This window comes from Setaria viridis, chromosome 3, assembly GCF_005286985.2.
Source record: "Setaria viridis chromosome 3, Setaria_viridis_v4.0, whole genome shotgun sequence".
NCBI lineage: Eukaryota > Viridiplantae > Streptophyta > Magnoliopsida > Poales > Poaceae > Setaria > Setaria viridis.
In genome coordinates this window covers 31,749,772-31,821,860 of record NC_048265.2, presented here as the reverse complement: position 1 = coordinate 31,821,860, position 72,089 = coordinate 31,749,772, and the positions used below count along the sequence as shown (strand labels likewise).

Sequence of the window (72,089 nt, the reverse complement as noted above, 5' to 3'; positions counted from 1 at the left end):
TCTGTTCCTAGTGTTGCACTGTAGCGTTGTTTAGATTACTCTAGTAGTTTTCTTCATAAATGTTACCTGGTAATCGGTTGCATCATAGCCGATTTCCTTACTACTGCAAATCGGCCGATTCGCTGATAAGCTTTCTCAAGATCGGAACCTTAGCCGATCGCAACCTCTGGGAACTGACACGTTTATTTCCTTGCCAATCAACAGGTCAGATTGGCTGGCACGCCGCGCGAACCGCACCAGGGCGATCACCCGAACAGGAGCTAAGCAGATTCTCCCGGGTCGTGTGTCCGACGCTGGGAATTTGGTCAGCTTATTTCTAGTGCCAACAATTAGCCACCTAAAAACAACACCAAAATCCCCTAGGGCCTCCCGTACTAAAGTCAGCCTTAACGATCGTACGAGGTTTTTCAAAGAGTTTCTTGCAACTTTTATTTGAAAAAAAAAGTGATTAGGGCCTATTGTGTTCTCTGTCTTGCTAAACCGGCTCTGGTACCAGCTGTGGAGGATCCACTTCGGATTTCCTTGATTAAACATGGTCAAGTCGCCTGATATGCGACACTCATGCCTTAACCAAGTAAACACGAAGTGCCGTCGGATTTCCTCCGATTTAACCACTTGAACAGGACCGCGTTAGCAAACTCACATGAAGGTGAGCGGTTCCAAAGAATACAACAAGTTCACCGGTTAACCAACTTAACCATTTAGATCAATTCCAAAAAGAACATCAGAGTTTTACAGGGTTTATAAGAAAATAGCAGAAGGTAAAACAACGAGCGGAAGCTACTTCGTCGGGGTCGGACATCCCTGGTGAGGCCAACCGGTACGTCAGTGATCCCTCTCCTCACCGTCCGAGGAGGGATCCCACTCAACCGTCCAACCCGGAGGGAGTTGGGGCGGCCAAGTGCCAACAGAGGAGGGCTCAGGGGGAGTAACTTCACCTGAAAAAGAAGAGCCACAACAAGGCTGAGCTACTAAGCTCAACAAGACTTAACCGACAGGGAGTACGCTACTCCAACACTTCTAGACATGCAAGGCTTTTCGGCTGAGGGGTTTGTTTGCCAAAAGCTCTAGGTGTATCCCTACTTTCAAGTTTTAGCTCAGGTTCTTAGTTCATTATCCAATCTAAGTTAGCAACTTACTCTAAGCAAACATAGAACCAACCAAAGGTATATATATATATATATATATATATATATATATATATATATATATATCAAGACCATGTTCTCATCAGATTCCTTTGTTACTTAGGGTGACACGGCGATCAAGCAGTCTCAAATTGTGAGAGGCAGACGAATCGATTCGGGTTTCTTAACCATGCATGGCGAACCTAATCTCACAATATCTGCGCACCACAAGGGTCGCTTCCTGTGTCGGCCGTCCCCATCAATTCCCAAGCGCGTGTCAGGTCCAAACTTCCCTTGGCATGCAATGCTCCACAGTCCCGGTCTCTATCGTACTGTGACCGCACTTGCACCCACATGATGCACCATGGGAACCTCGTTCCAGGGACAGCAGGGGTATAAGCCACGCCCTAGTTCAATCAGGTACTAGGCTTCCCCATCCCATACTAGGTATGAGATTAGTACTTTCAAACACTTGATCACGAACACCACCACTATCAAGCCTTAGCAAGTTTCATAGACAGACGGGGTGATCAGCCGACCACCAAAAAGTTACTTAACACCTTGCTCGTCCATCGTCCTTATAGTTGTAACAGAAGAGGAACAACCAACTCCTACAACTCGCAAGTGACAGGAAATCACTCGGCTTTTACCGTTTCCTATTTAAGCAAGGCATCTACTCGGTCCAACAGCTAGTGATCAGATCAAGGGATCTAAGTCATGCATCTAGGGTTCCAAACAACTCCTATACATAAATGCACAAACATGGTAAAGAAGGCATGCGCAAGTTTGGTAAAACACAGGGGGATTCATGCATCCGGGGCTTGCCTTCGAACAAGGAGGAGGGAAACTGCTCTTCTGCTTGGACAGCTTCGGCTTCTGGAGGCGGGAGCTCTGCTGCAGCTTCGTCCTCTGGCGCCAGGCACAGTTCGTAGAAGCCGTCGGCGAGATGCAGCTCTACATGAATGCAATGCATGGGTTAGCATTTAGACGGTTATTTCAACAGCAACACTTGCAAGTTTGAGCCCAGAAACTTGCGGCAAGTTACGGGAGGGTGGGGAGGTTCGCTTGAGTTGGTGGAGATCAAGATATAAGGGTCGGATGGGAAGGAACTTATGATCAGACCCTTAATCTAGAGGAATAGATGTGCTAGGGGTCCTCAGACTTAACGCTGAAAAGTCCCCAAGTTTTACACATATACCCTCGGTTCAAGGAAAAAGATACAGCCAAGCCCTTGGGCGAGGCGGAGAAAGGTCGGCAGAACAGACAGGGTTGGGCGAGACGGAATCAGGGTCGGATGGATAGGAGGGGTCGGACGAGACGAACAAAGGGTCGGCAGCTTACCTTCGTCTTACAGATGAAGCTTGGGGTCGGGAAAGAATAGGCTTGGGCGAAAAGACTATGGCTTGGGCAGCAGCGATGATGCCCGGTGGTACTCCGGCGGCGGCGGTGCTTCTTGGGGACCACAAGCAAGCTCTTGGGCAGCACGGGGAGCAAGAGGCTAGGTGGATTGAGAGAGCGGTGTGGAGCGGAGAGGAGAGTTCCTCAAAACTTAGGCGGTGGCGCTGTGAGCACGAACAGGGAGCAAAGCGGGAGGGCAGCGATGGCGAAGGGGAACTCCGGCGGGGCTCTGGCATTCCCTTTTATAGTGGAAGAGTGAAGGGGGAAGCGGCGCGAAGGCCAGGGGGAAGAAACGATGGAGTGCGCTGCCGGGGCGGCGATTGAGCAACGGGGGCGGTGGAGCAGGACTTCGGGGATGGCACCGGCGGTCATTGGGCACCGATGACAGGGTGGCGCAAGTGCTATTTTGCCGGTGGTTGAGATTTGGCGAAGGCGGGTGTCGTCGTGCGGTGGATCTGATGGAAGTGACTAGGGAAACGGTGCTAGAAACGAGGGCGCACAGGTGAGAAGACAGGCGGCTGCGGTCGCGTGGGCGAGCTCGGAGCAACAGATTGTCAGGGGCGAAGCTCTGACAGGGCGGAAAAAGGAGCTGTCGCGGCCGTGGTCTGGGTTGGCGGAGGAGGAATCGTCGCGTAGGGCAGACCGGGGCGGCGCAACTGTGGAGGGGCGACGGAAAAGACGGGCGGCATTGGGCTCTGCAGCCGGGGGTCTAGCGAGGTGATGATGGGCGCGGGCGGCGAGGTGCTGCAGAAAGGGTAGCAGAGGAGCTTCCACTGCGATTGGGGAAGGGGGCGCGAGAATCCATCCGGTCGTGGCCGGCGACGAAGCGGAGCGGCGGGCGTCGGAGAAGTTGAGCCACGCGGCAAGGGGACTTTGAAGCGGGCATGCAACTCGAGTGTGTCTGTCGCGGGAGATCTGGGAGAAAGATCTCGTGGGTCCACCTGTCAGTCTCGGTGGTCCACTGCTCAGATCGAAGGGAGGCGTTGTGGGAGGGCTTAGAAAGATCCGGCGGGTGGGTTGGGGTCGGCGGGGTCGGAACTGGGGAAAACGGCGAGAGGTCGGACCACAGGGGTCGGGACCGAACTGGAGGTTGAGCACTTAGACTTGGTAAAACTGAGATAGGGGTCAGGGACTCGGATTAAGATTAACGTGAAGGATTTTTTTTTCTTTAACCGAGGACGTTACAGTGGCCCACCTACGTGAGCGAGCAGGACAGGCGAGGCCCAGATGCGTGGCCATGGGAATTGAACCCGTGACCTCACACAAAAGCCCCGTGACCTCACACAAAAGCCAAGCGCACCGTACCACCAGACCACTTCATCATTTATGACATGATTTGGCATACGTCGTTCTTATCATATCGAGATTAAATATTATTGTAATTATTATGTGGTAATTTGGAGATAGAAGTTTGAATTGTCCCTAGAAGACAATTGAATTTTTCATCTATCTCCAAGGATTGGGCTATAATTGAACATAGAAGTCTAAATGCAATTTTTTGTATTTTTTTGAATCTTATTGGAAGTACACGTAGTTCAACTTAGAATTACTTTCGATAAGCGCGTAGAAATTCATTTAAATGATAGAAAATACTAAATCTATTAAAAAAATTGAAACTCCTACATGACAACTTAGATGTTGTCTTTTACATGTAAAAATATAATTTGGGGTATATAAAATAATTATTTTGCAAGTTACTTTACAAGGGTTTATTAATTAGTTAGTTAAAAAATAGAAAAATAATTTTTTTCAACAACAAGTGGAAATGTAAATCTACAAATATCAACAACAAGGTAAAGGTAAGATTGCATCCAATTTTGAGGTGTATATGAGTTCGAACATATTACGAGGTATTCAAATCTCAAAGTTTGACTTGAGTTCTGTGAAACAATGTGAGAGGTCTATCTATTTTGTGAACAACATATACTCCAATTTACGAAACTTTTATGTCAAGCTTATAGACCAAAAATATGTTGTCATGTAAATTTGTAGAATTTTTTGAACAAATTTAGATATTATTGTAATTATTATGTGGTAATTTGGAGATAGAAGTTCGAATTATCCCTAGGAGACAATTGAATTTTTCATCTATCTCCAAGGCATGGTCTATAATTGAACATACAAGTGTAAATGTAATTTTTTCGTACTTTTTGAATCTTATTGGAGGTACACATAGTTCAACTTGGAATTACTTTTGATAAGCGCGTAGAAATTCATTTAAATGGTAGAAAATATTAAATCTGTTAAAAAATTCTTGAAACTCCTACATGACAACTTATATGTTGTATATTACATTTTAAAAATATATTGATATATATAAGATAATTAGTTTTGTGTGGTACTTCATAATGGTGCAATAAAATGAAAAAAAGAAAAAGAAAAACATTAAGCATAGAAGAAATGGAAGATGGGCTGTTTCGGCCCAAATAGCCCAACTATTGCCAACCGTTCATCGCAGATTCGACGGCTCTGATCGCGTTCCCATAGTATATAATTTGCTGCATCCCCTACCCAAACCCTAGCTCCTCCACCCGCACACCATTGGCACCCGGTCACCTCCAGCTGCACTTCCCTTTCTCCTCCTCCCACGACACCATCCCCACCTTCGCCACCCCACCCCAGCGGGCCTCCCTCCTTCACCTCCGATAGCGCCCCGCCTCCCTTCTCCCCCACTCTCCTCTCTTCCTCGCGCCATCGTGAAGCGCTCCTAGGAGCGCCACCGCGTGCTGCAGCAGCAGCTGGGTCCAGGGCCGCCGACCTCGATGGCCCACGAATTGCTGCGGCCATGGGGTTCGCCGCCGACTTCGACGACAAAGACGACTTGGATGAGGCCACGACGCCGCGATAGGAGGGGGAGCCCAAGAAGCCGAAGGTGACCGCGCCTCTTTCCTCCACCTCCGACCGTGCCTCCCTCCCTCCCTAGATCTAGTGGTAGGCTAGGCGGAGGAAGGGGGCCGGTTCATCGGATGGGCGTCCAACATGTTGGTGGAGGAGGCGGCAGCCCTGCTTAGGGTTTGGAGGTGGCCATCCCCGGTAAGTCCCCTCCCCCCTCCATTCGGATCTCGGCTGCTGGGAGAACCCTAGGGCCCTACTTAGGGTGGTCGGTCTCCCCCAGCTTCGGATCTCCCCCCTCCGTTCGGATCTCCGGTCGGCCCTGCTTAGGGCGGTTGGTGGCTTGAACCCTAGCGGCGATGGCAGCCCCAGGCTCCAGTCCCTGCCGCTGGGAGAAGCCAGGGACATTTTCCTTGCTGTGGGCATCTCCTTCCTACCGCAGCAACTCAAGGTTCGTTCCCATGGCTGAAACAGTTAGATGCAGGGTGTGTGTGATGTCGTCAACGTTGCCGATGCACATTTGAGCAGACGCTTAGCGAGATGATTATGCTTACATGCTAATTCTCGTGGTCAGGTACAGATTGTTAGGGTGCTCTATGTTTTTAGCTTTCGATTGGAATCCTAGCAATCAGTCTCTGTCATGTCTTTCACTGGTGAAGAGCTATGCAGTTCAGATACACCATACGGCGACAGGACTCAATTTTAAAGCCAAATTACTGAGTCTAGGGAATGTATGTAAACACACCAAAGAACGAAATCTAGGTTCCAAAGTTGGAATCCAATCTGTGCATTGCTCTATTGCCTGCACACTGCATATATCTGAGTTTTTTTACATTATTTTCTTAGTTTGGCGTATCTGTAGTTGTACACACCTTCACTAGAAAGATTCAAAACTATTCATGCCTTAACATAACTAGTAGCACTAGGTGTGTCTTGCTTCCGGCATTTTGCTCATAGATAATCCTAAATATGCCATCTCAGTAAGTTCACTGTTAATCGTATGGTTTGAGCAGCAATTGCTCACCCCTTTAATCATGTGCTCTCAATGCAAAGAATTAACATGTTGTAATAACCCACTGTTATCACTTAAATTTAAATGGTGTAGTTGTGGAATAATAAGCTATGTTCAGGATCATATATGCTATTTTTTTCTAGATCTTCCTGATCAAATTTACATGGTTCAATGCTGAATATTAAGATATACCATTAGCACTGTCCCTTCTAAAGAGATCCACTGACAGTTTGCTGAATATTAAGATATACCGTTAGCTACTGCACTGTACACATTTCTTTTGCAGGTTGTTCTTCACCTGACAGGTAAAAGGTTTGAAGCATCCTTTGCATATCCGTGTGCTAATCTTCTTTTCATATATTCTGGTAGGCCAACATTTATAGGATTTTTTTTACCTTATGTTTGTTTAGCATAGTATTTAGAAACCGTCAGCATTACCTGCATGCAGGACATGGTGATAGATATTGCCCACACCAATGCGATGTTCCTTTATCTACCGATTCTTACTCTATGTCACTGTGATGCTGCTGACTCGATCAATTGATGATCAATTGACTCAAGTCACAGGCCAGCTGCGCGCTTCTTCTGGGGCTCCGAGATGGACCTGTCCGCATTGCCGAGCACAGAGGAAGAGTCCAGCGCGGCTGCCGCACCGATCAAAGGGAGGAATGCTGCCTTCCACAAATCTCTTCCATTTGTGTCTTGCTAGATGACATCTGAAATCTTCCACAAATTTCTGTTCTTGCAATATAAGAGTAATCACAGTGAGCTTTTGCAATATTAGAGTGATTCGTGTTTCGGTCAACTACTAGCAAGCAAGTTAATTGCGCTGTGCTGATCTTGTGCATGTGTTGACTGCCATGAGCTCTCTAGCTTTATTTTTGTCTAGCATTCCGATCAGTTAAGCTACTGAGTATAGAAGTAATCTTTGTGATGTGTCATTTTCGAGAAGGCTTTTAGGTGCTCTTAATTTTCGTGCTGGCTTGTGTGTAATGCTAGCTTGTGTGCTTGAGCATCCTTTCAGTATTGAGTTCAGAACACAACGCACAGTAGTGGTACTGCTAGCTTGTTTTCTGTTCATTTTGTTGTCCCCTTGCTCCACTCACTTCTCAAGGTTATCTTCGTCGTGCTATAACCTATCTTCAGGTCTGCTGGTTTTTTGAATATGTTCTTTTGCATCAAGCTGTGCTAAATTGATCTTAGTTTCATATACTTTTGCTTGGAAATTTATCTTATGGAAATTAGTTCCACACTGAGTGATCAGCTTGTTTGGGTATAGAGGAAATTATCTATGCTTTTTTTTGGAAAATTATCTTATGAAAACTTTTACCATGCAAGTAATTAGTGATCTGAACAAACAGTTAGAAAATTGTTTAGCTATCTTGGGATATCAAGCTCTTCCACTCATCATATTGGCCACCCTGTGTCAGGTTATCCGTGAAGATGTTGTGAAGTCAATGCTTGCAGCCTGCAGATCTGGTGAATTTGATGTTGCAAACAAGGAAGTACAACAAGTACGAACTAGAATTGTGCTTTCAATATTGCTGCATATTGATTTCAAGACAAAGTAGCTTCACAAGTTTTAATTCACTTGTTTGTTTTTCTTCCCTTCAGCAGGCCAGTGAAGCCACGGAGGGGCAGTAAGACTCAAGGTTTGTCAGTGTTTTAGACCGACAACCCGCCTAGGGGGTACCCTAGGTGGTCTTTTATGTGATAAGGATCGTCGAGAATCAAGGAATCAATGGTGACGCAAGAAACACAATTTAGACAGATTCGGGCCGCTAGATCGCATAATACCCTACATCCTGTGTGTTGGTTTGTATTGACCTTGGATGAACTAGAGTTGTTCTTTTTGAGGGGGGTCCCTGCCCGCCCTTATATACACGGGAGGGCAGGGCTACAAGTCTGAGTCCTAGTCGAGTACTATTACAGAGTTCTACTCGGTATGGCCCGAGTAGTTTTCCATATGCATACAAGACTAGTCCAAGTGGGATACGCCTATCCCTTATCCTGGTCACATCCGAGTACGTCCCTTAGTGGGCCATCCAAGGTCTACTCGTGGGCCTAGGGTGCATGCCCTACAAGCTCCTGAGTACTTTGTAGTCGTGCGCCACAGTCTCGAGTACTGTGGGCATTATCTGAGCAGTCGTAGAGGTTTGAAGTGTTCAAAGTGCTCGAGTACTGTCGCGTGGCTGGAAGGTACTCTTGTTGTTCCTTCGAGCTGCTTCTTCTCCTGAGAGTTTTTATATGGTAGTGCAATGTCAATCGCACTCCATATGGAGTAGCCCCCGAGCCTTAGGTTGAGTCGAAGAGTTAGGCTTAGGGTCAATCTTGCTTTTTTGACTGTTTTACCCTTGGAAATCTGAAAAAGAAAAATTTGACCATCGGGTACGGTACCCGCAGCCCCCGAGCACTTAGGCAATTTCTATCATTGAAGTGGTCAGCAACCCGTTGAAAAGAGTAGGCGTTGGGTGTTTAAGGCAATTAATCTGCTTAAAATCCGTCCATTGTGTAAATGACGCTCGGAGGTGGCGGAGATAAAACTAGAGGGCCCCCTTTTCGGTTAGGTTTACGCCCTACGGTAATCAGATATGTTTTTCTTCCTCCCCTGCTCCTCTGCTCCACATTTGTGCCATCACATTTGCCAAGTGCTTCCACTGCCATTGGCGCTCCTTGAGAGAGATCCGAGGGTGAGTGCATTTTCCTGAGGTTGAAACCGGCGGATGCACACCAAGAAGATGGGCAAGAAACCCGAGAAGATCTAGGGCAAGGCTCCGGCGGCGGGCAAGGTGAAGTCCAAGAAGGGGAAGGAACTGGTGCTGGCAGCGCCGAAGGTGGGGCCGATGAACCAGACTGCACCGCCGCCACCTGGAGCAACGTGGCAACATTCAGTGATGAAGGAGGAAGCCTTGCAAGCGCTAGTCGATGCCAAGCTTCTGCAGATGAAGGTGGTACTCGAGTGGCGCCCAGCTATTGCGAATGCGTGGCAATTTGAAGAACACCCTGGTGAGACGATGATGCTTGCACACTTCATGGAGAGAGGGTTGGCAGTGCCCACCTCCGACTTCTTCAGAGGTATCCTCAAGTACTACAAGCTCCAACTTGTTCATTTGAACCCCAATGGTGTGCTACATATGTCCATTTTTGTACACCTCTGCGAAGTTTACTTGGGAGTTCCTCCAAGCCTTGAGTTGTTTAGGAAGTTGTTCCGCTGTAAACCTCAGCCAAGTGCAGATAGGACAGAAGTCTTTGGAGGTGTCGGGTTCCAACTCAGGAACTCGAGCGCATATACTGAGTACAACTTGACTGACTCCCATGGGGAGTGGAAGAAAAGGTGGTTCTACATCGGGAACCATGATCCTCGCTTGCCTGTGGTTACTGGCCACGCGCCGAAGCATGTAGAGAACTGGGTGAGCGAACCCGAAGACACCCTGGAGCTTGACAACTTGATGCAGCATAATACCGAGTTGAAGGCACTCGGTCTCACTGGGATTAATGTGGCGGCCAGTTTTCTGAAGAGAAGAGTCCAGCCGCTTCAGAAACGTGCTCCCTCGGGAAGTGAGTACAAAGGTCTTAATGATCCATCGCGTATGTCCGATGAGGATATATTCGATGATGATGTAGAGGCGCTGTTGGCCAAGTTCTTCAGGAACTACCAGGGGGTACCAGTGATCCCTGCAGCTCTTCGGCAGTATGATGCCTGGTATGAGCCAGAAGTGGTATGTTCTGGCGATTGACTTGTACTTTTTGACTTGTGTGATATTTGTTGTTAATATCGACTTGTTTTTTTGTAGTCTCGAGTTCCTGCCGGCTACTTGGCGCAGTCGGAAGAAGAAGAGGAAACTGTTGTTGAGGAGTCGGAGGATGAGCCCTCCCCTCCTGTGAAGAAACGCAGAGTAGTCCGCAAAATGTCTGCGGCTAAGTCTGCTTCAACTCCTGAGAAGTTGCGGGGTACCAAGGTATGTAGTCATGTACTCAATTGTAGTTGATGAATTTGAACTTGCAATCTTTGTGACTACTTTGTCTTGTTCAAAAGGCTGTTGATACGACACTTGGTGATGACGAGGCTGCTTCTGGAGAAGTAGTCGTGACCGACCCGGGCGTCGGTATTGCATCTGTTGAGGAGGTACAAGAGAGAGTGCTATCAACAGATGCTGGAGTAGCCCCTGAGCTGACCGCACAGGCTCCGCCGGCCACCACACTACCAGTTGCTGACCAGGCAGTCCTGGGGTTGCCCGCTGGAGTAGCGGGTGTTGCGAAGGAGGTGTCGCCAGTAGTCGCTACTGGTTCCTTGTTGTCCAGCGTAATCGCTAGTGGTAAGCTTTCTATCCTGACTAGTTTCATTTGTCTGAGTTGTATTATAGTCTTAACTTATGTTTCCTAGGTCTTGGCGAGAAGACAGCACCGACAGCTGTTCCTGCGACGCCAAGTACTCGGCCACCTATTGCCGAGAAGAAACGTGTATGATTTCCGCCACGCTCAACTCGGTGAGCTTGCTTGTCCCTGGTGTATGTCTTTAAGTTTTCTTGAATGGTGTATAATGACATGTTTTGATGCAGGGATGCGGAGGAAACTATCCCTGTAGAGACAGGGGTAGAGTCGGATCCCCCAACTACTTTATCTGCTCCCTTGGAAGATTTGATTGTTGATGAAGTACTCGAAGTTGACGCCGGTCGCCTTGGAGCTACTATGTCTATGCTTCAAGAAGTCATCTGCTCGGTGGAGGTCCCCTCTACTGCTTCGGGTTCCGGTAATGCCTCTTTGTCGGCATCCACTGGCGGGGCTGTGGCTGTAGTGGGTGTAGAAAAATCCAAAGAGTCAACTGCTCCGGGTATTTATCTGTAGTCCCGTTATTGTAGTCGTAGCAATCAGGTGACTAATGATAAATGTTTTAGGTACTATTTTGGGTGCGACTCCTCAGCTTGCGGAGAGTACTCAAAGGCCAGTACTCAGCCTTCCGTCTAACTCAGAGTTCTAGAGAGCTGTCGACATTTTCCGAAGCTTCCAGGTGAATTTCTTTTGCTTTGTCACATAGATCGAGTAATTGTGAAGCTTTTAACTGATCGTATTGCTTTGCACACTCGGACCCTTCAGGAACGAAGTCATAAATTGGAGCAGGAATATGCTCGACTTACAGAAGCCTTAAGGGTTCACGAGGTTGCAGCGAAGTCTTTTGCTATGGAACGGTCGGATCATGAAGTCCTGCAGCAAAAACTGGAGAGCCTCTACAAGTCTTTGAACAAAAAGTATCAAGGTGAGTACTTTGCATATTCCGAGTATGTCCGATTGTAGTCAACTATGTTTGAACTTGTCTATTTTGCAGATCTCAAGAGGTAAGAGACGGCTGCAAGGAGCCAAGTCCTCGACTGGAGAAACGCGCACGATCGAGTGGTGGATGAAGCTGAACATCTTCGAGCCGCGCTGACTGAAGCACAGGCTACTTGCGATCATCAGCGAGACAAGAAGATGCAGAATGGCGTGATGCTTGCTATGGCCATGGTGGCATGCAGAGATCATGCCCAGACCATGGGAAGACTCCGAGGTGAACTCCAAGAGTTGACTGAGGTAGCTCAAGATTTGGTGAACGCCATAGCCCCCGTGGAAGAGGGCGTAGGACCTCAATCGCTAGTCGAGCGATTGAAGGCTGCCCCGGGTAAAGTGGCAGGTCTCTCCAAAGCTGTTTGCAAATAGGTCCTTGCTGTTGTGAAGTCATACTACCCGAGGGCGGACTTGGCGGCAGGTGGTGACGGCGTGGCTTGCAACTGCACAGAAGAAGCATATGCGCAGTACCTCGAGCAGGTGGAGCCCATCGCGTCGAAGATGTCTGAGTTTGTCTCTCCGGAGGAGCCTTGAACTTTATGTACTCTTATAGTTATTTTCGAGTACTTTGGATGATACCTTGATAAATGAATGCTGGTTCTTTCTTTACTTGAAGTAGTTGTCTTTATGTAGGTGAGGAGTAGTTTACTCTGTCTCGCTCAACCCAAGGTTCCAGGGTCGGCTAAGCCTGACCCCTTGAGGGAAGAGCTTCGCCTCGCCCGACCCTAAGTCCTAGGGTCGAGTGCGCCCGACCCCTGAGCAGAGGGTCGGATCCTTCCAAGCCCCCGAGACAATGATGTGAGCGCAAGCCGTGCTTGGCTAGAGTAGTTCTAAGTTTCGAGTAGTCGCAATGCTGTCGAGTACTCTGCTTTCGAGAGTGCACGGGTGTACTGTACTTTTTTTGACCTTTGTAGCATGAATGCTTTCACGTGGGCAGAGTCAGAGGTTGTCAGACTCATTGATCACGGGCGCATAGTAACTCCTGGGTCGGTGGTAGTTGTAGCGCTTGGTTATAAATAGATCCCCTGGAGGTCGACCCGAATCAAGTTTCTGAGTACCCATGGATTGCCTTTGGTTGCTGTTGTTTGAGGATAGAGAGCCTGTAAAGGGTGGCTCAGTGCTAGAAGAAATCCTCGTAGATTAAGGCCACCTTCCCTCAACAGACTCCTACGCTCGTAGGGATAGCCGCGATGCTAGAAGAATCCTCGTAGGAGGTTTCATCGCGCGCCTCATCTTGCACCTCGTGATCCAGTGGAGTACGCGCTGGAACTCGCGAGTGATAGGTGACGAGTGCCACGGTCTTTATCCCGCTCTCTTGGAGGTGGAGGTGTGGCCGTAGAGTGGGTTGGCTCCGCAATGCTAGCAAAAGAGCAGCCTTGGTTCCCTCTAGGCGCGGCGTGCGGGATTCATCGTTGTTGCTGTCAAGGCAGTGGCGATGCAGGAATTCCTGGCATTGCCTTGGGTAGAAGACCTGGATATGGCTGCGTTTTGCATAGCTTCCTTGCGTGTAGGCCCTTCCCATTGTAGTCGGCAGACCTGAGTGGCCTTGTGATATTGTAAAAGCCTGAGGCTTAAACGCAGCCCGCCAGTAGGTAGTTGCTTGTAGTCCTTTTGTATTTCGAGTACTTTTACTCGTATGTAACTTGTTGATGTATCTTTGGTCCTGAGTAAAGAATTACTCCGTTGAACCTTTGTACCGGGGCCGTGATGCTTGTGGAGTTGATAATCTTGAGTCAAGACTAATGTATCTTGAAGTCGGTAGTCGAGCTGTTAGCTCGAGTAGTCAGCATGAGTTTTTGCCTTGAAGCTATTACTCGAGTGCTGCTATAGGTAGTAGAGACAAAGGTGTTCTATATTCCAAGACTTTGGTACTTGTTCTCCTGGAAGCTCTTGCATTCTATGAGATCCAGGTCCCGTAACCTTTGATACGATGTAAGGACCCTCCCATGGTGAATTGAGTTTATGCAACCCTGTTGTGTCTTGGATTTGTTTGAGGACCATATCGCCCAAGTTGAAAGATCGTTCCTTGATGTTACAGTCGTGGTAATGCCTTAAACCGTCAAGGTATCTGGCAGATTGCACTAGTGCTGCGCATCTTGCTTCCTCTAAACTGTTTAGATTTGTTCGCCTTATTTCTTCTGCCATCTCTTCGTCGTATTGTTCGACTGAGGGTCATTGCCACATGATGTCAGCGGGTAGTATGGCTTCTGAGCCATACACGAGAAAATAGGCCAAGAGCCTAGTAGTCTTGCATGGTTGGGTACGTAGTCCCCACAGAGCATTGGGTAACTCTTTGAGCCATTTGCCGCCTTTGGTGTTGCCGACGTCATGTAGTCTTTTCTTGAGGGCGTCGAGTATCATGCCATTGGCACGCTCGACTCATCCATTCGCTCACGGGTGAGCGACCGAGACATAGTGGACGTCGATGGCGCTATTCTCACAGTATTCCCAAAAGTCGTGATTGTTGAAGTTTGACCCTAGGTCTGTGATAATCCTGTTGGGAAAACCGTAGCAGTGTACGATTTCATCCAAGAAGTCGAGGACCTGGTCTGCCTTGGGGAAAGTGACTGGTTTGACCTCGATCCACTTGGTGAATTTGTCGATTGCCACGAGTACTCGGTTGAATCCTCCTGGCGCAGTTGGTAGTGGCCCTATCATGTCGAGCCCCCAGCAGGCGAACAACCATGTTGGAGGTATTGTGACTAGCTTGTAGGCCGGTACATGCTGTTGTTTGGTAAAGAATTGACAACCTTTCCACTTCTGAACTAGTTCTTTAGCGTCGGCCAGAGCCATTGGCCAGTAGAAGCTTGCTCTAAAAGCCTTGCCAACTATTGTCCACGAAGAGGCATGGTTGCCACAGATTCCTTTGTGAATATCTTCTAAGATTTCTTGTCCGTCTTCTCGGGTAACGCACTTCATTAGTATCCTCGAGGATGCACTTTTCCTGTAGAGCTTGTCTCCGACTAGAACGTAATTTTTTACTCGCCGGGAGATTTGTTCAGCCTGATTTTTGTCAGATGGTAGTTTGTGATCTTTGATGTAGTCAATGAAGGGTGTGCGCTAGTCGACTTGTATCATCATGACTTCTCGAGTGACGTCAGTAGTCTGGACCACTAGCGGTGTGACTTGTTCAGGTATGGACGGCTTGTGCAGTTCGTGTACAAAAATCCCTGCTGGAACCTCTGCACGAGTTGAGCCCATTTTTGATAAGACATCAGCGGCTACGTTGTTGTCGTGGATGATGTGATGAAACTCCAAGCCTGAGAACTTGTTTTCCAGTTTGCGGACTTCTTTGCAGTAAGCGTCCATATTGTCCTTGTTTCGGTCCCATTCGTCATTGACTTGGTTTATAACGACTAGTGAGTCGCCGTACACCAATAGTCTTTTGATGCCGAGGGAGATTGCAAGGCGAAGATCATGTAGCAGTGCTTTGTACTCGACTTCGTTGTTAGATGCCTCCCAGAAGATTTGCAGTACGTATTTGAGCTGGTCTCCCTTGGGGGAGATGAGAGTACGCCTGCACCGGCCCCTTCAAGTTTGAGGGACCCGTTGAAGTACATTATCCAGTGCTCCGGCCACTCAACTGGTGTTGGTACTTAGTTTTCAGTCCATTCAGCCACGAAATTGACCAAAGCTTGGGATTTGATAGCTGTCCTTGGCTTGAAGTCCAAGGTGAGAGCATCGAGTTCAACTGCCCATTTGGAGATTCTACCCGTGGTGTCTCTGTTGTGAAGGATTTCGCCGAGCGGGAAGTCAGATATGATTGTGATGTTGTGCTCCTGTAAATAATGTCGCAGTTTCTGGGAGGTGAGCAAAATTACGTATAAGAGCTTTTGTATCGGTGAATACCGAGTTTTGGAGTCCGAGAGTACTTCACTGACGAAGTAGACAGGTCGTTGGACCTTGTGAGCGTGGCCCGGTTCAGACCGTTCGACTACTATTGCCGTGCTGATGACATGAGTAGTAGCTGATATGTATAGGAGCAAGTCTTAATTCGGAGAAGGAGCGGTGAGTACAGGAGGCTTTGATAGAAAGTCTTTAAGTTGTGTTAGTGCCTTGTCTACCTCTTCCGTCTATTTGAACTTGTCCTGGCATTTGAGAAGCTTAAAGAAGGGTAGTCCCCGTTCTCCAAGTCTTGAGATGAACCGGTTGAGAGCGGCCATGCAGCGTGTGAGTTTCTGCACATCCTTGATGCTAGCTGGTGCTTGCATGTTTGTGATGGAAGATATTTTTTCCGGGTTGGCTTCAATGCCGTGATGGCTAATGATGAACCCAAGTAACTTGCCAGAAGGTACTCCAAAGACGCACTTAGTAGGATTGAGTTTCCATCGGAAAGCTCATAGACTGGAGAAAGTTTCCTCCAAATCAGCGATGAGTTCCTCCTGGTTTCTTATTTTGATGACAACATCGTCGACATAAGCCTCAACATTGCGGTGAAGTTGTTTTTCAAAGCAGATCTGTATGGCTCGTTGATAAGTTGCCCCTGCATTTTTTAGTCCGAAGGACATTGTTTTGGAGCAGAAAGCTCCGAAAGGTGTGATGAAAGCTGTTTTGGCTTGATCTTCTTCCTTGAGGCTTATCTGATGATAGTCGGAGTAGCAGTGAAGAAAGCATAGTAAGGCGCACCCTGCGGTGGAGTCGACCACTTGGTTAATCCTGGATAGCCCGAAAGGATCTTTTGGGCAGTGCTTGTTAAGGTCGGTGTAGTCGACGCACATCCTCTACTCGTTGTTTTTCTTACACACAAGTATGGGATTTGCTAGCCAGTCAGGGTGAAAGACTTCTTTGATGAACCCTGCCGCCAGTAGCTTGGCCAACTCTTTCTTGATTGCTTCTCGTCTGTCTTGAGCGAATTTGCGAAATCGCTGTCGTTTTGGGGTAGCTTTGGGATCAACATTTAGAGAGTGCTCGATCAGCTCCTTGGGCACACCTGGCATGTCAGCCGGTTTCCAAGCAAAGATATCATGGTTAGCCTGAAGGAAAATGACGAGCGCGGATTCCTATTTAGGATCTAGCCCTGTTCCGATCAGGGCTGTCTTGGAAGGGTCGCCCGTCTGGAGGTCAACTAGTTTGAAGTCTTGCTCGCTGGCGGGTTTCACCTTTGTGGACCCCGACTTGTTTTCTGGGATCTCGATTTTAGTTGGATGGAGCTTCTTTGAAGCTGTGAAGACTTGTTGCATGGGGCTGGGTGCCTGAGAAGTCGCAGCAATTTCCACGGCTTCGGTGTCGCATTCGTAGGATCGCCGGAGATCTCCATGTAGCATTAGTTCACCCTTGGGGCCTAGCATTTTGAGTACCAAGTAAACATAGTGTGGTATGGCCATGAACTAGGCGAGTGCTGGCCTTCCGAGTATGGCGTGGTAAGATGTCTCAAAGTCAGTGACTTCAAATCTGATATACTCGATACGGTAGTGTTCCTTAGTACCAAAGGTGATTGGGAGGACAACTTGTCCTAGTGGTATAGCTGCATTTCCAGGTACGATGCCGTAGAAGGGTGAATCCGTTGGAGTAAGCATTTCTATAACATCGAGGCACATCTTCCTCAATGTCTTGGCGAAAATGACATTGAGCCCACTTCCGCCGTCGATGAGTACTTTGGTTAGCTTTGAGCCTGCCAGAACCGGATCGAGTACTTCTGACCACTTTAGCGGTGTTGGATCTACTGGTTCGATGGCCATGAATTCCCTGAGTACGAGTTTGTTGGCTCGCTTAGATGCGGTGCCTGGAATTCCGCCAAATATGACGTTGACAGTTTTTGAGGCGATTTGGAAGTCAGCCTCTTCTTCTTCGTCGTTGTGGACTTTGTTCTTGCCTTTATCCTTTTTCTTGGTGTACTCTTCAGGGGGTGGTGGTGCGGGTAAGTCTTGCATTACTTAGCGCATGCTATAGCAGTCTACTGCTGAGTGTTTGCTAGTCGGGTGCCATGGGCACTGCTTTTTGAGTAGTTTAGTGAAGGTTGGCCCTTCATCGTTTTTGCGGGATCCCTTTTTCCCGGAGTTGGTCATGGCAGCAACAGTGTTGTCGGACTTCCTTTTGCGATTGTGACTACTCGAGAAATTGTTTCGAGTATCATTATGTCGAGTTCTATCCTGGTCATTGTTGTTGTTGTCGCGTCCACGGTTGCGGTGGGAGACGAACTGTTCTCGCTCTTTGTCTTCTTCATCTGCCCACTATTGCACCATAACTTTGGGATCTTTGACATTAGCTGGCCGTCGGCGACCAAAGTCTTGGTATGTTCGTCGATCGTAGAGTATGTTCTGGAAGCACTCGATGACGTCTGTTTCTGAAATGTCAACTATGGTTGCCTTCTTTTCGAAGAATCGACGCAAGTAGTCGCGTAAGGTCTCGCCTTCTTTTTGCTTAATTTGACTTAAGTCAATCTTGTTGCCCGGTCTAGCCATGGAGCCGGTGAAGTTGTTGGTGAAAGCCTTTGTCAAGTCTGCCCAAGAGTCGATTGACTTGGGTTTGAGTGACTCAAGCCAGGTTAGTGGTGCGGGTTCCATGCAAATGGGGAAGTGGATGACTTTGGTGTTGTTATTGCCCCCGGTTGCTTGGACTGCTAGCGAGTAGCATCGTAGCCATTGAATTGGGTCTTGTTTGCTGTCGTACGTGGTGAAACCTGTTGGCTTGAACTTATCGGGAAGTCTTATCTTCATTATCCGACTTGTGAAAGCAGGAAAGTGGTTGTAGTTGTCGACTTCTCGTTTGCACCGACTGTTGAGGATTTCTCGCAGATCACTAAAGTTTGACACTTCGTGATTCTTTCGAGTAGGGTGAATACTTTTTACCGAGTTGGTGCAGCTTGCCTCTGCAACATCCTTATCACGTGTTGGGGCCTTGTGTTTGCTTGGGCCTTGGCTGTGTTGCCGAGGTTGGTTAACGACTTCATTGTCATTTCTTGGAGCATCGTTGTTGGCTGCGGCTCCCCTGCTGCCTTCTTGGTGAGCTGTGATGCGAGGAACAGACGGAATTGGTGATTCTTTGTCAAGTAGCTTGTAGGCTTGCTCCGCGAGTTGTGTGATTAGTCCGTTGCCACACTGTACGAGCTGAGCTGTGGCTTCATTGTCCCTATCTTGAGGCATCAACGTTGTTAAAAGATTGATTGAGGCGATTGCTGCAAGTGGAGTATTGTGCTCTTGAGCCTGTACTACATCAAAAGCCCTTTCAAGGTTTGTGATGGGAATATTTGTGGCCATCGACTGCCGTCGCTCGGCTCGAGTAGCGTTGCGCATCCTTCTTTGGTTTCTTTGCTCGGAGGTTTCATTATATGGGGTGTCAGCTGTGGACTCATCTTCGGAGATGTTGTCGAGTTGTGCTAATCACCTGGGGGTTCTGTTCTGGCTAGTACCCGGGTTGTTATTTTGAGTAATAACAAGGACTTCCCTGTCCGGGTAGTAACTTCCGGAGCTTGATGTTGCAATCTCTGTGGCGCTTTCCTCGCGGTTGAAAGTGAGTGGAATGCCCTCTTGATATGGGAGGTTGTCTATATGAGCGACAAGGCGCGAGTCGTAGTCACGGTCAAGAAGAGATGGTCTCAAACCTGGCCAATGCACGAATCTGCCTTGTGACGCTGAAGTTATTACCAATCCTTGGGCTGGACCAGATAATGGTATCTCTGACGGATAAACTGAATCGGAGTCGCCATCTTCGTCGTACCCGAGTTCGAGTTGAATTCGAGTAAGAAAACCCTAGTGGACTTCGGCTGCATTGCGAAGTCTGTGTGGAAACTGTTTTGGAGTCGAAGCTCAGTTGGGAAGTGACTGAGACCGACTAGTCCGAAGCGAAGTCGAGTCCGACGTGTAGTCGAACTCGAAGTTGTCAACTTTGAAATCTTGGTTTTTTGATCAGATCTTCTGCTTTCTTCTCCTGAGCATTGATGATCTCGCGCCGGAACGAACCCGAGCCATCGGCAATGCAGAGCCAGGATCCGAAAACGAAAGTGGCGCCCGCTTCGATGGTGAGGACGGGCTTGATCACGACCGTTGCCATTGAGTTCGTGCTGAAAAACTCGACGAGTTCCCCTACTTGGCGCACCAGCTGTCGGTGTTTTAGACCAGCAACCCGCCTAGGGGGTACCCTAGGTGGTCTTTTATGCGGTAAGGATCATCGAGAATCAAGGAATCAATGGTGATGCAAGGAACACGATTTAGACAAGTTCGGGCCTCTAGATCGCGTAATACCCTACGTCCTGTGTGTTGGTTTGTATTGACCTTGGATGAACTAGAGTTGTTCTTTTTGAGGGGGGTCCCTGCCCGCCCTTATATACATGGGAGGGCAGGGTTACAAGTCTGAGTCCTAGTCGAGTACTATTACAGAGTTCTACTCGGTATGGCCCGAGTAGTTTTCCATATGCATACTTGACTAATCCGAGTGGGATACGCCTATCCCTTGTCCTGGTCACATCCGAGTACGTCCCTTAGTGGGCCGTCCAAGGTCTACTCGTGGGCCTGGGTGCATGCCCGACAAGGTTGCCTACAGGTTACAAGCAAACCTTGAAGCAAAGTTGATTATCATGAATGCTGGGATGGGAGTCATGTGGATGAATGGACAAGAGTATTTTCATGTGTCGAATATTCTATTTTATCAAGAATGGTGTGCATGAATGATGGATTGATTTAATTAATGATATATATGTGGCATCAATTATTGTTTTGGATTTTCCGTTTTAGCTGACGACCAACAAGCATATGACAATGACATATTTTCCGTTGCGATATCCATTGAGCGTATAACCACGACCCATATTGTGTTGCAATACCCTGTACACATATAACCACGACACATTTTGTGGTGATATGGTTGAAGCATATAATGACGGCACATACATCGTTGCAATACCTTGTACGCCTATTACGATGCTTTCTCGCCGTTGCGATATCCATTGAGCATATAGCGACGACCCATATTTCGTTGGAATACGGTTGACGCATATAGCCATGACTAGTATTTTGTTGAGATAGCCTGTTAGCATATTGCAACAGCATAGGTCTCGTATTGCAACAACATTCTTGCGTTGCATTATCGCTTGTTTGCAACAGCGCAATGTCGTTGCAATAGCCTCTATAGCAATGACCCCTACCGTTGCAATAGCCACTATTGCAACGACAACGGGTATTGTAATATCCACTTATTGCGACGACATGTGTTGTCGCAATAATGCAACCTTATTGCGACGACTACCTGTGTCGTTGTAATAGCATATTGCAACACCATTTTACACGACGACATGATTTTTAGCACCAGGACACGAAATCGTTGCAATAGACCCCTATTGCAACGAAATGACCCCTATTGCAACGATTTCATGTCGTTGCGCTAGTGACAAAACCTTGTAGTGAGCCTACAGGGTACTCACCCAACTTCCTGGTCTACGGATCAGAAGCCGTTCTCCCCGCCGACATCATGTGGAAATCTCCAGTAGTCGAGCAGTACGAGGAGCGCGCGGTAGAAGAAAAAAGGTGTCTAGACTTAGACAGCCTCGAAGAAGCTCGTTGTGCAGCACTCGTCTAGTCAGCAAGATACCTTGAAGGAATTCGCTGCTATCATGAATGCAACATCAAAGAGCGTTCATTCAACATAGGCGACATGGTCCTCATGCGTATTCAAGACACCAAGAGGTTGCACAAGCTAAACTCGCCTTGGGAGGATCCTTACATCGTCTCCAAGATTAGTAGACCTGGATCGTATAGGCTCCAAACTCTCACCAGTGAAGAAGTCGACAACTCGTGGAACATTGAACACTTGTGTTGATTCTACCCATAGTTTACATACTCATGTAAATCGGTCATCGGCCACAGTTGTATAGTTACAATTTAAATAAAGCAGAGTTATTTTTTGTCGCAAAAGACTAGTCTCTGCCCACTAGCAACTTGCACAAAGCAAGCCTGCACAGACAATCATGAGCTTGTCAGCTCCTTGGACAAATCTGTCCATCGACAGCATTCATAAAAGAAGTCATCAAGCATATGGGGAGTTACCTACACTACCCGAATTCTTATCTAGACAAGTCTGTCTAGTCGCAACTTATAAAAACAAGTCTGCAGTTCCAGGCCTTCAGAGCACAACACTCGAACAACCCAAAGAGGTTGCAAAGGTAGGCTCTAGATGATGAAGTCTTGAAGAGTCTACTCGCCTGAAGAGTTTGACTATCCAGATACTCGAGTACTGGCACTCCGCAAAAAAGAGTTACATCCTAAAGGTACTCTATGTAGTGTATCTGAAGAGGCTTACAAGAATAGTCTTGTGTGCAAACACTCACGACTACCACACGAGCAAACATCAGGATAGTTCGTGAGATGCACTAAAACCAAAAAAAATTCAAACAAGTCGACAAGCAAACAAAAATTGCGACAAGACTTCAAATAATTTACATTACACACACATAACTTGTTTATAATACAAATAATTGTTTTTTGCAGATTACTCAAGGTCTATTTGACCAGCTACTTCTTGAGCAATGGGAGCCATCTCCTCCAAATACTGCTAAAATTGCTCATCAAAGCAGTCCTCGGCAATGCCTTCTGTCACAGCAGCCAAGTTGGCTTGTCGGTAGAACGACTTCACCATCGCCAGCAGCTTCTTCGAAACAGACTCCGCCGTCTTCTTGACATAGTCGGTGATCTTCTCGGGTACTTCCTTGAGTATTTCAACCAAGGGGTGGGGCTTCACACCTTCCTCTAGGGGCTCCACCATGTCAGCAATAGGCTGAACGACTTCTCTTAGCTCTTTGAGACAAAGATCTTTCACCTCCAACTCAACCTGTTGTGCTCGGAGTTTCTCCATCAAGTCAACAAGTTGGAATTCCCCATCAATGCGTAGCTTCTTCTCCTTCTCGAGCTTGTGCTCCAGGGTCTCATACTTCAAAGTTAGCTCGTCATATTCATCAGTAACTTAGTAGTACAAGTTCTGCCAATCCATGGCACGACCCTAGAGACCTTTATTCTCCTTGGTGAGCTCTGTAAGAACAAAAGTCAAAAAAGCAAGTCAAAAACTTCAAGTGCAAACAAGTACTCGGAGATACCAAAGGATAACATCCTACCCTCATTTCGGTTCCTCAATCCTTTGTTGAGTTTCTAGAGGCGGTCTTTCTCCTTTGCGGCTTTCTACACAACATTCCGGAATTGGGCAGATTGGCCATTGTATTTCATCAATAGCTGGAGGAGTACTACTGCTCTTTGGCTAGTTTCTTCTCCAATGCCTCGGCCCGTAGGATGCTGTCCCCATACCCTTGGATATACTTTGGTTTCTCGCGGGACCGCTGGATTAGTTTCTACAACACAGAGCAAAGTACTTGTGTAAGCACTGAGTACCAATTTCAGGATGAAGATTAAGACAGAAGTAAAATTTACCTATGTATACTCCCCTAATTGGCGATACATATCCATCAGCGTGGCCTTAAACTCCAAGGTGGCCAAGGGGTCAGCTATCAGTTGGATCTTCTCCAAGTTCACCTCGGGAGCAATCCAGGTCTCATAGTGCTCCTTGTGCTCCTCAGTATTTGGGGCATTGAGAGGGACAAACACCTGGCTAGTCGATGGACCAGCCTCTGAAGCCAAGGAGGAGGCCACCTCGCGACTAGTCGATGGCTCCACCTCAGACGGCAGGACAACTGCTAACACTTGTAGCGCCCAAACAGCCCCAACATTGACTTCTGGCTCGGGGGCTACAAGCGAAGCCTTGACTTCATCCACAGCAACTAGCTCCACCTCGGCTTCTGGCTCCACCTCAGCCTCTGGCTCCAGCTCAACTTCAGGGTTCAGCATGAGAGCCAGCAACTCTGACACCACCGCGGAAGTACTCTCCATGGTGGGATCAGCCTCCGGCACCTTCGGGGCTGGCACTACAGAAATGTCAAGTGATGACAATGTATCATGCATATGTACTGCTACAAGGGACACCGCACCTGGAGCGACTTCGGGCGCGGGCTGATCCTCCGGTGGTGGAACTGCAGATTTCGGGATGACTTCCTGGATTGAGCGGTTACTGCCATCAGCCCAGACTTTGTACTCGGGCTCTCAGCTTCCATGCTGGCGGATTTCCTAAAACAAGATGAGTGTTACAACACATTACTCGGCAACATCAAGGTTAAATAAGTACTTGGTGGACCTCTTTATCCTCATGGAGGATCCAGTTCCCAGACGCAGTGACTTGACAGTAGGCGACGACCTCTCGGGCTTGGCTCATCGGATCATAGCGGGATCGTCGTCAGCCTTAGTCGTCGTCTCCTCCTGATGAGTACTTGGCGTCGGGACTTCCTCTATAGTCGGCAGCCTCTGCTGCACGACTACTGTAGTCAGTTCTTCCACCTCTGTCTCCACCTCAACTACCTACAAGTCAGCAATGTCAGAATCGAAGTTGAGAATAAAAAACACAATTTAGGAGTACTCGATCCTTAGGATCTTGTCTTCCTTCAACCAAACTTACCGAAGGTGGGACTTCATCGGCTAACAACTTCTTCACCGCACGTTTGATGGCGATAGTGCGTACCTTCTTCGAGGGTGGTGCAATTTTGACTTCCAGAACGTCCTTTGCTGCATGCTTGGATGTTCTAGAAGATGACCCCACCTTGTTAGAAAGATAGGGCTTAATGACATACTTCTCAGTAGATTCTGAGTCAGAGCTGTTGACGGAGGACCATCTTGGTGAATCCTCCCTCTCCTTCTCCTTTTCCTCCTCCTCCTCCTCAATCACCCTCTGCATAGCCACAAGGGATTGCATACGGGGCGTGACATCAGCACCAAGTGGAGGAGGGTTGGAGACATACAAGTTAAGTTCCTCCTGTAGCCAAGAAGACTAGTCAGCAAAAGTGACAGATGCCAAAATTATTACTTGGGGGCTGCACACCACGGGTACCTACTTGGTTTGGCGGGTTAGTAGCGCAGTGTTCTCTCAAGATAGCTGGGATTCCCCTGACTCCCTTGAAGAAGTTCTTCAGATGCGCCATCACTTCGTCTAGTGACAACTGCTCTGATATCATCCATGACGGGTCATTAGGACCTGAGTAGTCGTACCCTGCTGTGCAACGGAGCTACAGAGGCTAGACACGCCTCCTCATGAAGCTGACGGCCATACCGACACTGATCAGGCCATCCTTCTTAAGGCGGGAAATCTTTGCAATAAACTCCGGCAGCTGAAAGCCGTCGGCAGTACTCGGCTCATCTAGCTAGTGGTTATTCCACACTGGATGGTGGCCGGTGACTTTGGGAAGACGGAGCTCATGATTTCCGATGTAGAACCACTATTGTTTCCAACTAGAATTGGAGTCTATGAGTTCATACTCGACATACTGGCTCTTGTACTGCTCCCAAAGCAGGATCCCCGCCCCTTCGACTACTTCTGTGTGGTCCATCCAGGGCTTGGGTTTCACTCTAAAAAATATTCCGGAAATTTCTGGAGGTGCGGAATTTTTTGAAGGTTTTTCCAAGAAAATCCGTAGGTGAGGACTATTCCAAAGGATTTTGTAGAAAATTCCGTAGGTGCGGATTCTCCAAAGATTTGTGCGGATTCTCCGGAAGTTGCGGAATTTTCCGAAGAGTTTTTTGGAGTTTTCCATACTTTTGTGTTGGTTTTTGAATTTCTTCTTCGGACACTTGTTTGGGTTCTTTCTTACTTCCACTAGTCACAAATTTGGTCCCTAGCATCATTCCTAGGTCCATTAGCTCCTGCATAGCTAAGGGGACTTGACATTGCTAGAAGGAAGGTTTGGGGATTGGTTTGGGATTTTAGCCGAGGTTCATTGAGGAAATTTGAATCGGCTCCCATTCACCCCCCTTTTTCGCCTGTCCCGGTCCTTCAATTGGTATTAGAGCTTGGTTAAGGATCACACCACCTTAACCAGCTTTGTGATCCATGGGGCGACAAGGTAAAGGGCTTGCTTGCGGATTTGGTTTTCGAGATTTGAGCTTGATTTTTTACTAATCCTAACCGGTGCTTTGAGCTATGGCACCAAGCTCTTGTTCTATTGGTTCTTTGTCCCTAGGTGGTGTGGTCGCATCCAAGGATGGCCACAAGTGGAGAAAGAAGCGGGATGAGCTGAACAAGGATGATGAAGCAATGGCATTGGTGCATCTTTTGATGGATGAGATGCCTCAAGAAGATGATCTCCAACGCAAACTTCACAATATGAGTAGAGGTAAACTCTCCCAAGGTATAATTGGTTTGTTCACTCACCTTTGTGCTCATGGCAAGATGATTGCTGAGCTTAAGAAGAATTTGGACATGTCTAGACTTGATAATTTTAATGCTTCAACTTCATGCATGTCTAGCTTAACTTTACCATGCAAATCTTGTGATGTTTTGCACATTGAAAATGAAACTAAAAGGAGATGTTTATCTTGGTGACAAGCAACTTGAATCTCATAGAAGATTACTTGATGAGCTCTCAATTGATTATGATGCTTTAAAATATGAAAATGAAATGTTGAAATCCAATACCTCTATGCCATGTAATTCATGTGTTGCTTTGAATAATGATCTTGATAAGGCTAGAGATGAAATTGTTCTGTTGAAGTCTAATGCTTCTTTGCCATGTGTTTCATGTGAGTCTTTGTTTGCTAAAATTAATCAATTAAAATTGACTCACACCACATGTGTTGAACAACTTGAGCATGCTAGGTCTGAAATTTGTGAAATGAAGTCTATGCCTTGTAGCATGTACTCTTTGGTTCTTGATGATGATGCCTGTCTTACTTCTTGTGATAATCATGATATCGTGCTTGATGTGAATGATGATGATTGTTCATGCGGTCTTATTTGCACATCATGCATTGAATTGGAAAAATGAAGTTTTGGCTTTGAAGCAAATACACGATGATATGAGCTCCAAGTTGGTTGAGCACAATTATATGAGTGCCAACCTTGAGAAAGAAAATGAACTCTTGCGTACCACATATGCTAAGTGCATTGAAAAGGAGATGGATAATTTGAGAAACGCTCCATGTGGTACTTGTGATCGCCTCAAACATGAAAATGTGGTTTTGGCCACAAGATGCAAGAGTCTTTGTGCTAAGTCTTTTGATTCTCGCAATTCTTGTCACTCCAATGTTGGTGTTTCCAAAATTGCTTCTTCTCAACCAGAGTTGGCTTCTTCTGTTGAGCTTGAGTCTTTGGATGGTAGTACTTGTGCTAGTGCTTTGGATAGCTCTTCTATAGCTAGTCCTAAGCTTGTTGCTTCTTCTGGTACTTCCCAAGTTAATTCAAGTGGCAAGCATGCTTCTCACATGTTTGAAACTTATACTCCCAAACCGAAGTTCCATTGCACCTTTTGTAAGAAACATGGGTATAACGTTGAGTTTTGCTTTCGTCGTGTCAAGCATGAGCAACGTGTGCATGCCAAAGCTTTTAGGAAGCCACGTAGCCTTTCCCATAGCACGTGTGAACCTAATGTGAGCACCAAGTCAAATGGTGTTGTTGATGCTTCTTGCTCTAAGTCCCAAGGGACTTCTCACTTGAATGAGAATGGTGATTCATCCTCTTGGACCATACCTCCAAATAGGTCTTTGTACCATTGCTTTTATTGTGAGAAAGATGGGCATCAAGAAAGCTTTTGTTATCATCGTGCATGAAACATGCGGCGCACTCGTGCTTCTAGGCCTTTAGTTGTGCATAGCTCGTCTCATGGCATGAGCACTTGTGAGCCTAGTAAGAAGCCACATTTCATTGATGGGTTTTATGACTCCTTTTCTAGTGAGTTAGGTCATACACATGGACATGCTTCTAGTTCTTGTTATGTTGGTCCACAACATGGTTCTCATGGTGCTTGTGTTGGTTCTTCTCTTAAGACCTCGGGGGATCGTTGCCTTTTTGCTAGTGGTAGTACTCGTTCTTCTTCTCAAGTTCCTCCTTTGAGGCATGGTTCCAAGGGTGTTCCAAAACCTTCTCATTTGAACTGACATTTGCATTATGCTAACCCACATGATAAGTTGAGTGCTTTTACCCATGTGACTAAGTTTTGAATTTCCAAGTATATGCTTGCTAACCCTTTGGGATCCAAGACTCGGTCTTCTTTGTCCCCTCATGTGTAAGTATGGGGATGCGGGTGGAGAACATGAGCTCGAAGTGACTTGATCTTTTTCTTGAGGTGATCAAGACTTGATGGTTCTCCACACCGTTTGGATGGCCCTCAAGAGGCCTTTGTACACTTGTATAGTGAGCTTTTTCCTTTCTTGTATACTACTCACTTTTATACTATTTGTATATTTTATCCTTGTATCATGCTGTGAATATACCATGGTAGGCTAGCCACCTTTTCATGTTAGCATGTGTGATCTTCATGTATATCTTGTAATGCTAGCTTTGTAATATATCTTGGTGGATGATCCACATGAACATCGGGCCATGCTTTAGCTTAGTCTTCGTATTGGGTATGGCATGTTGTTCATTGGTATCATTTTAGCTTAGTATCTTTGTATGATCATTTGTACCTTGTTGACATGTTTGTTTGCCCATACTTTTATTCATAAATGTGGAATCATGTTATAGCTCTTTAATTCCTCACAACTGATATCATCATTGCATTGTGTGGCATGAATTAAGCTTCATCTTGCTTTTGGGCTTGCCTTGTCTTTGGGTTGCATTTTGCTCCTTTGAATTTTCTCTTCCTTTTAATTGGTGTTGGAGCTTTTCTTTTGCCCCGTTCTATTTTCTAGCTTTTCTTTTGCTAAGGCGTCTTTGATTGAGGGGGAGTTTGGACCAAGACTTGCTTTGGTTTTTTGATATCCGCTTTTGATCTTTTAATTGTTATCACATTTGATCTTTCGATTGGATTCCATCTTCTTCAAGTGGTATTAATTTTTGATCCTTCAATTGGTATCCCCTCTATGGTACTCAGTTGGGATTGTTGACGGTTCTTCTATTGCCACAGAGCTTTTCCTAGATTGATTTAACCCTCATGAGCTTTCTTGGTTTTGAGCCGAGCCCCATCTCTTTTAGCATTGCATTGCATTTGTATCATATTCCACCTTGTACACTTTGCACTAGATGAGTTTCTCCTATATATCCTTAGCATTTCCTTATGCTATTTGTGAGCTAATGCATTGGTTGATGATTGTGTAGCAATGTGCAGTTATGCTCTTGATGATTTTATATTATAAACATGATGAGATAACTATTTTTGAATCCAATGCTATTTCTAAGCTATAAACTTGACTTGCTTATCACCAACGAGTAGTTTGTTGGTTATGCATTATTCTTGCTTGAATGCTAGTTCCATGTTTAGCTTTCTCTTGGAATTCATTTTCTTTTCAATTGGGTCAAAGATATAGGTATCATTGCAACTGTTTAGCCCATGATGCATTCCTTGGGAAGCATGACTTCTCTGTGCCGCAAAGACACTTCATGTAACTTGTTAAATGTGAATGATGAAAAATGATGATAAGAAAAATTTAGTAGTTCACCAAGTTTTTGTGCTTAATGTGATATTCTTGCTTGCTTAGTTGTTCATGATGTCTACCAAAAGAAGTAGGTACTTGGTTTCAACAAGCTTTAAACATGACTTGTGATGCATATGTGGGTGTTTGCAATGATCTCTTGTTGAGAATATATCTTCCTTGTATGAGCTCTGATGGCCTAGTTTACTTCTTGCTTGAGTGATTCATAACTAGGTGCTTGCTCATGTGGTGATACTTTTATAAACTGCAAAACTTGACAACTTGCTTCGTCTTTTGCTTATATCATAATATCCTCTTGATGGCAATGCAATTGCTCTTTATGATCTACCTTCTTGTTCATTATCTCACTTGTAGCCTTTGTAAGTGCTTTGTGATATATTTGAGACGGGAACCCAGGAGGGAGAAAGACAATGTACGGGATACGGGACGCGACAGGAAAAAGTGACTACGAATTCCCCTTTTTGAAGCTTGGTAGGTTGTACACCCATGGTATGCATTTTGTGCTCCCATGCATATCTTATGTTTGCATTTAAGGGGGAGTCTTGCATTTAATGGGAAGTTTTGCATTTGAGGGGGGAGTATGCATTCTTTTGCTCTTGTGCATGCATTTCATTGTGGCATGTTTTCAGGGGGAGTGCATGTGTTCAGGGGGAGCTTGTGAGTTTTGTGCACTCTTTTGCTCTTTTGCCAGTTGTGTTGAGCTTTTACCTCTTCTTCAGGAATCAGCATTTGGTTTGAGTTTTTGATCGTCACATGATTGGTATTGAGCCCTTTCTGCCTCTTCTTGAGGGGATCATGTGTTTTTGATCTTCACATGATTAGCGTTGAGCCCTTTGTGCCTCTTCTTGAGGAATCATGTGTTCTTTGTCTCGGTTGTGTCGAGCCATTGCCTATGTCTTTGGAGACTGAAACTTTTCCAAGTTGATTTTGTCTTTTGTGATGCTTTTCATGCCGAATGACATTGATCTTTGCCTTTATGTTGTTTTTGATCACTTGGATGAGAGTTTTACCTATTTGATGTCAGAACTTGGCTTTTAAGGTTCTTCTCATTTCAAATGACTTTGATCTTGGCTTTTACTTGGCTTTTGATCACTTGGATGAGATGTTCAAATTTTGCCTCTCAAAGCATTTCTTTGTGCTTGAATGTTGTCAACACACTCATCAAGGGGGAGATTGAGGAAATCAAGTTGATATGAGCCTTGATTTGATTGTGATGAGCGTTTGACAAATGTTGAAATGGATTTGATGGTATTTTGCAATTCATGAAGCTCTTGTGTCTTTTGCTGGACTCTTCGGTTGTGTTAAGTCTTTGCCGTTTTCTTTGGGAACCGAGAGTTTTTTGTTTGGAGCTTGCATAATCCCTCGTCATTTCAAGTGGCCTTCTGTTTATGTTTACTTGGCTTTTGGGCACTTAAATGAGTTCTGTTTTGCTTTCAAATCATCTTTTGTCCATGCACTTATCAAGGGGGAGATTGAGAGACCAAGTTGAGATGTGCCTTGGTCTATTTGTGATGAGTGATTGACTAGATGATTTAAAGCTTTACTGGTTGAGTCCATATTTCATATGTGCATGATTATGCTAATGGCTAACCGGATGTGTTGTGTTGTGTGCGTTGTGTTGTGTTGTGGTGTTTGTGTAAACTATATGTTGTGTGTTGTGTCTCTTGGCATGTGATGTGCAGGTGTAGGGTGCGACATGGCGGTCGACGGCATGAGGTGAAGGTCAAGCGAAAGGTTCATGCCGATGTACTAGGGCTGTGAAGGGTGGACACGAGTAGGTTTGGACCGAGGGACCCGAGGAGTCCAAGCGAAGTCATAGGCGATCCACATGGTGCACGAAAGAGTAAGAGTACACGGACAAGATGGAGACGGCGTCGGTCGAGTCAAGCGGGATGGAGGCGAGTCGAGTAGGCGGCCTGAGAGCCAGGAGCGAAAGACTTGGAGGCGTCAAGGGCTTGGCGGAGGCCGACCACACGTCAACATCGGTGAGTCATGTCGTGCACGGCGTGCAAGAGGGTTTGACAGGTTTGACCTCAAAACCGGGGGTGAATCACACCTTGCGAGATCTGCGAGAGGGTTTGACTGATTTGGCCTCAAAACCAGGGATGAGTCACACCTACGGGGTGTGCAAGAGGGTTTGACCAGTGTGGCCTCAAAACCGGGGGACGAGTCTGGTGCGGTTGGACGGTGTCGAGTCGGAGGATGCGTGGCACCATCATGAAGCTTGCGTCGAGGCGAAGTGAAGTCGTGAAAGCGCTGGGTCCATCAAATATATGAGGAAAAAGTTGGATGATTTTACCCTTGGGGGGTATTTGAGTTGTCTGCTTCATGTAAGGGCATTCTAGTTATTTTTCAGATGCCTATATATATGTGGGAGGGCTGTGGGGGCAGCCATCCCTTTCTCATTTTGTTTGTGGGAGCCTTTGGTAGAGGTGTAAGGGAAGAGAGGTAACGGATCTTTGTGTTGATCTTTTTGCCATCCTAGCTTGCATTGTGCTTAGGAGTGGCTTGTAATCGAACATGGTGAAGTAATCGAAAGATCAATTTTGTGCCATCTTGTTCCATCCTCTTTGAATCCAAAATTTATCTTTTTCCGTATTTTCGGAGTTATTTTTGGGGATTTTTCGTTCTTCGTGATTGGCAATGATTTGGGGTATTTTTCTTGTAGCAAATCGGTGCTAGGACATGTGCAAGAACATCTAGGATGATCCCCTAGCAAATCCATGCATGAGCACCTTGGATTTTGAGATTTCCCAAAAATCCCCTCTCTTGTGTTCTTGGACAAATTCGCAAAATCGAGGGTAAAATCTTGATCTTCTTGGGAAGATATTTTGGGCAATGATTCCCCACATGTATGTACAGCTATGGCTATGATCTTGTTTAATTTGAACCCCATTTGACTCATTTTCAAGTTTGAGTTCATGGAGTATTTTTGAGTTCTTTGTGCCCTTCTCAAAATCCTTTGAATCTTGTGACCAATACTTGGGCTTTTTCAATTGAGCCTTCGGGAATAGCTTTGGTATATTGTTTTGAGTCTATGGTTCAAATTTCGTGATTTTTGGAGGTTGTTTGATTGAGTTTCGAAATTTTCCAACTTCCTCACGAAGGCTGTTTTTGGACCTGCGGAATATTCCAAAAAATATTCCGGACATTTTGGAGGTGTGGAATTTTCCAAAGATTTTTCCAGAAAAATCCGTAGGTGCGGAATATTCCTAAGGATTTTCCAAAAAATTCCGTAGGTGCGGATTCTCCAAAGGTTTGTGCGGATTCTCCGGAAGTTGCGGAATTTTCCGAAGAGTTTTCCGGAGTTTTCCGTACTTTTGTGTTGGTTTTCAAATTTCTTCTTCCGACACTTGTTTGGGTTCTTTCTTACTTCCGCTAGTCTCAAATTTGGTTCCTAGCATCATTCCTAGTCCATTAGCTCCTGCATAGCTAAGGGGACTTGATATTGCTAGAAGGGAGGTTTGGGGATTGGTTTGGGATTTTAGCCGAGGTTCATTGAGGAAATTTGAATCGGCTCCCATTCACCCCCCTCCCCCCTCTAGTTGCCTGTCCTGGTCCTTCAGGAGTTGGGGTTGAGGTGGACTAGCTCAAGACTGTAATACCTCAGAAGATCCCAAAAGAAATCGGACGATGGCAAAGCCAAGATCTGCTCAACAAAATGGGCGAAGATCATTGTCTCGTTGGGGTAGCTCTCCACAGGCCATGGATTGCTGGCTGCTTCCCTCCAATTGGCGAATTCCTTTTACTGGAGCAGATTGGCATTCACCAATACCTAGATGTCTGCCTCTTTTAAGATAGATTTCTTCCAGGCAAACGCTTGATTCGGCGGTGCCGTCTGGTCGGTCTTTCCATACTTGGGAGCCGGCAGTTGGATCTCCTTCTCCTTCTTGACGGCTTTGTGCTTCTTGGTCTCCACTGCCTTGCTCGAGGGTGCCTTCTTTGGTACCATTGCTCCGATGGTCTTCTGGCGCATGAGTTGGAGGGCTAAACAATGGAGGGTGGCGGCGCTAGGGCAACAGTGCTCAGGATGGCAAGCGGAGGCACTAGGGTAGTAGTGCAGGAGGTGAACAGGCGCACTAGCTCGGGTGGAATGGAAGAGATAAGATTCCTCCGATATTTATAACCACGGCACAGTTAACCGTGAGGTGAGAATTACAAGGAATATTCCATTTTTGAAGCCCTCAATTATCGCTGGAACGGTTTCCAATTCTTTCGGAAGAGATAAGATTTCTGAAGACGAATGGTCACATGGACCAGTGGTTGATCATTATACCCAAACTAGTTGTGTAACGGCTCGGGAGCTATGTGCCACATGCCTTTGGACTAAAAGGTTTTTTCTAAAAAAAATTTAAGGGGAAAAAGATGTGAAATTACAAGATTGACCCTCAGTCTAATTCTTCGATTCAACCTAAGGCTCGGGGGCTACTCCATATGGAGTGCGATTTTCATCGCACTTCCATATAAGATTGAAGATTGAAGATCCAAGATTCAAGGCTTAAGTTAAATGAGGCTTGAGCACCTTCTAACCGCATGGCAGTACTCGAGCACTTTCGAAAATTCAATCTGATGGAGTACTCAAAAGGAGAACCACAAACTAGTCGGCAACGTCTACAAAAGTACTCGGGACTACTGCATTTGACTAAAAGTACTTGGAGGCTTGTCGGCCATACATCTATGGGCCCACCGGGAGGCTTGGGCAGTCCTACAATACAGGGCTATACACCAAGATGTATTAGACATGGAGACTACGGTGCAGGACGACGTGGTCTACATGGAGGATAAGGACTAGTCGAGGATTAGGAAACTACTCGTAGAAATTAAAGTAGGACTCTCTAGTCAAATCCAACTAGTACTCTTGTACAACAACCGACCTGTAACCCTACCCCCGGTAATATAAGGCGAGGCAGGGACCCCCTCCAGACAATCATCAATCAATACAATCCAACCAACACACTGGACGTAGGGTATTACGCCATATAAGCGGCCCGAACCTGTCTAAATCGTGTAGGTTGCCCCACGCACAAAACATAGTTCCTGGTCTTCGACAAGCCCCACGCACAAAACACTACCTTGGGTACCTCCTCGATAGGTTGCCGAATCTAAACACCGACAAATGCCACATGCCAAACCACCCTAGGAAAACTACTTTCCCCATCAACTCACCCCGTATTAGACATTCTAGGGAAGTTGAGTCACGCCCTGTTTATCAGACATGGAAGATTTAGAAGGTTTCTCTTGGAAAGCATGCGTAAAAGGATAAAATGATAGTAATGGAACCCAAGAGTGTATTTGGACTTGGGAGTAAGGGGACAACCTCAATGGAGGGTCATTCTGCCCTAGAGCTTACTTCGGTCCCATAAGGACTAGTTCATTGGGCAATTCTTTCTTATGAAACCTATAAGTGCAACCTTTGGGAGTGCCTATTTATTTGAGGCCTTGATTGAAAGCCTGCTAGCTAAACCTATTAGTCCATCCCAAGGGGCCAAGGTGGGAAAACGGATATGCTGGAGTAGAACCTTCCCTTAGACCAGGTATGGTCGGCACGGGTTTACTGTTGAGAGGGCTAGAGGCCCTATTTGATATATATATTATTTGGTATGCATGCATTTTCCCAGGATGAGGTCCGTAAGGCGACAATTAGTGGTCCCTGTTTAGACCCTAGTGTATCCGTGGATGGACCTAGGGAATGATGCTAGAGATAGATGTCGGCGGGTATGGATCTCGTAGGACAGTTGATGTCAACCCGTGGGGTTGAATCCCAATCTTTCGATGATACAAGGGGGATAACTCAATTTGGGGATGGAGATAACGATCACGGCCTGACTACAACCATCCAAGGATCCTGCACCTTAGCAACCGATACACCACCTCCAATGGTCATCGTGATCTTGTGGAGCACCTTCAACCAAACCACTAGGGTAATTCTTGCAAGCAATCAAGAAACAAGTAAGAACAAGAAGAACAAGCAACTCAATTGCAAATATGGAGATAAAAGCAAATCTAAAATCACAAAGATGGGATTCTGAATCAAGTAGAACAGATGGTCTAGTCGACACACACGTCTACAATGAAGTAGCAATGGCTACACTCTCAACAAAATAAAATCCAATCTGTTTGTGGTGGCTATGGTGGTATATGAGAGGGTAGAGTACAACCAGGATGTGGTTGGGTTGTCCCACAACCCTAGGATGCATCCCTAATGGATCCAACTTGATACACGACCCATTGGGCCAAAATAAGGCGACCCAACACCTTGGACAGAAAAATCTCTTGGTAGTAATTTGATCATTGCGACCGCCTCATAATATATATAGATATGAGTCTAGATCCATATAAAAATGTACTTCATAAGGATTCCATGAAGTACTTGAATGTCCAAAACAGAGTCAAGATGAAGTCGTGGTGGCTGTTGCAAGTTGGCGCAGTGCTGCAGTCCGAATCCAGCCCCAAAACATGTTGGATTTGATCTCTTCCTTTCCTTGCGCCAAAAGTGACGTGGTGGCCATGTAGAGGAAATTGGGAATACTTGGACTTGGCCCTTAATCAACTTTTTTGGTCCTCCATGCCTTCCATGTGTGCTTCACTCTTTTTGCTCCACATATGTATTTCTAAAAATGACAATGAACACACATCATGGTGCAGCATCAATTCATCAAATGTATCAAATACAATCATGACAAAGAATTGTTTCACCTTTGAATTAAAAGTTTCCAATGTGGTTATATATGAGCAAGTGATGTCCTTAACATTCTCCCCTTCTTAGCTGCAAGTCATCCTCGACTTGCTCCAACGACATTCAAAGGTGCTTGCTTTGATGTTGGAACATGGAGCGACGGCTATGCTGCACGACTACAACCAGTAATGCTCCCCTTCTTTGGGCTGACCCAGTTGCATAAGGGAAAAACTTGGAAAACTTTGCAGGATATTATTTGTGTTGTTGCAGCCCGCTATTTGATGATGGTATTGTAGTCCAAAAGGATATTTCAGATTAGAGCAAATATAAACTTTATGCACCAAATATTCTCCTTTGCTGTTATATTTGCCAATTGCATGAAGCGAACAGTGATTAAAACTTGGCAAACCATAATTGAATTTAAGTTTCTCTTTTAGATAATTTAGATTACAAAGAATTTCAAATTCAATATAACCTAATGTGTTAAAATAGGATAGCAGTTTCAGCTCTTCCTTCTTGCTAGAAAGGCAATGAACATGTGTAGAAACGACATGTACATCTTTCAAACAGATTTAACATGTTCATGCTTAAGTCATGTTTGTGGTATACAAGAAACATTTTTAAATAACTCCTTGTCATTATGAGAAAAGTGTTTTGTTCGTGGCAACGCATACTCAGCAGGAAGTTGCACTAAAACCCGTGCGAGGCTAGCATCAGTAGTGGGCAACTGTAGAGTATTATAACCATACTCACAAGGAGTATTTTCAGCATCGAATGTGTTTCTTTGCTCGCTCTCCTCTGACATGGTAGGTGCTGCACAATCATTCTTTTCGCAATTTAGCAACGGCTATAGTTGCTCAATTTGCTCAATGCACTCAATGGAATTGTTCCCATCCTCCTGCAAAATGTCATGGACAACAAGAGGAACAAGAGAGTGCTCTATCTCTACTTGTGGTGATGAAATCAGAGAAGACATATCACACGACTCTTCGTTGTCACAAGGTACAGCAAGCAAATCACATTGCAACATATGCAAATCAGCAGCAAATTCCACTATCTTGTGCTCTTGATTAGGATGTGTAGTGGAGGAAAAAACATTACCATGGGTCACATTATTCTTGCAAGTATTCTTAGATAATAAAATCTAGTTTTCAGCTTTTTGAGCAAACAAAAATAAGATAGAGAGGTGGTTATAAGTTTTAGAAATCAACATGGTTTGAATTTTAGAATTGAGCCCTCTCAAAAACCTACTCATTATTTCTTTCTTGCACTTGTCTAAACCACCAAACATGGCACAAATCTTAAAGACGTGATGGTATTCTTTCACAGTCCTACTACCTTGCTTCAAGTTGTCTAATTTTGCAAGCAAATAATCAGCATATATACAGGAATGAATGCATCTCTAAAAATAAATTTGAAGTCTTCCCAAGATTCTAGAACTTTGTTGTGCCTACAAATATTTTTCCAATCTAGCAAAGCATATTCAGTCAAAATATTAGAGGCAATATAAACCTTTTGTTTCTCATACAGGTCATGCTCATCAAATTCATTATCTACTTTTAGCTCCCAATCAATGTAAGCTTTAGGATCAAACTTACCATCATATAACAACAAGTGTTGAATGACATCCTGAATATGAGAGTCTAGTTTCAACTGCTCAAAAATCTCCATATCACCTGCCATGATTAGTAGAAAATAAGAAATACAAAAATAATATGTATCCACCTGTCAACTACTAGGATGTGTCAGTTGTTATTCTCTCAAACTCAACTTGTTTAAAACAAGCCCTTACAAGTTCTTACCAAGGCAAACAGGAGGTGATGGCAACCAACAAGTCTGCAACCTTGGAGTGAAGTGTATCAGTGCTACAACAACAAAAATCTGTCAAGCTGTTGTCGAATATGTGGAGTTCTAGGTGGGCTGAAGCAAGGAAAAATACTAGCACCACGTTAGTCAGAAAAGCAAGCTGAGTAATTGTTCAATGGCGGTATTGTGCTGGTCCTAGGCTAGACCGTACTAGAGACGCGAGCCTGGACACAGAGAAAGTCACAAAGCACCATCAAAATAAAAGAGGAACAAAAGGAACAACCCTATTTTTTTTCATTGTTTCTATTTTTTCTTTTCCTTTCCTTTTTTTCCTTCTTTTTTTCTTTTTTTTACACAATTGCAGCAGCAACAACTAGCTCACGAAAAAATGAACCAAATTAGAATCTTAATAGATATGAAATCAACAAACAGCAGCGGCAACAGTGGAGCGACCAAAACGTGACAAGAACTCAAAACTCTAAAATACTAGACACTAAGACTAGTAACTCAACACAACCGATGCAACCGAAGACTCAACAAGCCCTAACTAAGCAGCACTAGTAAAAGACTCAAAGAGTCTTTAGGATTAAGGAAAACTAATCTACTAATTTTTTGGTTTTTTTTTACTGTAGGAGATTAAAAACACCAAAGAACTGGAAGTCTCTCACCGATCAAACTTACTCTAATACCAACTGATGTGAACTCGTGAGGTTGAATCCTGATCTTTTGATGAGAGAAGGGGGATAACTTTATTTGGGGATGGAGATGATGTTTGCATCCTAACTACAACCATCCAAGGATGCTAGCAACCGATACACCACCTCCAATGATCGTCGTGATCTTCTGGAGCACATTCAACCAAACCACTAGGGTAATTCCTGCAAGCAATCAAGAAACAAGCAACTCAATTGCAAATATGAAGATAAAAATAAATCTGAAATCACAAAGTTGGGATTCTGAATCGAGTAGAACGGATGGTCTAGTCGACACACGCGTGTACAAGGAAGTAGCAATGGCCAAACTTTCAACAAATAGAACCCAATCTATTTGTGGCAGCTATGGTGGTATATGATAGGGTAGAGGACGACCAGGATATGGTGGGGGTCACCCATAACCCTAGGATGTGTCCCTAATGGACCCAACTTGATACACGGCCCATAGGGCCGAAATAAGATGATGCAACACCTTGGACAGAAAAAAGCTCTTAGTAGTAATTTGATTATTGCGGCCGCCTCAGAATAGATATGGGCATGAGTCTAGATCCATATGAAAATATACTTCATAAGGATTCTATGAAGTACTTGAACATCCAAAATGGAGTCCAGATGAAGTCATGGCGGCCGTCGCAAGTTGGTGCAGTGCTGCAGTCCGAATCCAGCCCTAAAACATGTTGGATTTGATCTCTTCCTTTCCTTGGGCCAAAAGTGACGTGGTGGCTTGGTGGAGGACGTTGGGAATACTTGGACTTGGACCCAATCAACTTCTTTGGTCCTCCATGCCTTCCATGTGTGTTTAACACTCTTTTTGATCCACGTATGTGTTTCTAAAAATGACAATAAACACACATCATGGTGCAGCATGAATTCATCAAATGTATCAAATACAATCATGATAAAAAATCATTTCACCTTTGAATTAAAAGTTGCCAATGTGGTTATATCCGAGCAGGTGATGTTCTCATCAATAGTACCGCCTAGTGCAAAGGTATGAGCTAGCCCAACGTATGGGAAAAGTGTACACCTCTACGCAGAGTATAACCTATTCGAATAGCCGAAGCTCACGGTCATGAGCTTACTAAGTCAAAGCCCCCATGATTAAACTTTTGGAAAATCTTGGAAAAGGGAATAGCTTTTGGAAATGATGTAGGAAAGTTGTTGGAATGGATTCCAGAATAAAACTTGGGGACAGGTAGGGGAGGTAGGTTTTCCCCATCCAGGACCACCACTCTTATTATATAAAATAATGGATTTGCAAAAGAGTTTTTTCAAAACCCTCACCTTATAATCCACCTTGCATATGTGAGATGCTTTAGGTATAGGATTTAACCTTCAACCTCTACTCCTTGTCCACCTCACAAATTGCATGTAATTATTTAGTAAATGTTGGGATTTGCTGAGTACCAACCATAAGTGTACTCAACCTTACTTTCATTATACAGGTTAGAAATTCTGGTTCTACGCACCGTTACGTAAGAATGAAAACCATTTTCATTAATATTATACGTCTTTTATTATTTTGATGCAAAACTGTGATGAGAATTGTATAAGCTACTGATCCAGGTAATCAGTGGAATTTCTTGAAAGAGGTCCCTACAATTAGTCCAGGTCTAGTCCTCCTATTCCCTATGTCAAATATGGACCAAAACTCGTGAAACTTCATTATTTAAATAAAAATATACATATATTTGGTGCATGCTCCTTTATTTCATAGAATTTGACTGTTAGAATTGAAGTGTAATGACCATCAATTCACTTGAAGAAAAATGTACAAGGAAACAACATCTTTCTTTCTCACTTTGTAAGACTAATATAGCACTAATCACTCTCTAAACATGTGCTAATTGCCTTAGATGCCAACTTAGCACTTTTAAAGCATGAATGTGCGTTAATTGTATTCGGGACTCCCTTTGACTTTAGCATACTGCAACAACTTCAAATGCATGATTAGAGCAGCTATAAATAGCATAAACACCACAGGTAGCTGGTAAAAGTAACAAGCATAAGATGATCTAACGATTGTTGGTGGCAATTAGCACACCAGTTTGAACCGCAAGCGCACGAATCAGTTGTAGCTCTACCCTCAGATTATTCCCCAAAGATTTATCAATTTGTGGAACTTATAATGCAATAACTATTTCAACTAGCATTGTCAACATGATTTAAGTTTATAAATGATTGAGATCTAATCTAGCATATACTGAAAGATAGCAGATATGAGCAAGAGGTAACCAATCTAGAGCAACCTAGACTATGCATATGCTGTAATTCTGAGCAAGATAGTAAAGCAAGACAGATGTGATTCTCATTCATAGCCTCCTCTTTAAATCTACACCTCCAGTAAGACTACCGAAAATCCCTACCGTACACAAAAGCAGACCCTGTCACGATCCCCTTATTGTCGTAGACAGTTTAAGGGCACAGACATAAAGAACATGTCATACTCATTGGTAGATCAGACATGCAAATCTAGTCACCATGACCCATAAACAGCCCAGAAAATCTATGATTGATTATAGATTGAAAACAAGCAAACCCGATAAACATGAAATCATGAAAGGAGGCACTTCTATTGCTAAAGAATCAGAACACATCTATTACTTCACCATGAATGATTGTTCATCACTAGATCTCCACTGGTATCCTACCTTGATCGATTGATCCTGGCTCCAGAACTCCAACATGGATCTTTCTCACGGGGTTACCACATCGGTAAGGGTTTAGCCTAAGCTAATCCACTAGACAACTGCACAATCCTCGGCTCTCATGAATGGTGTCCCTCGGGCTCCTCTAATTCTCTTTTTGCATGGTGATGAATGTGTTGAATGATGCTCATGGCTATAGAGAATGGGGGTATTTATAGTCTGAAGAGGCCGTGGCTCACATGGGAAGTAGAGAGGGCACAGGAATGTCCTAGGTCGATTGGCCTAGCCCTTCCTTTTGGCCTCTTACACCTCCCTTCATTCCCAAGTCTTCTCTAGAACAATTGAACAGTAGATATTCCATACATAGTACATGAACTTTTTATGTTTTGGCATACATCCATAGAACAATTGAACAGTAAATATTTCATTTTGATTGTCACAAAATACTTAGAAAAACAATACTACAGAAACTACAAAAGAAAAAAAGGAAAATGGAGAAGAAAATAAATGAAAGAAAGGGCCAAACCTGCTTCATGTTTGAATTTCTGGGCCACCATGGAGTGATGGGCCGCATGACTCATGCACAGGTCGGCATGCAAGCCACCGCCCAGCAGTAGCGCAGCAGTAACAGCGCCGCGGAAATTTAGGATATGATTGGTTTGTAGATGTGCTCAGCCTTGGCTTGTATCCCAGAGCCTATCCCTCACGGGCCTGGCTTAGCTCATGCAAGATATCATTGATTGGTTGCCTAGCTTCAACCAGCCTAGCTCACTAGAGCTATTGTTTGGTTACCTGTGCCGATAGCTTTTTGGTAGCTTCTTTGCCTACCAGGTGCACGCGCTATCCATCCACAGAACCTAGCTATGGGGAAACGATCGATTTTTTTTATCCCCGGATGCAGGCTGGGCAAGCGTTTTGCATGCCGTGGGCCTGGCCCAACCCCAATCAAGACAGTTTTGCATCCCGTGAGCATGATCTTGCCAAATTCAGTTAACCAATCAGCCACTTAGCCCCAGCCCCGGCCACCTCGCCAGGGATCACTAGTGGGTGCACAGCCAGGTGCCTGCCTCGTCCAACAGTTGAGCACTAAGCTTAGTAGAGAAATGGCGCCTAAAAAGCAGACCAAGTGGTAAGGTACGGTATTGCATACGGTAGCATTGACTCGGGTTTGGTGCTATAGTCTTACTGATAATCGGGAAGATTCCGTGATAAAAACGAATCCTCGAGTAGAAATGGTGAAAATATTGTTTACGTACCTGATCTTGGGCGCCTTTCACCGTTTCCTTACCGATTTCGCATTTTTGCCCGACGAAATTAGAAGCGGTCGGGAGAAACAGGAAATGACGGATGCTTCTCACCATTTTCCTGACTGATTTTGGATTTTCCCGTGGTTCCGAAAAAAGGGAAAGGTCGCCGGTCGCCTGATTAGTCCGGTAATACTATTGAAATCGTGATTCTTCATTGTAGCACACCGCAATGACATAATATTCATTGTGTGTTTTATGGGCTTGAAACTCTTGCAAGTTTCATTATGATAGATAACTAAGTCTAGTGGATTTAGTGGGATGAAACTCTCATATGATCTCTTAAGGTGGTCAAGGTAGCAAAATCTTTGATGTGTTATAGGATTTAATGCCCACACCTTTTCTCCTATCGTCAACGCAACTCCAGTGCCTCTGCCTCCCTGACTGCTTAACTCATCCCATACCATATGTTTTATCATGGGTTTAAAAAAAATATGTTTGATCACGCGTTTTGGTCGCATCGCATAAATAGCTTCCACCTCAAGATATGAAAAAAGAAATACAGTTCATAACAAGAAAATGGACCTGGCCACTTGCCAAAGGAAAAAAGTTAAATCGCGCGGAGTCACGCTGGTGACCGAACAAGCGACCTTATGCGCGCATGCTGGACTGCCGTGCCCATGTGTTTATTTCTTTTGTTTTCATTTTAAACATCATATCTTTTCTCTCAATTATCCATTTCCGATAAGATCTATAAAACTATATCCATAATACATATATTTCCGAAATAATTTTTATGTACTAGCAACTTATGTGGAATGTGTGGTAGCTAGTTCTATATTAAGTGACAAATTATGTACATAAATTGCTACAAAAATATTTTTACCTGGTATTGTCACTTATCTTATGTATCTACATAAATTCTCACATTTGCCTTTACATATATTGATATATTTTTCCTGTATTAAGTTGTTCCATTGTCTCTGCATAAGTTGCAATAACATAGAAAGCGACATACCTTTTCTAGATATAAACACATACTAATTAGTTGAGGCAAATTCTTCTGCAAAAGTAGTGATGCTATTAAACATATAAGTTTTTACACTGCAAAACATAAGGTACAACATATCTTTATACAAATTTCTACTAAACAAACAAGATAACTTGCTAGTTCTAAACATACATTGTAAGGTGTTATACTGTTTGAATATAAGTTACTGCATGAATACAATATAAGTTGACAGTTGCACAAAAATAGTTTCAAAACATATTGAATATGGATCTTATTTTGTAGACCATGTCACAAGAAATACGATGGTGCAAACGAATTTAAAAATAGATGTTTGATGGAAGAATAATGCTCATTTGAAGAGAATGCAACCAATTTAACTCGCTGACATCAGTGATGATTTCACGTATATAGCGATATCCCTGCATGCAAGTCTTCCTGTAGTGCCTCTACCATGATTACATCGTGTTTGCTTACTGTAGCGTCCAGAAGAGCGGTCGCACACACCGCTCGCGCGCGATAGCGTGGTCCCTTGCAAAAAGATGGAAAAGGAAGTTTGATCTACCACATCACACGAAAGAAGTGCAATTTATGCAACTCGCAGGGAAAAAAGTGCAAAAGCCACTTGCTCATGAAATGAAGCAATAAGCCGAACACTTTTTTTTCTATGAAACAAATATCTTTGCTGTCCACGTCAGGCCTGCCAAAGTGCCAAAAATTGAACACAAATGGACGTTTAGCCTGCTGCGTTGCAATCCGCAGAAAACCGAAGCCAAATCAAACAATCGCGGAACCAAGAACGAAGGCTCCTTCCGGCGATGGAGAAGAGCAAGGTTCTAGTCGTGGGCGGCACGGGCTTCGTCGGCAGGCGGATCGTCGCGGCGAGCCTAGCGCTGGGCTACCCGACGTTCGTCCTGATGCGGCCGGAGATCAGCCTCGACGTCGACAAGGTCCAGGCGCTGCTGTCCTTCAAGGCCCAGGGCGCGCGCCTCGTGGAGGCGTCGCTCGACGACCGCGCCAGGCTCGTCGCCGCCGTGAGGCAGGTGGACGTGGTCGTGTCGGCCTTGTCCGGGACACACCACCGCAGCCAGACCGTCCTGCTGCAGCACAAGCTCATCGAGGCGATCAAGGAGGACGGGAACATCAAGGTTATTCACCACCACCTCTCCTTTTTTTGACTCCTAACGTCATAGAAACAGAGGAAATTGGTGACCTGCAGGCAGTGAACAATAAGCATAGTGAAATTGTGGATGCAGCGTTTCATACCGTCGGAATTCGGCATGGACCCATCGAGAATGGGGCATGCTCTTGAACCAGGAAGGGTTATATTCGAAGAGAAGATGGAGCTACGGAGGGCAATAGAAGCGGCCAAAATTCCCCACACCTACATTTTTGCCAATTGCTTTGCCGCATACTTTTGTCCAAACCTCGCTCAAATGGGTACTCTTCTGCCTCCCAAGGACAAGGTTCGTGTATATGGAGATGGCAATGTCAAAGGTAAACCAATATACTTCTTCAATTCCAAATTACGTCCCTAGGTCATTTTAGTATTTCTAAATTTATAATTTTTACTAGGCAAAATAGCTAAGATTGTCCCTAAACTTTCCACAATGGGTTAAGTTCATCCTTGAACTTTCAAAAGGGTCAATATAGCTTTCATTTTTTGTCAAACACGTCCCTACACTGATGTTGCACTACATAGTGGCATGAGACGAAAGTGCAATGTCCGTTGTACCTTTGGTACCAGGAGCTTCTTATGCTTCTCATCTTCCTCTCGGTGGCCCTGATGGCTGACCTCTCCGAGCTGCTCCGCTAGCCACTACCGTTGTCCCGACCGTTGACACCCCCGCGCCACAGCCAGAGGAGCCAGAGATGCGAGGAGTAAAAGAAAAAAGAAAAATCCTGATATGTAGGTTCCACATGACATTATGCAAGAGCTAAGTGTAGAATAGACATTTCACATTTGTCTCATGCCACCATGTAGCGCCACATCAGCACAAGAATGGGTTAGACAGAAAAAAGTTGAGGGACTATATTGACCCATTTGAAAGTTCAAGAACGAACTTGACCCCTTGTGCAAAGTTCGGGGATGATTTTGGCTATTTTGCCTTTTTACTGTATACATAGATATAGTATATATCTAGACGAATAGCAAAAGCTATGAATTTAGAAGTATTAAAACAACCTACAATTTGGGACGGATGGAGTAGTTTCTTATGAATCTGGTATTGATTAATTTGGGATGGAGGGAGTAGTTTCGACACAACGATATGTTTTTTAGTTGCCCACTTCTAACTACTAGAGGGTAAATCTTATCTATTGGGCTAACCCTAGTGGGTAGCTATATAGCAGTCATACATGGGCCTTATTGGGCCATAATACACACATACTCCAACACTCCCCCGCAGTCTGAACTACCGACGCAGCGGAGTTGCAGACTGGACATGAAAAGAAGGACACACACACAAGCCCCCCCACAGACGCAACTAGCCACATGTGATGTTGAGGCTGGAGCGAAACTCGGTGAAGGCAGGTGACGGGAGGCCCTTGGTGAAGATGTCAGCAAACTGAGAGGTGGTCGGGACGTGGAGGACCCGAACATCGGCGACCCGATCCCGGATGAAGTGAAGGTCAATCTCCACATGCTTGGTCCGTTGGTGCTGAACAGGGTTGGTGGAGAGGTACACCGCACTGACGTTGTCGCGGTAGACAAGAGTGCTCCGGGAAGAAGGGGTGTGGAGCTCGGCAAGGAGCTGCCGAAGCCATGATGCCTCGGCCACGCCGTTAGCGACAGCGCGGTACTCCGCCTCGGCACTGGAGCGGGAGACCACCGGCTGACGCTTGGACGACCAGGACACCAGGTTGCCGCCCAAAAAGACGGCGTAGCCGGAGGTAGAGCGCCGAGTGTCCGGACACCCGGCCCAGTCAACGTCGGTGTAGACAACGAGCTTAGTGGAGGGAGACCTGTGAAGGAGGAGGCCGTAGTCCACAGAGCCCCGGAGGTAACGGAGTAGGCGCTTGAGAGCAGTGAGATGGGGCTCCCTGGGATCATGCATGTGGAGGCAAATCTGCTGAACCGCATAAGTGATATCCGGTCTAGTGAAAGTGAGGTACTGAAGGGCCCCAGCCAGACTCCGGTACGCAGTAGCATCTGTCACAGGAGTGCCGTCGGCCTCTGACAACTTGGCCTGAGTGTCAACTGGAGTGGAGCAGGGCTTGCAGTCAGTCATCCCAGCTCGCTCCAGGATATCAAGAGTATACTGCCGCTGGTGAAGAAAGAGGCCAGCCGGACGAGGCTCGACGGTGACCCCAAGAAAGTGATGGAGCACTCCCAGATCCTTCATAGCAAACTCCTGCTGAAGTGAGGTGATGATCCGCCGTAGGAGGGACGGACTTGAGGCAGTGAGGACAATGTCATCAACATAGAGCAGCAGGTAAGCAGTCTCAGCACCATGGTGATAGATAAACAGTGAAGTATCGGACTTGGCCTCCACAAAACCCAGCGTCAGTAGGTAGGCAGCAAACCGCGAATACCAAGCTCGAGGGGCTTGCTTGAGGCCATAAAGTGACTTGTTGAGCCGGCAGACCATATCAGGCCGAGAAGAGTCAACAAAACCCGCTGGCTGGCTGCAGTAAACAGTCTCAGTCAGAGTGCCGTGCAGGAAGGCGTTCTTGACGTCGAGCTGATGCACGGGCCAGGAGCGGGAGAGAGCCAGTGAGAGAACAGTCCGGACGGTAGCTGGCTTGACCACCGGACTGAACGTCTCGTCGTAGTCGACACCAAGGCGCTGAGTGAAACCCTGGAGAACCCAGCGAGCCTTGTACCGCTCGAGGGTACCATCAGCCCGCCGCTTGTGTGTCCAGATCCACTTGCCGGTGACGACGTTGGAGCCAGGCGGACGGGGCACCAGATCCCAAGTCTGGTTGGCGAGGAGCGCCGCATACTCCTCTTCCATCGCGCGGCGCCAGTGAGGGTCTGACAGGGCACCGCGGACGGAGGAGGGTACAGGAGAAACCTGCGGCGCGCCGGGCATCGCTGAAAGAGCCCGAGGCTGCAGGGTACCAGCCGCAAGTCGCGTCACCATGGGGTGAACGTGACGCGGGTGCCGGTGTAGGAGAGGCGGATGGTACACCGACGGCGCGACACGGGCAGTCGGGGCCGGCGGAGGTGGTGGTGGTGTAGGTGTCGCCGGCGGAGAAGAGTCCACCGGCGATGACCGAGGCGGTGACGACGTTGGCGTGGCCGGCTGCTGGTCCAGGGGAGCCGGCCGCGCCCGGCGCTGGTAGACGCGCACGGGCTGCGCGAACCGGACAGCAGGTGCTGCGGGCGGTACCTCCGGGCCCGCGCAGGGCGAAGGGGTAGAGGCAGCACCCGAGGCTGGCGCCGTCGGACCCGCACTGGGCGCAGGGTCAGGGACAGCACCGGTGGACGCTGAGCCCGGTGAAAACCACGGCGGAGCAGTACCTGCAGGACACAACGGCAGCGGTGGCTGGTCCACCGGGTCAGTAGGAAACAGGAAGGAGAGATCAGGGTCGGAGGTGGACGGAGGTGGGGAAGTGGTGGAGTAAGGGAAGACGGACTCGTCAAACACCACGTGGCGAGAGATGAGGACCCGCCGAGAGGAGAGGTCAAAGCAACGGTACCCCTTGTGATCCGGGGAGTACCCGAGGAAGACGCACTGAGTCGAACGGGGAGCCAGCTTATGAGGAGCGGTGGCAGTGGTGTTAGGATAACATGCACACCCGAAGACCCGAAGGTGATCGTAGCAGGGGGGTACCAAAAAGAGCGTGGTGTGGAGTGGGAGCGGGGCAGGCAACGGAAGGTAGTCGGTTAAGGAGATAGGTGGAGGTGTGAAGACTCTCAGCCCAGAAGAGGGCAGGGAGAGAAGACTGGAACAGAAGAGAGCGCATGGTGTCGTTCGTGGTACGAATCATGCGTTCAGCCTTACCGTTCTGGGAGGAGGTATAGGGACATGACATGCGGAGGTGCACGCCGTGAGAGAGGAAGAAGGCACGGGAGGTGGTGTTATCAAACTCGCGGTCGTTGTCACATTGGACGGCCTTGATGGTGAGGCCGAACTGAGTGGACACCCAAGCGAAGAAGTGGAGAAGCGTGGGGAAAGCATCAGACTTGGCACGCAAGGGAAAAGTCCAAGAATAATGAGAGAAATCATCAACCACAACAAGATAGTACTTATAGCCAGAAATGCTCAGAACAGGCGATGTTCATAGGTCGCAATGTACAAGATCAAACACATGGGTCGCATGTGAAGAGGAGGTAGGAAAAGGAAGGCGAACATGACGGCCCAGTTGGCACGCCTGACACATGTGCTCATCATGTGCCCTAGTACATGGTATGTCGGAACTACGACTAAGCTGTGTCAGGACATCACGGCCAGGATGACCAAGACGCCGGTGCCATGTAGTGGAAGAAGTTGTGGTGGCAAAAGCAGCTGAAGAAGCGGAGGGCGAAGCGGAAGAAGTGGACGCAGGAAACCGGAGGGAGTAAAGGGGCCCGGTGCTGTCACATCGGAGAAGAGGTCGCCGGGTAGCCAAATCCTTCACAGTAAGACCAGAGGAGTCAAATTCAACAGAACAGGAATTGTCAGTGGTAAAACGGCGAATAGAAAGAAGGTTGTGAACCATGGAGGGAGCAACAAGAACATCAGAAACCCGAAAAGAACCGGGAGTGTGAGCGGTACCCACGGAGGTGACAGGAAGACAAGAGCCATTTGCGACCATGATGGACGAAGGGTGGGACGAAGAAGGAGGGTGAACGGAAGAGAGTATACTAGGGTCGGGTGTAGTATGGAAAGTGGCACCCGAGTCGGCGATCCAGTCCTGACCGACTGGAGGAGTCAGGGCCATGGTGTCGAAAGAGCGTACCAAAGCTGTCGGGTCCCACCCGACAGGCCCAGGCGAAGCCTCGGGAGGTGGAGCCCACGGCGACGTAAACGGAGCAGCCGGGACAGCGCCAGCGAGCATGGCGGTCGGTGGACGAGGCTCGCCTCCGGTGACCTGGAAGGGCCACATAGAGATGCGCCCTGACCATGGGTTGGCAAAGGACGGCCAGGGAGAGCCCCGTGGAGGCGTCGGTGTGCCCGCCGGTGTGCCCCCACCGCGCCCCCCACCACGCCCCCCACCGCGGCGACGGCGGCCGCCACGACCCCCCCCCCCACCCCAGCTCGGCCCAGGAGGAGGAGGACCAAGAAGGAACGACGGTGGTGAAGCGAAGGGTCGTGGCGGTGGAGTCACAGCAAGAGCGGTCGAGGAAGACACGGAGCCCGGTGCAGGAAGGGACCCAAGCTGGATGCCCTGAGTAAGCTCCTCCATGACAAGGTCATCACGGACCTGCAAGAAGGTGGGGAAGGGCCGCTGCCAGGTGATCCAGGTGCGGAGGTGGGCGTAGCGCTCGTTGAGGCCGCGAAGAATGTTGAGAACCAAGATCCGGTCCTCCACGGCCCAGCCAAGGTCACCGAGGGAGTCCGCCATGGTCTTCATCTTCCGGCAGAACTCGCCAACGGAGAGGTCGCCCTGGACGAAGGTGCGGAAGCTCGCATCGAGACGAAGGGCCCGGGCTTCGGCGTTGCCCAGGAACTGGCCCTCAAGCACCAGCCAGGCCCGGCGGGCGGTGGTGTCGGGGGTGCCGCGGACGAGGTCGTGGAGGTCGAGGGAGATGGTCCCCAAGATCCACGACATGACGATGCTGTCGAGGCGCACCCACGCAGCTGTCCGGGCCGCAGGGAAGGTGTCGGTGAGGACATGGTCGTCAAGGGCGTAGCAGCGGAGAATGAGCAGCACCATGTCCTGCCAACGAGCGTAGGAGGTCGACTCAGGGTCGAGGACGACGGAGACCAAGCTCTTGATGTTCTGAACGCCCCCGGCCTGGTAGTGTAGCTGCGCGACGAGTGGATCGGCCGGGTCGGTCCAGGCTACCACAGGCGGACGGGGAGCACCGGAACCCGAGGAGGTGGCAGTGCTGTCGTGGGACACCGGGTGGGCGAGGAGCTGCTCCGCCTCGGCGATCTGACGGGCCAAGACGTCGGCCGCATCACGCTCGCGCTCCCAGGTCAGGGCTGCTGCGCGCAGGTGTGCCTGACCCTCGACAGCAGCAGCCCGGGCGGCGACGAGGGCCGCAGCGAGAGTCACCTCGGGAGGTCCTGCTGCGTGGAGGGGCAGAGGTGGCAGAGGAGGCGGTGCGGGGAAGGGGAGGCGAGCGTGCCCCCCCCTGCGCCCACTGGAACTCCAGGGGCAGCAGGAGCAGAGCCGCCTCCTGGAAAACCAGGGCCGCCCCCTGGTTTTCCAGGGGCACCCACTGGAAAAGCAGGGGTTCTCGCTAGAAAACCAGGGGCAGAGCCGCCCGTGGCCTGGTGGAGGGCGGCGGCGGCGGCGGCGGGATCCCCACCCGCACGCCCGCCCGCGCCCGCGCGGCGAGCCGCAGCGGCGGCGGCAGCGGCGGCGGCGGCGGCGGCGGCGGGATCCGCGCCGTCCAGAGCCCCGTCAGCGGCGGCGGCGGCGGCGACGGGGCCTGCGCCGGGGGGCCCGGCGACGGCAGCCAGTGCCGCAGCCGCCGGAGGCCGGCCCGAGGCGATTTGCGCCCAAGAGGAAGGAAGAGATGGGAAGGAGGAGAGAGGAGGGGGAAGGGGTTCGCCGGCCATGGCGCCGACGGCCGGCGGCGGCGGCGGCGGCGGCCAGGTACCAGAAACCCTAACCTAGGCTGATACCATACTAGAGGGTAAATCTTATCTATTAGGCTAACCCTAGTGGGTAGCTATATAGCAGTCATACATGGGCCTTATTGGGCCATAATACACACATACTCCAACACTAACTATATATAGTCCTAATATGCTGTGCAGTAATATTTGTGGATGAAGATGATGTGGCAACTTATACAATCAAATCCCTTGATGACCCTCGCACCTTGAACAAGACAATTTACCTAAGACCACCAGAAAACATCCTCACTCAAAATGAGCTGATCGCGAAATGGGAAAAGCTCTCTGGAAATGTCATCGAGAAAATTTACATTCCGGTTGATGAGTGGCTTCAATGAAAGGTAAGAAATAAATATGTGTGTTTCAAGTCATCATCAAGGATGAAGCATCTAATTTGCAGTAACATAAAAAAATGGTACAAGGATCACATCAAATGACCAAATTAAGGATTATTGAGTGAGAAATTAAGGTATAAGGGTATTATATTCCAGTTGCAAAATAGAGTCGTCTAAACACATAATAACCCTCCAAACACATACTAGCCTAGTTTGGTTCCTTTTCTTTAAGATGGGTACCAGATATCACTTTACAAGGCTAAGCTGGATATAAGCTTATAGCTATGATGTAGCACCGCCACTTTATCATATTTTCTATGAAGGTTGCCTGACAAATTTTGACATTGGGGAGGACGGAGCAGAAGCTACTCTTCTGTACCCGGAGGTTGAGTACACCCGCATGGATGAATATATGAAAAGATATCTGTAATTTGTAAAGTTTTCTGTGACCTATCTGATCATATAAGAAATTCAAAAACCATGGGCACCATGGCTGGAAATATATGGTGTTAGTGTTACATCCTGCAATATGACATAATACTCCAACATGTAATCAAGCTCTCCAGAATGGGATATAGACACTTACAATCAATATGGTGGGTAGTTCTTGTCCTGCATTCCAAAACTTAACCTACATTTTGAACGTAGAAGTCCAAATATGTACCTTGCTTATGGATATTGGTCCTGCATCATGCCCTGACACATACCACTACAAGTTGTAACAATGAAGTTGCTGATGGAATTGCAATATGGGCATGCAGTCGAACTAGGGCCTTAGGGCAGATTTCATAGCTGAACAGGAAATATAGAAACAAATCACTCATGACGTACACCGTTGAAACCTAATTTGAAGGGTCACACAAGTTACATGGCTCGGGAGCTGGAATAGTATTGACCTCACCTCAGGACGACGGCCGACCAATCGCAATATGCTATAGTACAATTGTTGTTTCCTCTAACTGATAATACTGCATAATGGTCTCCGGGTAGCATAATCACTAAGATTCAGTCAACTGTTTGCAAAGGGTGTACAACTGATTTGCAAAAAGATGTAAATCAAGTAGCAAATAAGTACAATACCTATTATTAGACTTGCAATAAGATGTGAATGATGGCATCATGTTTGATCAGATAACTTGATTGCACACATAGCTTCAACCTAGATAACAAAGAAATGCAATTCTCACATGAAAATGAACCCAGCCATTAGACAAAGAAAATGGAAAGGTCATTCAGTCGACCGTGTTACGTCATAGCATGGAAACACAGTGCTGCCATTGCTATGCCCCAATAATAAAGGTGCTGACCACATGAGGCCTCGGTGATCATGCAGCAACACAGCAATTGGACTCCTGCAACCACTGAAAAATGAAGCAGAATTTACCTCCCCCCTGAGCCACAGAAATACATCTTGCAGAGATGGAGAAGTGCAGAGTTCTAGTCGTGGACGGCACGGGCTTCATCAGGAGACAGGTCATGACGGCAAACCTGGTTCAGGACCACCCAGCCTACATCCTGATGTGACCGGAGATCAGACTTGATATTAGACAAGCTCCAAAGGCTGCTGTTCTTCAATGCACAGGGAGCCCAGCTCATGGAGGTGTCGCGGGACAACCACACGAGCCTTGTCATCACCATGAGGCAAAGTGGACACAATCGTGTCAACCTTGTCCAGGAGCACAACCTCCTGCAGCTCAAGCTTATGGAGGCAATCAAGAAAGCTGGAAATGTAAGGGTTCTGTTAGTTGACCAAAAAATGTAATTCTCCATAAAAAAGTAGAAGAAAATTAAGTTAGCACAAGTTTACACTAATGAGCTTTGCAAGCTTGGACATAAAGTTAATACAAGTTTACAAGCAAATTTGGCTATATGAAACGTATCCAAGATTTTGATCACTTGCTTCTTGAAAGGACAAATTGGTGTACTGCATTTAACTATTTTCCTCGAAACTCTTGCTGAAGTATTGCATTTCAACTGGGCCCTAAGGTGATTAGAAGGAAAAAACATACTTTTTCTGAAAAATTTACTTTGGAATACCTCATTCTAAGCATCAAGTAAAGAGCAAATTGCCTCTTCATAACTCATAGTGCTGCTATAGTATTCTGATGAAAAATATGATACATGGAAGTCATGTTGGTTGGTTTGTTGTATCTTTGGAGAGGTGAAACAAAATAATTAGCGCATAACGCCTTCCAGTCTACATTTCCAACTGTATGTAATAAAATCAGACAAATAATGACTTCAAAAACAAATTTCTTTTTTTTTCTTATGCAGAACCTTCAGTTACAACTGTACTGGTAATATGGTTAATGACATATCTACAGAATCTGATGAAGTACTACTGACATCATTGTGCCATACAAACAGAGAAATGCGAACAAATATATGAACATGGTTTATACAAAATAAATTGATCTATACCTGACAGAGCATGCGCCTTAGCATGGATCAGTGCAAATAATAATTTTGGACGCAGAGCTTCATAGCATCCGAATTTGGTACAGGTCCAGCATCAATGGAGCATGCTCTTGAAACAGGAAGGACTATGTTACAAAATCAGATGGTGATTGGAAGGGCAATGGAAGAAGCAAGCATTCCCCACACATATTTTTGCAAATTGCTTTGCTTGCTACTATTGTGCTTACCTTTGTCAAATGTGCACCCTTTTCCCATCCAAAGAGAAATTTTGTGTATATGGAGCTGCCACCAATGTCAAAGGTGAACATCAAAGTTTATGTCTTCTTTTTTTTTTCTCGAACATGCAGGAGAGCTGCGTATCTTTGTATTAAGAGGAAAGAGTGGTCCAAATACAATGCACCACATCACCTTGGACCATAGTGAGGTGTGCAGGATTCAAAAAAAGAACTTAACTGAAAAAAAAACACAGATAGCAAGGCCTGACCAAAAAATAAAAAACTACCACCTCTAAACCTCAATTCTTCTTAGATCCAGGGCTGATAACCCTCTGGTTCCAGCCAATTGCCAGAGGTGGGATTCGTCCCTGAAAGCCTGAAGAGCTCCCTGAAGGTTTGGATCAGAGCCATCGAAAACACAAGCATTGCGGTGTTTACAGATAATCCAAGCTCCAAGCATGACCTGGGAGTTAAAGCCCTTTTTATGCTGCTTCTGAACTTTTCTCAGGGATTTTCACCACCATTCAGCAAAGGACCTGATCCTTCGGCTAGGCACCAGGCTGGACAAATTCAGTGGCTGCAGAATCTCAAACCAGAATTGCCGAGCAAAAACACAAGAAGTAAGAATATGTTGAACTGTCTCACCCTCTTGATCACAAAGAGGGCACTGCTCTGGGTGAGGGAGCCCTCTGTTTTCCAATCGGTCTGCTGTCCAACAACGGTTTCGGATACCCAACCAAATGAACATTCTGCAATTACCAGGTGCCCAAGATTTCCAAATTTGCTTCCGTGGTTCAAAGGTGATGGAGCCAACAAAGAAGGACCTGTAAGCCGATCTGGTGGAGAACTCTCCAGAGGCTTCAAACTTCCAATGGTGCAGATCATCAGCATGGTTCAGCACTATGGATGCTAATGCGTCCCAAAGCTGTAGATATTCTGTTAGACCAACATGGCCAAGCGCTCCTCTAATGTTTGCTACCCAAGCATGACCAAGTAGGGCTTGGGCCACCGTTCTTGTTTTTCTCAATCTCGGAGGGATGCTCTTGTGAACTTCAGGTGCCAAGTCTTCTAGTGAACAACCATGGAGCCAGCGACCAGACCAAAACAAAGTGTTTGCTCCATTCCCTAGAGAAGATACTACTGAGATGGCGAACATGGCAAGGTTGTTAGAATGGACCGGAAGCTCCAGCCCAGCCCAAGGCCTATCTGGCCTAGTCTTTTCAAACCAAAGCCATCGCATCTGAAGCGCCTAACCCATGATTTCCAGGTTGTGAATTCCCAGCTCTCCAAGATCAATTGGCCTCATGACCTTCTCCCAAGCCACCAGACAGCAGCCACCATTTACCTCCTTCCTTCCTTTCCACAAAAAACCCCTTCTGATTTTGTCTATTGCTCTGATGAACCACTTAGGGACTTTGATGGCGACCAGTAAATATAAGGGGATGGCAGTGAGTACAAAACGCGCCAGCACCGCACGCCCTGACATGTTCATGAGAGGCTTTCCAACCAGGGAGCCTATCTGCAACTTTCTCAATCCAAGCCATCAAATCACATCTTCTTAGCTTATTGTTGGAAATGGGTAACCCCATGTATGTGCAGGGAAATGATGTGGTCGTGCACTGTAAAGTTTTGTTCACGATATTGATAATCTCACCTTCGCACTGAATAGGGATCACACAGCTTTTGCTCAGGTTGGTCTGCAGTCCTGATGCTTCTCCAAAGACAGAGAACAAGTCCTTTGTGAGTTTATTCTTCTTAACTTCTAAGTTTTTATTTATTTTTTTTATCGAACACGCAGGAGAGCTGCATATCTTTATATTAAGAGAGAAAGAAGGGGAAAGATCCCCGTACAAAGCAGTCTCATTTCCTCACAAAGGAGGAAATAAGGCTGCTGCAACCCCCCACAGACCTAAACAAGAAACTCTCCCTTGACCATCCCCTTGACCCTGAAATAAATCCTGAATTTTTTTTAGCACCGGCAAGGCCCCAAAGCCTCGACTTTTCTTTAAGAACTGATGTGCTGCTTGCAAAGAAGGGGCTGCCCCATCAAAAACTCCCTTGTTTCTGGTGATTCCATAGCATCCAAGCTCCTAGTATAACCGTGCTATTAAATCCTTTTCTTTGAGCTTTGCCTACTTTTTTATATGATTTCCTCCACCAATCAGCAAAGCTCTTTTCATTCCTTCTTGGTACTATACTCTCTAGGCCAAGAGGAGCTAGCAGATTATACCACCATTGATGAGCAAAAACACAGTTGGTAAGAATGTGCCACACCATCTCTTCCTCTTGATCACACAAAACACACTGATCAGGGTGTGGGAGTCCTCTCCTTGCTAACCTGTCTGCAGTCCAGCACTTGTTCCAAATAGCCAGCCATAAAAACATTTTGCACTTAGGAGGAGCCCAAGATTTCCAGAGCCTGCGCCAAGGTTCAAAGGTTATGGCACCATTGAAGAAGGCCCTGTAAGTGGATTTGGAGGAAAAAACTCCATTCCTCTCATGTCTCCATATATGTTTATCAGTGTCCTGGACCAAGGTGAAATACTCTAATAAATCCCAGATTTGAAGATATTGGACCAGCCCTTCCAAACAGAGGCTTCCTTGTATGTCCCTTACCCAAGTTCTGTTATCAAGAGCTTGTGCAACTGTCCTGCTAGACATACACCTCTGTGAGATACAAGAGACCACTGCTGGAGCTAAAACAGACAGAGAACACCCATGTAACCATCTATCCGACCAGAAGAGAGAATTAGTTCCATTGCCAACTTGTGTGGTAACTGAAATGCAGAACATGGCTTTGGTTTGAGGGTGAACTGGGATTTTAGCCCTGCCCAAGGTTGATCTGAAGAGGTTTTTTCTATCCACAACCATCTCATTTGTAAGGCCCAGCTCATGATCTGTGTAATCAAAGCCATTATTTGTAAGCCCAGTTTTTTATTTGAGAGGTGTTATTTTCTAATCTGTGCCTGATTTTTTTTTCTTTTGCTGATTCTAAGTTTCTAACTGGGGTTGATTACAGGGTTTTACTAGTTGCCATTACAGAACTACAACCACTAATACGTCAACTAAATGTAACAACAAACAGAAAACGTTGAAAATGTTTCTTTGTGTAAATTTCTATCATACATTAGGAAGTTATTTGTTTCAAATAATTTTGTTTAGTTCTTTACCTCTAAAATTAAAGATTAGTTATCACAGTGTATATATAAACCGGATCACACAATGTGTTCAGTTCCTTTTCATCTTTAGATTATTTTTGGCTAAAATACTGAATCTTAAAAGAAAAACTCTATTTAAAAGAAAGAAATTATAATGTATTAGGACCAGATGTAGTTAATAAAAAATTAGATCAACTATTAAAAGTTACTAAGAACAGAAAATGACTCTCTTGCAATCATTCACTTCTGACCATTAGCTCTATGCAGCGATATTTGTTGGTGAACTGGATGTGGGAACTGGGAACATACACAATCAAGGCCACCGATGATCCTTCAGCATTCAACGAGACAGTATATCCTTGACCATAGGAAAACATCCTTACTCAAAATGAGCTTATTCTGGCAAAAGATATCACGAAAAGTTCTTGGGAAATATCCATTATTGCTGTGTGCTGACAAATTAGTGGCTTTAACGAAAGGTAATGTTCTCAAATACAAACTCATGTGGAATAATGATGACACTTTTTTATTTGTAAATAAAAAATGGGATTAGGAGAACTATTTTGTGGTGTTTTATTTTTTAAATATTAATTTAGAAAGGGCTCCAAGTCAATAGCCAAGGGATCATGATTGAATTGATATCAAAAGACAACACAAATTTTACCTTCAAAGTAAAATGAAATAAAATGTATGCATGGGTAGGTCCTCAGTTGCCCGCGCTTGCAACTGAAACTCAAAATTTCCAATAAGTTGACTTAACATGTATACATGGGTAGGTCCTCAGTTGCCCGCGCTTGCAACTGAAACTCAAAATTTCAAATAAGTTGACTTAGTAAAGCAGCCTTATGTACAAAACACCAGATCATTAATCAACAAAAATATTATAATGCACAAATGATCTCTAAATTTAAAGTTGACTATAAAAATTGCATCAGATCAATGCACCAAATATACCATATCATATATGGATACACATTGACAGACTTTCACATAGGTTCTTCCACAAAGACTGTTCTATGTAGCAGTTTCAAAGCCTATTCAAGTCACCCAAACAAATGGCGTAAAGCTTAACTCTTACTGAAATTCTAGGCAACTTAATTCTTGGAAGCACATATAATAGGGAAACAGTGTTTAACTTTAAGGCTTCACCACAATTTCATTGAGCAAGCTTTGCTAGCAGTAGACAAATACTAAGACTAATGGTATTACATTCTACAAACTAAAACGAACAAAAATTAGATTCAAATAGCAAAAAGTAACCATTCAGCAAACCCCTTGATCCTAGCTAGCTCGCATCCTCCATGAATTTTTGACAGAACGGTTTCAAACATGCACACCAACGCATGGGCTAGCTACAATTTTTCAGGGCCCACTTCAATAAGCACAGCACCACAATCTCTGTTCATGTAAAAGGCACGAACCTCGCCCTACCGGATAATGAGATTCATGGATCTGCTGGCCCGCCTGCTTGACGGAAGCGGTGCTCCCGCGCGCCTGGACGAGCGACCTGCCGGTGGGGTCAGCGGCCGCGGTGGCGCGTGAAGGACATAGAGCTCGGGCACAAATGGCGGAGCAGGGGCGGGGTGATGAGGGGGAGAAAAGGACCGACGACAGGGAGACGGCTGCGCGGTCGCGGCGCTATGGGAAGGCGACACAGATTGAGAAGGCGCAGAGGTCCCGAGGTGGGGAGGATTCGGGAGGGGATGGAGGAAGGGGGAGCCAGGAGATCCGGAGCAGCGCCGAGCCAGCGAGAACGGCGGGGTTGCGAAAGAAAGAAAAAGTTACCCGTGTTTGGTATGGGCGGATGTTCCACTTAAAACTTATGCAATTCGGTGGAGTTGGAGCGGTCTCATAAAAATATTTGGGTGAGGAGGATTCCCAGCTCTCCAAAAGAGGAGTTTAAAGGTGAATTGTCATTCTTGCTCCCATATCATAGTTCCACCTGTCATCCTCTTATTCCCCCGTCTTCTTCCTCAGGTCGCCAAGCAGCTCGCATGACAGGACCTCCTCGCGCCACCTTTAGACCTCGACCGAGCTAGCACAGGGGTGTGGCCCGTGGGACGGGTTTGCTAGTGTTGCTGGATGGGAGCCGGCGGCACGGTTGGGTGGCAGCGCGGCGAGATCGGCATGGCGGCGTGGTGGGATGCGGCGGGGCAGAGAGGATGGGCCGGCGGTCGGCGGGGGTGGACGGCGGCGAGGATCGGCGGCCGGCAGCGAGGGTCGGGTGGCCGGTGTCGGGGATAGATCCCCAATACCCACAACGAAGGAAGAAGTCGGACTCATAATAGGATTCCCCTGTAATCCAACTAGGACTAGTCCCGTGTATTCCTATTAAGACGCCTCCTTGTAATCCGACTAATACTCTTGCCCCTAGAGTATATAAAGGAGGGCAGGGTACCAATGACTCACCGATGACTTCTCCGACTATGTCGCGGTGCTCGTCGATGACTTCTTCGACTACGTTGCGGCACTCACCAACGACTACTCCGACTACGTCGTGACGCTCGCCGACGACTACTTCACGAGGGCGCTCGACAACCCGCCATCGACAACGTCAACCTCCCGTCTTGACTAGAAAACTAGTCAAGGGCAGGTTCTATGTGATCAACAATTAGTCGGAATCGACTCTGACTAGTTGGCTTCATCAACAATCGACAAGATTGATCCGCCACCTCGCCAATGACTACTCCAACGAACGACTCACCGGCGACTACTCCGACTACGTCGCAACGCTCGCCGACGACTACTTCGACTACTCGTCTCGGCTACCTACTAGTCGAGGATGACTACCTCGACGGGTGACTCGCCGACGACTACTCTGACTATGTCATGACGCTCGCCGACGACTACTTCGACTCCTCGTCACGACTAGAAAATTAGTCAAGACGAACTTCATACGGCCGACAGCTAGTCGGAATTGACTCTAACTAGTCGGCTTCATCCACAACTGTCACGACTTCATCAATGACCGCCACAGCTTCATCGACAATCGTTCACGAATCAAGCTAAGTCACTTTTCTAATTATTTTCCGGCTTGTTTTCCGCATGTGCGCAATACGCACTTTACTTGCTGGAAACTCTTGCGCACAAACATGCGCTCTACTCGCTGGAAACTCTTGCACACAAACACGCGCTCTACTCACTGGACGACAGCTAACTCTTGTGCACAACACGCGCTCTACTCGCCGGAGGGCAGCAAACTCTTTCGCGCAATCATGCAATCTTTTCGTCGCAATGTCGACTACTCATTTTTGTCCTCTTAAGGTCACTACTCTTCTAAAGCAGAACACGCCTTAACTCGTGAAAGCCTTGGGTGCACCTGTGATGCCAAATGCAGCACACATACACGAGACCAAGCTCTCAGCTATGCACACAGCAGTGCCCATACGCGTACACGAGACAAAGCTCTCACACACGCAGCGGCTACGGCTAAATGGGGACTGAGAGCCTAAAACATAACAGGCTAACTACTTGGGAAGCGTATGACTGAAACAAGAGCATGACACAATATTTATATTGATCACTGAATAAATTTTAGCAGCTTCAATATCCTACAAAAATGCTACATAATATATGCATCTTTTCTTTCAGATTAGGCTTTGGCGACGATGCTCCAGGATGCTAAGCGTACATCCAAAAGCGCAGACTAGTTCCCGAACTCAAGGGCTAAGCACCAATCACTACTCAGAGTATCTCCAAAATGACTCGGCTACCTTCCAAGCTCGGGGGCTGAACGCCGCAAAACTACTCGACATGGCTCCTACGGCTCACCTGGTGCATAAGCTCGGGGACTTGACACCACAAGACTACTCGGATGATGACTTGAGTGCAGAAGATCCTTGAGTTGATTATTCAATCAATTCAAGGTTCGGGGGCTGATAAGCTACACCCAAGACTTTCTTAAGCCGAAAGAAGAAGATTCAAGATTTTGACCCTCAACCTAATTCTACAAATCAACCTAAGGCTCGGGGGCTACTCAATATGGAGTGCGACTTTTGCCATCCTCCATATATGAAGACTACAATATCAAGATGATCAAGGCTTTGAGCACACCATAGCTTCATGGCAGCTTCGAGAAACTTTGAAGATTTAACCAAGCCAAAATACTCGAAGAGCACCAGAACTACTCGGCGAGGATCTTAAAACTACTCGAAGACTGCTGCATTCGACTATGAAGCGCTCGGGGGCTTGTCAGGGATAGATCCCTAGTACTCACAAGGAAGGAAGAAGTCGGACTTCTAATAGGATTCCCTTGTAATCTGACTAGAACTAGTCCCGTGTACTCCTATTAGGACTCCTCCTTATAATCCAACTAGTACTCTTGCCTCCTAGAGTATGGTCCTGTTTGGCATGGCTCCAGCTCTAGGTGGAGCTGCTCCACTCCAGAACTCCAGGTGGAGCCAGCTCCACTCCAAAACTCCAGAAATAAAATGGGGTGTTTGGCTAGATGGGTGCTCTCAGCTCCAAAAAAGATTGATTTCAGTGTAGATTGCCATTGTTGCCCCCCAATTCAAGCCCCACTTGTCATATACCCCGACGAACAGCTGCGTGCCTGCCTCGAAGATACTGGCAGCGACGTCCTCGCCGTACACCACGGACGCGCTGCCGCGACCGCCACTGGCGTCATCGGCCACGACGAGCTCGACGCAGAGCTACGCCCCTCCCTTGTCCACCGCGACGGCCTGGAGGAGGGGCAGATCTCCTATGGGCGGCCCCGGGGCCAGGGCGGCGACGGGGCCGACCGGCGGTGGTCGGCGGTGGCCTGGACGACCACGGGGCCGGGGCGGCGGCGGGGCCGGGTGGCGACGGGCTGTGCGGCCACGAGGCTGGGGTGGCGACGGGCGGCGGGGCTCGGCGGCGACGGGCGGCGGGGCTCGACAGCGACGGGCAACGGGGGCGGGAAGCGATGGGCGACGGGGCGGGGCGGCGACGGGTGGCGGGGAGGCAGCCCCGGGGCTGGTGGCGGCGGCGACGGGGGCGGGGCGGCGACGGGCGGTGGGGAGGCGGTAGGCGGGGTGGCAACGGGCGGCGGGGAGGCGGTAGGCCACAGGTGACGGGGGTGGGGAAATAGGCACGGGTGGGAGCTCGGGAGGAACAGAATGAAATGTTTTTTTGTGTAACTAGTGGTATTGGTGGGTAATTACCCACCAACTCCACGAGGAGGTTCGAAATCGAGAGTTTTGGAGCAGCAAAAGAGGTGCTCCAAAACTCCACCTCCATTTGCACTACAGCTCCATGGAGTTGGCTGCTCCATGGAGTTTTGGAGTTGAGGTGTTTGGCTAGATTTTTTGGTGGAGTTGCTGGAGTTTTGGAGTGGAGCCATGCCAAACAGGCCCTATATAAAGGAGGGCAGGGGTACCTAGATCAGCAGGCACAACATGAGGGAAAATCCTCATACCTCAACACCTAAGCGCAGGACGCAATATACAACACCCAAACAGGATGTAGGGACGCTACTCTAGCAGCCTACCAAGGGGGTACCCGAGTACTCAACCAGCAGTTAATGAGAAGAAACGTGTGCGATCGCTGCCGCAATCATCTCAGTGAGTTTTTATGTGATCTTTCTTTTGATTGTATTTTTGAACTTCAAAAAAATGGGTGATGACCTCGTGTTTTGACCCAAGGATGCTAAGGATACCATTCCCATGGACACAGGAGTGGAGGCTGGTCTTCCGACTACACTCTCTGGTCCCTTAGTCGATTTGTCGATGGATGACGCACCTGAGGTTGAAGACACAAGTCGTCTTGGTGCCACTATCTCCATGCTTCAAGAAGTTATCCGCTCAGTGGAGGGCCCAACAGTTCCCTCGAGTTCTGGGGGTGTGCCGTCTTTAACGATTGTTGGTGGCACCTTGGCTTTAGTTGATGCGATTAAATTGGGTGAAGTCGGCGCACCGGGTATGTTGCTGGAGTATAGATGCTTTAGACTAGATGTATTTTGTATCCTATAATGACCCATGAGTTTTTGTTGTCAGGGGCTGTTGTGGGTGAAAGTCTGGAGCCTCAAATTGCTAAGAATACCGAGGGTCTGGTACTTGAGTTGCCGTTGGAATTAGAGTTTCGAAGAGCAATCTAGAGCTTTCAGGTGTGTGAACTATTATCTTTTGACTAATTGTGTTTTGACAAGTCTTGACGACTTATTTTTTTGAGTTGCTTGCAGGACCTATATTATAGAGCCCAAAGAAATACTCGGGCCCTCCAAGAGCGTAATGACACCGTGTAGCGAGTGGCGTAACTAGAGAAAGAATGTAGCTGACTTACAAAGTCCTTGAGAGTTCATGAGGAGGCTGCAAAGTCTTTTGCAGTAGAGCAGAATGATCATGAAGTCCTTCAGGAGCGATTGGAGAATCGCTATAAATCTTTGAACAAGAAATATCAGGGTGAGTACTCATAATCTTTTGAGTATGTTTGACTATAGTGGTAGTTTTTGATCTGTGATGCTTAGCGTAGAGCTCAAGAGAAAAGAGGCTGCTGCGAGTAGTCAACTTCTTGATTGGAGAAATGCTCATGACCGGGTAGCTGATGAGGCTGACCATCTCCGGGCATCGCTGGCTGAGGCTCAGACTGCATATGAGCATGAGAGGAACAGGAAGAATCAAAATGGAGTTATGCTTGCTATGGAAATGGTGGCTTGTAGGGACCACGGTAGGACCATAGAGAGGCTGCAAGGTAAGCTCCAACAGTTGACTAGTGCTGCGCAGGATGTAGTCAATGCCATCCTTCCGCTTGAAGATGATGCTGGGCCTCGCTCACTAGTCGAGAGGCTGAGAGCTGCTCCGAGTAAAGTTGCTGGGCTCTATAAGGCTGTCTGCAAACAAGTCCTTGCGGTGGTCAAGTCATATTACCTAAGGGCAGATTTGACGACGGTCGGTGATGGAGTTGCTCGAAACTGCACAGAGGATGCCTATGTGCAGTATCTTGAGGAGGCTGAGCCGATTGCTTTGAAGATGTTCGAGTTTGTATCTTTAGAAGAGCCTTAGTCTTGTTGAACTTTTGAGTTGTAACCTGCCGAGTACTTTGTGGGAGTACTCAAAATAATTCTCTAAATTTATTTGAAGTCTGAATTGTGATCGATGATCTTTTATCTTGGCTAATCTTTGTAGTCGGGAAGAACAAGTCCAAGTAATCGAGTAGTCGTAGTATCTGTTGTGGTCGTCAATTATTGGTGTTGCTGTTGAAAGTACTCTGACCTTTCTTTGTATTTTGAGAGGAGTGCACGGGCGAACTATTCACTTTTGTCTGTTGTGGTTGAGTGCCTTCATGTGAGTGGAGTCAGAAAGCGCTTGGCTAACCCTTGTCAGCATTTTAGGCTAATCATCACGAGTGAGCAGTAATTTCTAAGTAGGCGATGGTTGTGGCGTTTGGCTATAAATAGGCCCCTGGGGGCTCGACCAAGGTCATGCTTCTCTGGTGTAGCAATAGATTGTTTTTTGTTGCTGTTGTTTGATTATAGAAAGCTTTCAATGAGTGCCCCGATGCTAGAAGATTCCTCGTAGATTAGAGCCACCTTCCCTCCACATACTCTTGCGCTCGTAGGGATAGCCGCGATGCTAGAAGAATCCTCGTAGGAGGGTTTGCTGCGTGTCTCATCCTGCAGCTCGTGATCCAGCTGAGTCCACGTTGGAACTCGCGAGTGATGGGTGATGAGTGCCGCAGTCTTTATCCGGCTCTCTGATTAGAGGTGGAGGTGTGGCATGCAGTGTGGAACTGCGCACTGAAGCTAGCAAAGGAGCAGTCTTGGTATTTTTCTCCCTTATGCTGCGTCAGGGATTCATTGTTTTCACTGTCGAGGGAGCGGCGATGAAGGAGTTCCTGGAGTTGTCAGGGAGGAGGACCAGGATATGGCTGTGCATTGTGCAGCTTCTTCGTACTCAGGTCTTGCCTTTTGACACTGCTTACACCTTGGTGATCTAGTAGTCGCTAGGCCTGTGTATCCTTGTGATATTGTAAAAGCCTGGGACTTCTGTGCAGACTACCAGTAGGCAGTTGCTTGTAGTCGTTGTTATGCTGTTGTATTGTATTTTGTGTACCCTGACTCCGTTGAGTAGTCGCATGTAACTTTGGAAATTATTCAATGCAAAAAATGCAATCTTGAGTTCTTATCCGATGATTGCGTTGGTCTTGCTTTGAGTAAAAAATTACTAATGATGTAGTCGTGGCTTTGTGAAGCCTGCTTTAGTCTTGTTAAGGCGAGTTGAGAACTCGAACTGGAGATTCAATAATTGTGGGTACCTCTACGGGTTGTGATGACTCGCAGAGTCTTGATCGAGTCGAGAACGGGGAGCGGAGCATGGGGGCTGAACGCCACAAAACTACTCGACATGGCTCCTACGGCTCACCTGGTGCAGAAGCTCGGGGGCTTGACATCGCAAGACTACTTGGATGATGACTTGAGTGAAGATACAAGATCCTTGAGTTGATTATTCAATCAATTCAAGGCTTGAGGGCTGATAAGCTACACCCAAGACTTTCTTAAGTTGAAAGAAGAAGATTCAAGATTTTGACCTTCAGCCTAATTCTACGAATCAACCTAAGGCTCGGGGGCTACTCCATATAAAGTGCGACTTTCGCCGCCCTCCATATATGAAGACTACAATATTAAGATGATCAAGGCTTTGAGCACACCATAGCCTCATGGTAGCTTCGAGAAACTTTGATGATTTAACCAAGCCAAAGTACTCAAAGAGCACCAAAATGACTCGGCGAGGATCTTAAAACTACTCAAAGACTGCTGCATTCGACTATGAAGCGCTCGGAGGCTTGTCGGAGATAGATCTCCAGTACCCACAAGGAAGGAAGAAGTCGGACTCCTACAAAGGATTTCTCTGTAATCCGACTAGGACTAGTCCCGTGTACTCCTATCAAGACTCCTCCTTGTAATCCGACTAGTACTCTTGCCCCCTAGAGTATATAAAGGAGGGCAGGGGTACCTAGATCGGCAGGCACAACATGAGGGCAAATCCTCATATCTCAACACCCAAGCGCAGGACGCAATATACAACACCCAAACAGGATGTTGGGACACTACTCTAGCGGCCTGAACCTGTGTAAATCCGTATCTTGTGTCCTTGCTTTTACCTTCGGGTTCCAGATCCAGCGCTCCCGCCATCGACAAATACACTACCTCGGGTACCCCCTTGGTAGGCTGTCGATATAAAACACCAACAACCGGCGGTGGTCAGGAGGGGCCGGCTGGCGGTGTGTTGACGGGAGGGTCGAGTTGATGACGACGGTCGGCGGCGGGGGTGGCGGTGGCCAAATCCTAGGGGGCGGCGGGGTCGGGCGCGAGGAACAGGCGCAGCGGGCGCGAAAAACAGACGCGGGAGGGAGTCACGGCCGGGGGGGGGGGAGGGGTCTCGGGAGAAAGAATTGAACCGTTTTTTTAATTATTACCCACCAACTCCACGAGTAGGTTCATATTGAATGATTTTGGAGTTGCAAAAGAGGTGCTCCAAAAGTTCACCCCCATTTGGACTACATCTCCATGGAGTTGGCAGTTCCAAGAAGTTTTGGAACTAGGGTGTTTGGCTGGAAAATTGGCTCCAGAGCCATGCCAAACACGCCCTTATTATACTCCACTGAAACTAACATTTCGAAACTAATTCTTAAGCAACTTTAAAAGTCTCCCAAAAATTCTTTCCTCAAAATCACATCATCCCACAACGAATCCCCAATAATAAACTCCACGTACTTCTAAACATGCCGAGCAACACGTGTGGGTACGAAAGCACGACATGGATCGGGTGCAGTTATAGTTGTTACTTATAGAGTACCACCAACATCTGTCGTTCAAGAACCAAACAATGCTCCAGATTGACTGCTGGGCACCTCTGCTTCTTTCCCCTCCAACTCTTCTTCTACCTCTAGCCACTTCCATCCCAAGTCCCGCACCGAGCACAAGCTGCCATGCTTACTCTAAACCACAGCCAGCTCATGGCACCTGCCATGCTGCCGAAGCTCGAGCTGTTCCCCTTCACTAAGCTATTGGTCTTGTAGTGGCAACGAGGCGCGTGGCCACTACTGGCCGGTCATATCGAGCTTGGTGGCGTGCTCGACGTGCACATACACAATGCTACAACCATGCACCCGGCCCTTTCACCCAACATAATCTTGTGCCTATGCAATTAAGCTCTACAACAAGATTGAGTTGGCATAAGTAGCTCAAAGGAACTTGGCCGTGGCCAGTACTCGAACAACACACGTGGTCCTGATATGAGCAGCAAAAGATTGATGCGATGATAGGGCGGTGGCGGTGGTCTGGAGCAACAAGAAGGCCAGGCCCCCGGTTACTCCGCTCAGCGCGAGCAACATGCGGTGATTGGGGAAGAGCAAGTACACGCAAATTTGCGGGGTGACAGAGGATGCATTGGATTCATCATATATTTGTGGCAAAGGTTTGGGAAGCTGCTAGTTTTCTTTCTCTCTAAATAAGGTATTCGGGCTATTTTAAAGGAGGAGCATACCCCAAATTTTATTTAAGAAGAAAAACATTAAAAAATCAGGCTTCAATGGATCCCCTATTCTTCCCGAAAAATACAGTGACACTAAAAACTCCACCATTGCCCGGCATATTCCACATCGACGCTCCTTCCCCAATGCCCCCGGATCTCCTTTCCCGCACAGATTCCTTTCGCCAATTTTTTTTCCTCCGCCTTGCCCGCGTCGCACGTACCTCGCCGACATCGTCGCGCCCAGGGGATGGGACGACTGGAACGACCCCGCTAGGCGGCAGTCGGTGTTCTTCGGCAAGTACGACTGCTCGGACCCCGGTGCCATCGGTGGCGGCACCACGCAGAGGGTGGCTTGCGCGAGGCAGGACGAATGGCAAGCTGCACCATTCATGGATGCCTCACGGTGGTTAGTGTAACATCCCAGGCCAACTAAGGATGAATTGAGCCCACTAGAGACCCATGTGAGTGGCATGGTATGTGTGTGGATAATAGTCCCACCTTACTAGTTGAGGGTGGGTTTCACCAACATATAAACCCAAGTACCAAATACATTCCAACCCCCGGGTTAACCCTTTTACGCAAAGCGAGGACGAAAGCGTAAGCGGGGTTGATGCGAGTGTGTGTTTTACTCTGCGTGCGAGTAGGACTGAGCCATATTTTGGACTGGGACGTTACAATTGGTATTAGAGCCGACCCTCACGGTTACACGGGCATGTGCGTGCTAGGGGTGCGAACATATGACGCATGGTGCGTGTGGGTTCTATGTGGTCACACGGCATGGCATATGTGCTGGCACTAGATGCACGGACACGTGCTAAGAGGGAAAGTTCCTGGTCAATTGCCCCAGTGTGTGTGGGTATGTTGCCGACGAGGACGTCGGGTCCTTTAGGGGGTGTATGTGACATCACGAGCCAACTAAGAATGAATTGAGCCCACTAGAGGCTCATGTGCGTGGCATAGCATGTGTGTGGATAATAGTCCCACCTTGCTAGTTGAGGGTGGGTTCCACCAACATATAAACTCAAGTGCCAAATGTATTCCAACCCCAGGTTAACCCTTTTACACGAAGCGGGGACGAAAGCGTAAGCGAGGTTGATGCAAGTGCGTGTTATACTCTGCGTGCGAGTAGGACTGAGCTATATTTGAGACTGGAGCATTACAGTCAGTAGGTGGTGCCCCCCTGCTTCCGCTGGTGCAGGGGAATGACGTGATATCTTCTGAATACGCCAACACCATGGCCTCCGGTAGCACGTAATGATATAAATGTAATGTACTGTACTGTACTAGTACTACCCAAATCGAGCAAGGTGAAAAAGTCCACTACAATACTGTTCCTGACGACACGAGGATGGAACTCCCCGGCTGCAGCTGGTACATGTTGAGGAGGAGGCCTATCTCGCCGCCGTCGCCGCCACCTGAGCAGTGCTGCTGCTGCCTGTTTGCCGCCATGACGGGATGCAAGAGGAAGCGGGCGAAGGGACCTCCAGCGAGGACGGTGTGGTGGCTAGCAGGTGCAGGCTGCAGCCAGGCTCCGATGGTGGCGTAAGCGACGCAGTGGACGGCTCGGCGAGGACCCTGGATAGTGGGCGAGAGAGGTCGGTGATGGGTGATATGGATGCGGGACGGCGAAGGGAAGCTGCTGGTGTGGGGAATCGAGCGGAGGCGGCCGGGATATGGCGGATTTGGCCGACGATGAGCTCTGCTCGGAGGAAGAATTTTGGTGGCGGTAACACGGCGAAGGAGCTCTGTTCTAGGAGGTCACGAGGGAGAGGGGGAGGTGAAGGCAGCCCAACTCGATTGGGCCATTTGTGATGATGTGGCCTATTTTGAAATATTTGGGAGGTTAGTTTTTGGAGATCTGCTGTGGGATCATAATATTTTAGGGGAAAAATTAGAATCCCAATACATAATTTTGGGGGAGAATTTTTGGAAAACTCTTGGAATTGCTACCCCTCATTTATTTTACAAAACTATTCAAATCGTATCCGCTCCCAAAATATATCTCTTCCGTTTTGTGTAAAATCGTATAGAACTGTTTATTGTGTTTAAAATTATGCTGATTTTATGTTTACTATTTGCATGAAGTATTGATCAATAGTTAAATCAGCATTAACAGAGTTGAGGAAGATACGAGGAGGACAACCTAAGAAATGAGCCCCAACGCACGGTGAAATGCATGGATGGTTTTGTTAGTTAATCTTTGGTGGAAATTATTGTTTTGTATAGGAAAGTTTCTAAACCAGGCATGGCCACCTGATGCCATAATGGAAGCTCCGACATTGAGCATTAGATACGCTGAATATATAGTAAAAAAAAGATATTCTGAATATACGAAGACAACAAAATAAATACTCCCTCCCTTCCAAACTGTAAGTTGTTTTAATTTTTCTAGATGCGTGGATATTATTTTTTTACAGGAGTCAGCAGGAAACCCCTACCTATTTTTTTGTAATTTTTTATTTCAGAACCATTTAATTCGCTCCTACGAGTCAAACCCGGGCCTGCTGGGTGCTACTGAGGTGCTCCACTAGGCTAGAGGTCCTTTCGCGGTGCATAAATATTATTATGCATCTAGATACAGTGTATGTCTAGATGCAAAATAATATCTTTAAACCTAGAAAAGACCAAAATGATCTACAATTTGGAACGGAGGAAGTAGTTATTTTTGTTACATAGACTATGAATCGTCAATTGTTGTATAAAGTTAAAATTAAAATGTACTCTCTCCATTCAGTTTTGATAGATAATATTTTCAAAAGACAGATTTTCATAAACAATCTTTCCTATTTGCCATGGGCTGTCGGTTGCGTCTTGGCTAATATGAATAAGGAGGAAAAGGACATATTTTGTTAGGAGGTAAAACAACCGTTGTATAAATAGCATAGAGGTAAATTGAGATACAATATAGTTTAGGGAGTATCTGAATTAAATTGTTCGTAGGGAGTAAAATAGATATTTTTCCTCAATTTTCTAGCACCCTAACATTTCTGATCACGCTGATTTTTTTTAACATATGACCTAACGCAGAGGACAATATTAATTAGGGACAAAAACAGTACTTAGCTTGAAGTAATTACAACTTACGATAATAGGTATATACTCATGCAGATGTGGACATTCTTGCACCACACCTATGACGATTGTTTTATTACAAACTTTTCAACTGGGGACAGCTGAGCTTATTATTAGTCAAACTTTGTGCAATATTTCAACACCTTTATCTTTGAGAGGTTTTTATATTTAAGCAACTTCATCTTTGAAGGATTTTTATTTGGATTTCATGTTATTTTACCTCTCTTCACTTCGTAGTACATTTTGATAGTGGACCAAATTTAACTTCTTATTTTTCACTGAAATTATGGCTCTATGCAATTATGGCTACTTCTTGTTGTAATCTATCTTATCTTTTTTGTTTCTTTCTTTGTTTCTTGATAGTTTTGATCTTATATGCTTTCTTTTAATTAAAGGAGGAGAAGGAGTTAAGTATTAAAGCTTTGGTCCAAGCTTTTGTCAATTGTTGTCTAGCAAATCCGGAGGTTTTGGTTTTCCAAAACCGGATGTTCCGATTTCTAGCTGTTGGATGCAACAGGCCCCTGTAATAAATTCAATCTTAGCTCTTGTGGACTTGACAATTTATGTAATGTGTGCTACTATGTGCGTTAAACCTGTTTAAGCTTTATTAAACTCATTTGCATGCTACTGTGGTTTTATTGGTTGATGACTGTCTTTGATAAGTGCTGTCAGGCAGAAAACGGAAGTTCTGGTTTTTTAGAATCGGAGGTTCCGATTTTGGCCTGGCAGACAGCACCACCTTCTCTCATTTTATTTGATTGGTGGAATATTTGCTGCATGCATCACGTGTTATTTGTCCACATGCTTGTTTTGCACCCCACGGATGCTGAGATTTAGGGGCAGCTCCATGTTTGTCTTGAGAATATGCAAATTGGCATTTTAGGTGAAATTTGATGAAAAAAGAATACTATGCACATGTTAAGGGGGAGTTCTATTTAAATCTCAGCACTCAAAAGCTTTTTGATATATCTTTTGTAAGCTTTAATCAAGGTTGTCATCAATGACCAAAAAGGGGGAGATTGAAAGAGCATCTAGGCCCCTAGTGGGTTTTGGTGAGTTGAATGATGACATGATTAAAGATCTAATGAACTTGTTAAGTCTATGAGCAGATAGAATGCTATTGATGAATAATCTTTGTGGGAAAGATTGCATTAAATGGCTCATACAATGAAAAGAACATGTATGGTATAAGGCATTGTTCATCTAAGCAAGCAATGGTGTAAAAAAGAGTTGAGGTTTGGTTGATAGCCTTATATTGCAAGATTGTTTGAAGCTAAATAATGAATATCATAATAAGGAATATTATGTGGATCCCATAATGACTATGTGTGATATGTGACAAGCAAATTGAAGGAAAGATAGAGGCATGATGGCATTGGGATATTAGTTGGTCTCTAAATAAAATGAGAAGCTTGTTATGAACAAATAGGATAGAAGTAAAAAAAAAGATATGATCTCAAGTGAATTTCATTCATGGTGTCAAAACATAGCTAGAATCAAATGCGGCAGCGATTAGATGAAGAAATCAAGCAAGTGACTAGCAACGAGGTA

The 72,089-nt window shown here is 46.5% G+C and overlaps 1 protein-coding gene and 1 long non-coding RNA gene across 3 annotated transcripts; one reads left to right on the top strand and one right to left on the bottom strand.

Annotated features, from left to right (window-relative positions):
• Window positions 1-35,045: 35,045 nt before the first annotated feature.
• On the bottom strand, window positions 35,046-58,871 carry LOC140222387 (uncharacterized). 2 transcript variants are annotated; one of them, XR_011897841.1, is made up of 6 exons: window positions 53,870-58,871; window positions 53,646-53,751; window positions 52,126-52,945; window positions 51,811-52,016; window positions 37,554-38,435; window positions 35,046-37,427 (listed from the first exon to the last, which is right to left on the bottom strand). It is a non-coding gene; the product is annotated as an uncharacterized lncRNA (long non-coding RNA). The 2 variants fall into 2 exon arrangements; XR_011897842.1 differs by having other exon boundaries at window positions 51,811-51,920.
• LOC117849214 (isoflavone reductase homolog) lies at window positions 43,990-51,828 on the top strand. Its single transcript, XM_072292836.1, is given in 4 exon segments — window positions 43,990-44,319; window positions 44,428-44,668; window positions 51,031-51,288; window positions 51,518-51,828. Coding segments are annotated over 4 exon segments (966 nt in total). The 3' UTR covers window positions 51,655-51,828.
• Window positions 58,872-72,089: the final 13,218 nt, after the last annotated feature.